This window comes from Fukomys damarensis, unplaced genomic scaffold (genome assembly GCF_012274545.1).
Source record: "Fukomys damarensis isolate Sample0158 unplaced genomic scaffold, DMR_v1.0_HiC HiC_scaffold_30, whole genome shotgun sequence".
Classification (NCBI taxonomy): domain Eukaryota; kingdom Metazoa; phylum Chordata; class Mammalia; order Rodentia; family Bathyergidae; genus Fukomys; species Fukomys damarensis.
In genome coordinates this window covers 21,479,220-21,551,308 of record NW_022900942.1, presented here as the reverse complement: position 1 = coordinate 21,551,308, position 72,089 = coordinate 21,479,220, and the positions used below count along the sequence as shown (strand labels likewise).

Sequence of the window (72,089 nt, the reverse complement as noted above, 5' to 3'; positions counted from 1 at the left end):
GTAGCTTTACTGTATACCTAAAATGTACTAATAAACTCAATGAGGAAAAATAAATAAAATAAAATTGCATAAAATAATAAAAAGGTATTATTTTATTAAGTATTTTAAAATAAAAATTTTTGCATCAGGGTCAAACTCAGGATGTTGAGCTTGTGAATCAGGCAGCATCAAAATAAATTTTAATTAATGCATTATAATTTTAATAAATTTGTCTTTATTGTCCATAAAAATAATATCCTACTATTGGGTCGCTTTTTCTTATGGTATCTTCGAATAGGATTTCACTTTCTAGTTTGATTTTCCTTTTTGATATGAGTTTAGTTTTCCCTTTTTTTTTTCTCATTGAGTTTATTGCTATCTTTTAGGTATACAGTACAGTTACATTATCATTGGGATCTCGTATCATTACATGATAGGTCTTGGTTCTCATTTTTTTCCCTTATCCCTGCCCTCCCTTCCCTGACTTTTAATGAGAGACTGGAATGAAGGTGTAAGCATCATTTCTAATTTCCCAGATATCCTGTTTTTGGTGTTTTGATATCATTTAAAATACATAGATTGTTCCTCTAATATTTTTAGGCTATCTCCAACTTTAATTTTTTCCTTTCTTTTTCTTATCTTTTGTTTTCTTTATTCAGCTTTGATTTTTGAATCTCATCTTAGTGTTTTATTTTCCCTGTGGATCTGCCCTGGGAGTGAGCCCTGCCAATAAGTACTCAAGAATCTACAGGTTCTGAATTATTCCAATCCCTTCAAACTTTACCTCAGTCTTATACATTCACCTCCTATTGGAAAGGAGAGTCATTCCTCATTTTTCTTTTCTGCTGTTTTCAGGTTGGCCTGCCTTCTGCTTTCTATTAATATTCACTGATGGATCAGGAATTCTACTTTCTGTGGTCCCTCTACTACCTTGCTGCTTCATTGTTTCCCTTTGTTGAGATGCTGCTAACATGCTCATTATTGAGAGATTGCTACAATCATTCATATTTTCAGTTTCCATAGAATATTTAGCAACATTTTTAATGCTCAATGCAAAGTTAGCTATGGGTGGGTGACTTTGCTACATAGTGCTGTGCCTTTCTTTTTGTTTGTGGGGATTTAGGAAGAGCTAAATCTATGCTTCTTTTGAGGCTCATATGTTTGTAAAATTCACTTTTCTAAATTTGTACAGTTACAATTACCATGCTACCTTTTTTATATGATTGAAATAAAGATCCCATCTCAAGTATTTATTGTATATGTAACTTAACTGGATTGTGGGAAATCAAAATAGGAAGAGATCTGAATATATTCTAATGACAGTGTAAATACATCTTTGTTTTTCTCTGCTACAAACCACAAATTGAAACAATTCACAGATTTTTACTAGCTGAGGAAAACCTTTTGTAAAAAATAGTATAATGGAAAATGTATGGATTTTGTAAACTAGACACTGAAGCTCAAATTCTTTTTTTTTCTGCATTGAGTTTATTGGTACGTTTTAGATATACAGTACAAAAAAAATAAGTATCTAGGAATCAATCTAACAAAAGAAGCAAAAGACCTCTACACTGAAAACTACAGCACTCTGAGAAAAGAGATCCAAGAGGATATAAGAAAATGGAAAGATATTCCCTGCTCCTGGGTAGGAAGAGTCAACATAGTGAAAATGGCCATACTACCAAAACTGCTATAGAGATTCAATGCAATGCCAATTGAAATTCCAACATTATATTTCACAGAACTAGAAAAAATAATCCAAAAATTCATTTGGATCCAGAAGAGACCTAAAAAGCACAAGCCATCCTAGGCAATGGACACATGGCAGTGGGTATAACATTATTCCCAATTTGAAACTATACTGCAAAGCCACTGTGATAAAAACAGCATGGTACTGGCAAACAGACCTTAGGATCAGGGAACAGATTGTAAGACACAAAAACAAATCCAGATGTACTCAGCTACCTCATCTGTGACAACCTGACCATCCTCGGTGGAGGAAAGATAGCTTCTTTAATAAATGGTGTTGGACAAACTGGATGTCAATCTGCCAATGATTAAAACTAGACCCTTATCTCTCACCATGCACTAAATTAAAATCCAAGTGGATTAAAGATCAAAATATTAAAACAGAAACACTAAACTTGCTAGAAGATAAGTTAGGCAGAACTCTTGAAGACATTGGCATAGGAAAAGACTTTATGAACAAATCCTCAGTAGCACAAGAACTAGCAGAAAGAATCAACAGCTTGGATCTCATCTTATTGAAGATCAAATCCTTAATATATCATTTATTATCTATGATAATACAAGCAATATATTTAAGTTTTAAAAGGGACAAGGGGAAAAAATGAGAACCAAGACCTGTTATGTAAAGGTACAAAATCCCAATGATGAATGTAATTGTACTGTGTACCTAAAATGTACCTATAAACTCAATGAGAGAAAAAAAAAGTGTTGCTTTTCTTTTTTGTGAAATGTATGTAACTATATCCATGTTTCTCAGTACTGACAAATTTTGGACAAATTGTGGTTCCTAGTGTCATCAGTACTACATGAAGATAAGAACTTTTAATAAATTGTAAATTTTCCCTGTAAAAACTTACTTGGATAGGTCTAAGTATATAGCTAAGTCATGCTGTTCCTGCCTTGCAGAATAAGGTCCTGAATTTGATCCTCACTGCCATAAAACAAAACAAAACAAAACAACAACCAAACAAAAAATTATTTGGGTTACTGTTTTTTTTTTTTTTTTTTTTTTTTTTTTTTTTTTTTTTTTTTTTTTTTTTTTTTTTTTTTTTTTTTAACTGGAATTGTTTTCTGGCATCAGTTTAGATTTTATGCCATCCTCTAAATTTTGGGAAATGTGAGGGATACATGTAAATAATGCAGATTTGGAACATTTCACAGATTTAAACACACTTTACAGAATTATGTCTTTCTATAGAAGGATAAATCCAGTTTTCTTTTTTTCCCTCAGATTTTCATGTAATGAATTATAAACAGAACACAACTTCTGTGAACTTCTAGAAATGAGAATAGGAGATGCTTAGAATATAGGCAACTATGATTAAAAACCTTTGTCAAATGCCAATTTGAACCTGCTGTAGTTTGATTTTTTAATGCAACTATAAGCAGAAAATAGCATTTTCTCACTCCATAAAGTCACACCTCTCTTTGTCAATAAAATAGTTGATAAAACAGTGAAAACCAAATTAAATGTAAATTGAACTTTCCATCTGGCCACTGTGACACTCTTTAGTTCAAGACAAAAGACTTATCTTTGAGGAAATCTTTTTATGAAGTACACTGGACTGATATTTTAAAGGTGGTACTTCTATAGTTTTAGAGATATAAATCCTGGACAGGACAAAAGAAGAATCTAAAAATGAAAATATCTAGTTAGCTTTACCTTCTAAGGTATGTTCATATTTAAAAATCGGAATAATTCTGTTAATAATGATATGATTTTTGCAGTATACTTGTTTATTTTACATACAAGCTTTCTTTCTCCATCTTTACTGAAGTACATTTCACAAATACAAATTATATATAATCAAGATTTGTAATCTGATTACTTGATATGCATAGACATTGTATAATGATTACAACAATCAAATTAATTGGCACATTTTTATCATGATTAGTTACCATTTGCTTCTCTGTGTGTTTTTGTGAATTTATAGTCAGAACACTAAAGCTTGTCTCTCAGCAAATTTCAAGTAGATAATATGCTTTTATTACATATAGTCATCAGATTCTACATTGTATCCGTAAGTTATTCCTCTTATAAAAAAGTTTTTATCCTGTGACCAACATCTCTCCATTCTCTCCTTCCTCCAGGCTCTTTTTCCCCCCTTATTTTCTCTGGTAGCTAATACTTTGATTTTGAGTAACTTCAGCAAGTTGGGGGGGTGCAGAAACATATAGAAATTACTGATAAATTCAGGAACTTAATCGAGAGAGAATTGGTCAAGGAATTCAGTCCTGAATTCTACCAGAAAGGGATACTATTTCCAGCTGTGTCATTAGTAATGAAGTACTTATGAGCAACTATCTTGATCTCTGTAGGCTTTGTAAATAAATGTTATAATATCAGTAAAGTATTTGTCACCTGGTAAGCACCATTAAATAAGTTATTGTTATCAATGTACAGTTTGAGGACTGAATTAGAATATTTTTCAGTGAATCAATAGTTTACTATGATGCTCCATGAACATATGCTGTGTTCTTTTTACCTCATATTTAATAGCGTCATTGATGATTTGGAAGTAGAAAAAGTTATGATACTTCTGTGCCTTGTCATATATCATAAAAGTTATTCGGAGTAGACCTCCCATATTTAGAGGAGAATCCTATCAGTTTCTCCTCATAAGTATGGCTTGTTGTTTTCCAGAGGGAAGTCTAAAACGCGACCACTTTGTGAGTTAATAGGTAAGTCCCCAGACAATACCTGTCTACGTTTATATAGTTTTAGGGAGGATACAGATAAATTTGTATAAGATTTTCCTTCCATGGATAGAACAGTGTAAAACTGGCACACGTTGTAGCCTCTAGGAGGAGAAGATGGAATGAGAAATATTTGTTAGGAATAAATGCCTGCATCAGGAAGTGGATGGGAGGAGAGGTGGAAAGAGGAAGAATGTGAACTTTCAAACCAGCCTCACGGTCTGCATCTTGAGAAATACCTGGAAGTTTAAACTTCCGCCTTGCTCAGTCAGTGAATCTGAGCCATCATAGAAACGAGTGCCTGTGGACAGCTAAGGCAGATGCAAAAGCAGCCAAAGCTGGAGGCCGTGTGCTGACTGCACTCCTGCAGCTGACAGAAAGCCCTTCCTCAAAAGGGACCAGGGTCTGCATCTCCAAGCTCACTACAAAGATACTCAAACTATAACAGCACAAATTTGCCAATTATAAAGGCTGAGCCAACGAAACTGGCTCTAAATCACCCTTCTCATGATAATTAGGGTACTTGGGATATTTACAACTTTATTTATAAATTTATAAGCAGATATTTATAACTGGAATTTTTAGAATAATTAAGAATTTAAAGTTTGGTATTCTTATAAAAATTAAGTATTTTGAAAGGACTAAGACCACAGATGAAAACTCACTAAGGAAGTAGAGAGGAAGAGTAATACAGTCACTCTGAGGGATTATTTCTTTTGTGGAGGAGAATTATTATTTTTGCTTATGTGTAAGTTTTTAAATAACAATCATTACTTTTTCCTTGAAGCATTATTATTGTTCTCAATTTACTTTGTGCCCCTTCTTTAAAATAAATTTATTTTAATGCTGCCTTTTCCTAATGTTGAAAGAAACATTTAGAAATATTTCAATTCCTCCTTTTTTATGTACTCAATTTGCAGTGCTCATATTCACTTTTTCTTTCCTATGGGAAAACAACTGTAAAAGCACAAAATCCTCTCTGCAAACATTTGGAATGCCAGCACTCTACAATGCCAAGGCAAAGCGATTGCAGGTTTAAGCCTGGCCTGGAAAACTTAGTGATTAAGCAACATCCTTTCTCAAAATTTAAAATAAATAAACAAGTAAAGGGCTGGGGACATAGATGAGTGTGAAAGCCATGGGTGCAGTCTTTGGTACATGAAAATAACAAAACAAAAATATTCTTCTAAGCATTGTATAAATATGGAAGGTATAGTGACATCTCTGGTATCACTGAACTGATTGGAAGATAATCAACTAGCACTCATTATCTGACCAGCTAGTTACTGTCTAGGTAAACTGTGAATTAAATAAAGGAGGCACAACCTTTATTGGGACCAAAGGTAGTGGCCCAAGACTGCATGTATAAGAATATGGACCAATGCTCCGCAGAAAAGAGCAACCCTGGGAGAGGACCAGGCTTCACTGACAGTGGTTGTGGTCTGAGAGTAGCAAAGCAGTTATAGGTAATTCATGCAGCACTTCTCTTTCTAGTCTCACACTTAGAAAGAAGGATGGGAGTTTTTTAGTATGAACAAACTGCCAAGTTTTTTTTTAATAACTAAAGTATATGGGAGCTGGATTGGAACTGGAGAGAAAATAAAACATTTTCTAGTGAGGGTCTATTGCAGATACTAAGAGTTCAAACAATCAACTGTAAAAATTAAAGAAACTTTTTGAGCATTATACAATGAGACTATAGAGCAGATCCTGTCAATTACACAGATAAAGAACAAAGAGAAGTATGAGAAGTGATTCTCTTCTTTTAGAGTAGATGTGTGATTTAATCTCTACTTTTCCCTTTTTTTAATACAATATTAAATGATGATTTTATCTTCCTCATGCTACATTTTCCTTGCTAAAACAAAATAAAGCAAAATAAAACTCTCAAAGACAGGTCTGGGGATACAGATCAGTGGCAGTACTCAGGATCCATTTCCAGGACCTCAAAATCAAAGAAACGAAGTCCAAAAGGGATTAAAGCAGTTGAATTATATCTCAGGATATAAATATTTTAATTATCTTCATGTCTTTAACTCCAAAATAAATTATTCTAGTGATCTTTATATATGACTTTAGCCTCCTGCATGATGAATAAACTGACATTTTATATGTCTGTACCAATTAGGAACCAACAAATAGATTGTCCCCAGTCCTACCTTCAGTTTCCTGGGACACGGAGATGAAGTAGCCATAAAGAAGGCTGTCCTGTGTTGGCCTGTTTGTCTATTTGTTTTATGTTTCAAATATTTTGCTGTCATAAGAATAAAACTCTAGCACCAAATAAAGAAGAGAAAATACAATAACAGCTTAGGATATGAATGCATCCATTGAATAAATGGTACAGGTAAGCTTCTGAATTTAGGCAATATTCAGATACTTCCAACTAATTATTAAGAACTTCAGGTTATCTTCTTGTGTTCAGCAAATTTATTGGAGTAAATATTTTTTGGGTTCAACATTGCATTATTTTTCTCTTTAAAATTCTACTAGTGGGCTTAGTATCAAATTCTTTTTCTTCTCTGCCTTTCACAACTGATTAGTGTTTTCCTTAATTCCTGCATTTCCTTATGACCTTTAGCCCATATTTCAGTGTTATTTATCTCCAAATATGACTAGGATATTCTCTCCTAGAAACTTTTGATGGACAACACAATTCATTTTGTTGTATAACCTCTATATCAAAGTGACAGGAGACTCAGTAGCTTAACAGCTGGAGAAATTTTCATTACGTGAATGAGAGTTTTTTTTGTTGTTGTTGTTCTTATTGAGTTTATTGGTACATTTTAAGTATACAGTACAGTTACATTAATCATTGGGATCTTGTACTTTTACATGACAGGTCTGGGTTCTCATTTTTTCCCCTTACCCCTGCCCTCCCTTCACCCCCTCCTCCCTTCCCTATTTACAAATACTTTATTTCCATTTTTTTTATTTTCTCATATTTTTTCTTTCCCTTATTTCCTTTCCCCTATCCTTTCCACTTCCCCTACACCTTTAGCCCTTTTTTACCTTTTTCACATTGTCATTTATATGATGAGATTTAGATAACACTTTTATTAACAGTACTTAAGATCAATGTCCTTAAACAACTCATTCCCACATCAAGATTTTATTGTATGTTTTAACACTTTAGCACTGTGAAGTGCTTTTTTATTGAAATTGTATATACCACAATTTCAGGCAAATGTTATTTAAATGAATGTTCAGATTATTTATTGGAAGCCCTCAGCAAATAGGTGGAGGTAATTCACCTGTCTTACTCCTTCTAAATAAAACAACAACAAAACAAAAAACAAACCCCCAAAGTTCCTTAAAAGGGGCCTTATGCAGTTATGCAGCTACCTTCACTTCCAAATAATGCTTACAGAATGTAAGAAGAATCAACATAGTGAAAATGACCATACTACCAAAACTGCTGTAGAGATTCGATGCAATGCCAATTGAAATTCCAACACTATATTTCACAGAACTAGAAAAAAGAATCAAGAAATTCATTTGGAATCAGAAGAGACATGGTAGCAGGTATAAAAATTCCCAATTTGAAACTGTACTACAAAGCCACTGTGATAAAAACAGCATGGTACTGGCAAAGAATCAGACCTAAGGATCAGTGGAACAGATTGGAAGACACAAAACCATCTCCCGATGTACTCAGCTACCTCATCTTTGACAAAGGAGCTGACCATCCTCATTGGAGAAGAGATAGCTCTTTAATAAATGGTGTTGGAAAAACTGGATCTCAAACCTGCCAAAGATTAAAACTGGACCCTTATCTTTTACCATGCACTAAATTAAAATCCAAGTGGATTAAAGATCAAAATATTAAAACAGAAATACTAAACTTGCTGGAAGATAAGTTAGGCAGAACTCTTGAAGACATTGGCATAGGAAAAGACTTTATGCTGTCAGTAGCACGAGAATAGCACAAAGAATCAACAACTGGGATCTCATCTTACTAAAAAGGTTCTGCACTGCAAAAGAAACCATCAAAAGATCTAAGAGACAACTGCAATTTGGGAAAAAAATTTTACCAGCCGCTCCTCAGACAAAGGACTATTATCTAGAATATATAAAGAACTCAAAACAATCAGCCCCCCCAATATAAAGCCCCAATTCAAAAATGGGCGTCTGAAATGAACAGACATTTCTCAGACAAAGAAGTAAAAGCAACAAGTAAATATATGAAAAAAATGTTCCACATCACTGGTCATTCAAGAGATGCTGAGATTCCACCTCACCCCACAAAAAATGGCTGTTATGAAGAAATCAACCAATAACAAACGTTGTTGGGGTTGTGGGGAGAAAGCAACCCTTCTCCATTGCTGGTGGGAGTACAGACTGGTCCAACCACTATGGAAATCAATATGGAGATACCTCAAAGAGCTGGCACTAGAGGTTCCATTTGACCCAGCTATCCCTCTGCTGGGTATCTTTTCAAAAGAATTAAAAGAATCATATCACAGAGATACATGTGCACCCATGTTTATAGCGGCACAGTTTGCAATAGCTAAAACTTGGAAACAGCCCATTTGCTCATCAGTTGGAAACGGGATAAAGAAGATGTGTTTTTTCTATAAAATGGAATATTACTCAGCCATAAAGAATTAGAAATTAGATTCATTCATAGGAAAATGGAGACATGTTAAGGATATACTCCTAAGTGAAATAAATAAGTCGCACATGTGTAAATACTGAATAATTTCTCTGGTGTGAATAAACTATAATAGTACATAAGATCCTAATGATATATATAATGGACAATGTGAAATAGGAAAAAAGGGGCTAAAGGTGTAGGGAAAGGGGAAAGGGTCAGGGAGAGCTAATAAGAGAAAAGAAAAAATATGAGAAAACGAAAAAAATGGAAATGAAGTGTTTGTAAAAGGGAGGAGAAGGGGGGTGAAGGGAGATCAGGGACAAGGGGATAAAATGAGATCCAAGACCTGTCATGTAAAGGTACAAGATCCCAGTGATGAATGTAACTGTACTGTATATGTACAATGTACAATGTACCAATAAAGTCAATGAGAAAAAAATAATGTACTGCTTTATTTAATTATGTTACTCATTTCCACAAATCTCAGCCAGTCTACCTACCTTCTGACTCATGCTTCTTACTCCCACTCACTCAAATAAAGAGAAAGTAAAAAAGTACTATGTGGTTATTTTAAAAGCCTGTCTTCTGGCACATCTCTTCAAGGCCTCACTTTCACATTCACAGGAATTTCTTTGACTTAGGGATTCATATATCTGCAAATATTTTGTAACTCAGTAAAATGAGTTTTATTTCTCTTTATCTGACTAGACTCTGACATGGAAATGCTTTCTGTATTTATGAAAGTGATGTGATTAAATATAACTGATTTTCAAAGGAATAAGGAAAAAATAAGAACCAAGACCCATCATGTAAAGGTACAAGGTCCCAATGATAAATGCAACTGTGTTGTATTCCAAAAATGTACCTATAAACTTAATGAAAAAGAAAAATACAACTGATTTTACATTGTGTCATTGATCAGGATCCAGGAATGCCCTTAAAGAGGGAGATGGTGACTATAATACAAGTAGGTTCTTGACTCACATCACAGAAAAGAGTTTCAGGATGTGTTAATGAGAGAAATACAGATGTTTATTTACTGGGCATAGTGGTGCAGGCCTATAGATGAGTTTAGAGATTACTCTACTGATTGATTGACTGCCCAGATGGGTAGGGTAAGGCCCTGGAGTTGATAGTCCTTAAAATATATTTTAAAAATCAAGAATTTGCATAGTTCTGTGGTCTGATGTGTTCCAAGAGAAGCAGAGGGAGGCCTTTGAGAAAAAAATAATCTTATGTATTCTACAAGGAAAGTGACACTTTTTGGTGTGCCAGAAAAGAAGATATTTTTAATTTTTATTGACTTGCTTATTATTAGTCATCATAGTCTTTATGACATCAGTGTAAGTTGTAACCTTAGAAAACATTTCATAGAAAATGAAAAAGGAAATTACATTCCTACCCATTCCTAGTACAAAACATAGGAGTTAATAATAGTATTTGGCTTCTCATCTGTAAAGTGTAACATAGGGAGGTTTTTACCTGTCCTTGTCAGTTAATGTATGTAATTCCTGGGCATTTCCTGGACAATTATGTGAAGTTAATTCTTAATTACAGCACTTTCCGCCCTCCATGTACTCTTGTGTTGCTACTTTAGTTCAGATAATTAAACTATTGTGTTTTATTAATGAAGATGATCCAAGAAAATCAAACTGGATCCAACCAAGAATTGAGATTTGCCAATGATTTCATTGTTTTCTTTTTTCTTTCTTTGTTTTTTGGCAGTTCTGGAAATCAAACCTGGCAGCTTACACATGCTAGGCAAGCATCCTACCACTGAGCTACACCCTGAGCTGATTTCATTATTTTTTCAAATGAGACAACTTAGATGATATTGATTATAAATTATATTGCAACACATACATCTTTTCTTACTGTTATAGCTTGATAAAAGTATTGGATTGTGGTGGCTATTTCAATCTTTTTTTCTTGTGCAGTAGTGGCTACATTTGGCATTAATTTCAGTTTCACTTGCCAGAGATAATCCTTCACCTTTCCTTATGCTACAAAATGAATCTTCAGGCAGTTGTTATACATGGAAACTAATCTGATCAAATACTCTCATCCATATCCCTGGAAAGTCACCCGAAGAATACCAAGTCTCATGTCTCTAGATTTATCTCACATTATCAACTATCTAAAATTTTAAACTCATATCAAATACTATGTGTTAATTCTGATTAATGACTTTGAAAGACAGTTAGTCATTGTCCATATAAACGAAGCTAAAAAAGGAGCACACTTTTACATGGTATACGAAATTTATACCAAATAAGGCCAGTAATTCTGCAGATCCAGCTTTCTTACTTGGGTGTGAGGCATCAGATTTTATACCTTTCTTGTAACCCTTTATAGAAGTTGAAAATTAGCAATTAAGTTTAGGCCAATCATAACAAAATTTCAAAATGTTAATTCTTCTTTCTGCAAACTGTATATTTTTTAAAGACCTAAAAAACCCTTGAGGAAAACTTTTCTTACCTCAGAAATAAGAATAATCAAGTGATATTTCTTCTCTTTTCTTACAAATACCCAACTCTGTATTATTACCCAGTGACACAGGTATATGAGAAGATAGCAGTATACTATAAGCTAATTTCTTACTTCAAAAAAAGTGGGGGGGTAGAGGAAGCATCTGTTTTTGGCATGGAGAGGTGGTGCTGAAAAACTGGCTTTTTAGACATTTTCCAACCAAATTCTGTACAGCTCTCAATCTGCATGTTTCTACGGTGTGTATTTCCCTAGTGTGAAATTGATTAGGAGCAGCATGAATCTGTCACTGAGAGTTACAGTGCCTGGGATTTGGGGAACATCTGTCTATTTTTGTTGATGCTATATTGTGCCTACATACCCCTCAGATGTGACTGAGCTTGGAAATGATGTGGCTTGATGTCTTGAGGTCTTCAGGGACAGAGTTTTATTTTTTAAGAAAAAAATACATCTTTCTATACCCTTACTGCTCTCAAAGAATCAACAGGCTGGTTGATTAAAATGCATTTCAATATAATAGTGAATATGTAGACATGATTCTGAAGACAAGCAGAAAGTATAAGAAAACTATCAAAGCTTAAATGATCACTGCCCTGACTCTTATTTGCATAATGCTAATTTTAAAATCCCATTATACTTCAAATTCATTGAATTTAGGAGAAGTGTTTCTTCTATCCTATGTTGTTTGTTTTTAAAAATGTAAACTAGTGCTACATAGTAAGGGTCTGAACTACATTCAATGACATTGACATGTGGCATTAAAATGTGGTAACTTGTTAGGTTCTAAAAGTGTCCTATTGTAACAGCTAAAGCAAAATGTCAAAATATCCACATTAATTTTTATTGTAAGTTTGCATCAACTTCATGTGGTTTGGTTAAATTTATAATTTGATATCTTCTTAAATAAATTGTATAGTATTATTTCAGCAAGTAGTTCAAGGTACAGAAAAAATGCTTTGGGTTCAGAGTAGGCAAAATTATTGAAATGATACATTACACTGAGAAAAGATGTTTTCATCTTATTTCAAAATAAAAAAGGAAAAGGGCTATATAGTTCACACCTTTTGTGTACTAGTGATTTTGGGCATAATGAGCCCAACTGAATCAGTCTCTGAGTTGGGGTCCGAATTATCAGTATCTTTTGATAGCTAATGGATTTAGAGCATGTCTTAAACTATAGTTTCTGCTATCTGCACTGTCTTTTACATATTTCTTCCCCCCCAAGTTCATATAACTTCAGTTTCTCCTCTGCTATAACAACATTTTGCAGAAAATATTTTCCATTTTACTTGCAGATTCCACAGTATATTAGATTGTCTATGTGCATGCCATTTTCCCTTACTAATTTTTAAGACTATTCAGGTCACTGCCAGTTTTTGTACTTCTGACACGACATTTGCAAAAATAATGATTTAGGCAGATAAAAGAATGATCATGCATATCAGAATTTAAGAAAATCTAGGTTTGTTTTTTAAGCAATTTAGATGGTTTTGATGGACTCAATCCATAGAAATATGTGTGGATTGAGAATATAAGTGTTAGTCTAGAGCTCATTTTGTCTTATGACTTTGTGGATAGCAACAAACACAACTTCTTGGAGTTCATGTAGATTTCTGATCATGGAAAGCTGGTAACTGTGAAGAGAAATTAGGAGTAGGTGTTTAGCTTTGCTTTTTTTTTATTTTATTGAGTTTATTGGTACATTTTAGGGATACAGTACAGTTACATTCATTGTTGGGATCATGTACTTTTACATGGCAAGTCTTGATTCTCATTTTTTCCCCTTACCTCTGCCCTCCCTTCACCCCCTCCTCCCCTCCCCATCTACAAACACTTTATTTTCATCTTTTCATTCTCTCACATTTTTTTTCTTTTCCCTTTTTGTTCTTCCCCTACGCATCACACCTTCCCTACACCTTTAGCTCCTTTCTTCAAATTTCTAAATGTCAGTAATCTTATTAGAATCTTATGCATTGTTGCAGAATATTCACACCAGGGAAACTATTTGATATTTACACATGTGTGACTTATTTATTTCACTTAGGAGTATATCTTCAATATGTATCCATTTTCCTATGAATGAATCTATTCTCTCGCTCTTTATGGCTGAGTAATATTCCATTTTATAGAAAAACCACAACTTCTTTATCCAGTTTCTTTTTATGATAGTGTCATGCTTTGAAAGTAATGGCACTCAGCATATTAGGCTGAACATAGGCTCTCCTTTTGGTATGCAGGTATCTTAAGCAAGAGTATAAAGTAGGAGTCTACTGTCTAATCTCCCTCTTACCTACATAGAAAGTGGGGTACTGGTGCTGAATTTAATTAAGGGTGGGAAATCCAATTCTCAAGAACAAAGATTGCATAAAATAAAACCAATGTACTCAGAGGTGAAATTCTGCAAATACTATAAATTATTTCTCCATTTTAAAATGCTTTTTGACACCATAATTTATTTTCTAACAAATGTAAATATAACCCCAGTTCCAGTGGCCTGCAAATTCACAGAAAAGGATGATGTCTCTCAGGTATGCATCAATGTGTGACTGCCTCCTGGTTCTTGATGAGTGAAGGAGACGTCACACCAGGGAATCACTTGGCAAATTACTCTTCCTTTGTGATCATATTCTCAGCTGCTATTCACACAATCACTGAACACCATGTCAGTCATAGTCAAGTCACCCTGAGAGTGTAATGATGAAAAGGCGACATGGGTGCAGGTGTCAAGTCTACGGGACCAGAACTGATCAGGAAGTAGTAATTCACTTCAGCCATTTCCTGCACTGACGGCTCAAGACCTTTCAAATGCCTCTTTTTGTGCATGTGAGTTTCTGGGTTCTTACCCAGCTAGGAAATTCTCTACCTCCAGCAGAGAATGATACTGATCATGCTATTGTCATACGAACCTCTAAATCATGCGTGCGTCAAGGAAAAAGGGAAAAACAGACCTCATAAAAAATTCTCAGCTTCATTAGGATAAAACAAAACAAAACAGAAGACTCCCTGCCCAGTGACAACACCCTTTTGTCTATGTTCCCCAGGCTGCCGTGAATGTCTTCTTCCTGTGGGAGCATTTGCAAGTATGGAGCTTGATTCCTTCCCTCACCAGCGAGTGTCATGTACTATTTACAGAGTCTGGAGAAGGAAAAGGGTGGATAGTCGAATGTAATGAATCCTTCGAAATGAGTTAAAATAACTTAATACTTAGCCATAACTCCAAAGAAAGAAATTGATAGAAAAGGAGCCCTAGCATCTTGCTTGTGGTTTTATTAAGAAACATGGAAGAAGGGTCTTTAGCAAAAGTAGTTTTATGTGCGGCAAAACTGTCTCCAACTTAACATTTAGTCTACAAAGTAATGTATTTTATAAAGGTGAAAATCCTTTAAATATGATTCTAGATTCTTTTATTCTTGTATTCATTTAAAAAATAGTAGCCACATATGTTAGGAGCCAAAGTCATATGTTTGTGAGAAGATAAACATGAACATTTTAATTAATTTAGGAGAAAAGCAAGTGATTAATAATTTATAACATTTATAGATATTTGGTTTCATGAGTTGTGTCTCTCTTCCTTCATTTGAATAAAAAGCAAAATTTATAAGGGGAAATTATGACAGTTTTTTGAATTTCCATAGCTAATCTCCTCTATTATCTAAAACCTAGCTTCTATAGCCTGGAGAAATAATTATCTACTAAGAAAATTTTAAGTATGAATTACTATTAAATTTTTTCCTCTGCTCAACTTTTAAAGACAGAGAAGTGTAAAACATTAGGATCATATTCCTCTACTCTAATGTTAGAATTCTATATAATCTAATTTCAACAGTTGCTTTATTATGCATTTACTACAAATCATAGCAACTAAATATCCCACATTCTGGGTTTAAATTTATAAATTCCTTTTCATCTTTGTTCTTTACCAAGACTTAAGAGCTCATATTTTCAGTTACTGCATTTCTGTGATTTCTTTTTTTTTGGCTTTTTTTGTCCTCTTAGTTATCTAAACAACCAACTGTGTCGGGAATGTAGCTGTGTGCATTGGACACCTGGCCAGTCTTTCATCTTAATTTGATAGTATTTAATCTGCTGGATGCATTTCTCATAAAGCATCTGCGTTCTCCTCTTGTTCGGTTACCTTCTCAGACTCTCAATGCCTGTTCTCTCATTTTCCGTCTCTCCCTTGCATATTAGCCAATTCTTATGATGCTCCATTAGCTTCAAAAAGTATTCAAATTGGCACATTGTCTCTAAGGTCACTGTTACAGTTTAGATCAAGAATGCCCTCTAAGCACTCAGAGGCAGGGATTTTGGAGGACGGTTGGATCAGAAGGGCTCAGACTAATGTTAGATTCACTCTCCAGTGAGTTCAGTGTATGAATACGGTGTTGGGATACGGACCTGGTCATAAAAGGCAGGGCACAGAAGGTGTGACCTGGATAGATATGTCTCCTTCCCTGGCTCCTTCCTTCTCTCTGTGTGTCCTGGTCACCATGCCGTGAAGTCCGCCACAGCAGGATCTTACACAAAGCAGCTTCTGCTTTGGAGACAGCCAACTATGAACTGAAAGCGTGAGCCAAAATAAACCTCTCCTCCTTTAAGCTGTGAATGTTGGATATTGTGTCTCAATGAGGAGAAAGTCACTAAGGCAGTCAGTATACTTTGTTTCCTTTCTCACCTCAGATAGTTTTGCCTAAGCACTTCTTGTTGTTGTTGTTGTCCGTATGTATGGAAGTTAGTGGTTTAGGGATATGGTGTCCAAGAACTCTACATAAATAGGTAGGTGGATGTGTCCCTTCTTTTCATTTCTTACTCATTAATATGTCCTGGCCATTTCTTTATCTTGGATCAGTTTTCTAAGGGTATTTGTGGACTCTATGAGTGCTGCAGGGTATAAAAGCCTGCCCTCTGTGGAGAAAGGCTGTGTCTCCTGCCTTTTGTGCTCTAGCAGGCTTCTGGAGAGGGCACATGCAGAGGTGCTGCAGGCTGCTCTGGCGGCTGCTTGCCTGTCACGGGAAAGAAAAGATGATATTGAAAACAGACGACACTGTACCTTGAAAGCAGCCCTTCTAACAGCACAATAAGTGAGGGCATCACTCCCATCACGACCCTTTTCAGGTTGTGCTCCCTGCTTGCTATTTTCTCCGACTGCTCTCTCTTTCTGTTCTCTCCTATGTCTCAATTCTACTCCTGGGGTTCAAGGAAGTTAAGGAGCTGGCTTATTACAATGTGTGCCTTTGCCTCATTCACTGAGATGTTTGCTCATTTTTCATTTCTGTTTTCAGACCATTCTGGCCATTCCTTAATGCCTTTGACTTCGGTCTAACTATGAAGCATGCTTGTACATTCATAAACTGGAAATACAGATATGGATTTGCTTTGTTTGGATAAATTTCTGTTTTCCTTTTTCCTATGTTGATGAATATTGAGTGAATATTTATGCTTTGCTCCTTTATCATAAGTAGGAATACTGCACTTTTGAGGAAGATACATTTCATTGCTTTTCTTTATTTAAAATGCAGAGTTTCATATACTGGGTTCAAAAAAAAGTAAACATTTAAAGTGCATTAAATTATGCCCAAAAGGCAGAACTCTGTAGATGAAATGGGGAGCCAGGCTTCTGGAAGGTGATTGTACTAAAGGGTTCCTCCAGCAAACTCGGTGTTGGGGAAAAAAGCCTGGTTATAAGAAGTAGTCCCAGGGGTGTGATCTGAAAGGGTGTCTCTCCCTCCCAAGGTCCTTGACTTGCTGTCTGCTTTCTGGCTGCCTTAAAGTGAGTCACTTTCTTTCAGGGAAACTTTGCCCCCAGACACAAGACACGTTTGCCTTGGAATCAGCCAAACATAGATGGATGGAAACCAAAGCAAAGCTTTCTCCTTTAAGAAGTGGATGTCAAGTATTGTGACCCAGCATTGAGGAGAGTGACGAAGACATGTACAGAGAATTCACACAATACTATTGACCAATGAACCACATAAATATTTAAAGAATGCTATACTAACCACACCAAAATACATGTTTACAAAAGCACATTGATCATTTTTTGTAATCTACCACATTCTGGGACATGAAATAACTCTCAATTAATTTAAATGAATCAATTCATACAAGGTATGTTCTTTAATCACAGTGTGATCAGTAGTTCAGTTAAAATTACATAAAGGAAAAATGTTTGGAATATATCTCTGCATATGGGTATTAAATAATATTCAGATACTTAATTTATGATGGGTTTATGTCTTAGGAAGCTGATTACAAACTGAAAATACACCTAAACACTTAAACTGATACTTCACTTAAACTTAACCAAAGTGCTGAGATATTATATTAACCTACATCTGTACAAAATTATTTAATTCAAATTCTATTGTATGGAAAAGTTTTAAATATGTTTTATAATTTATTTCACAGGACTGAAGTGAACACCAGAATGGTTGTGGGAGCGTACTTTCATACCACTGTAAAGACGAAGATTCATAAACTGAACCACTGTAAATTGGAGACTAATTATAAACTACCCACGGTTAATGAAGAAATTCAAAGGAACTTAAAAAGTATTTTGAAATAAAGAAAAATAATATATGACATTTTCAAACTTATTGAAAGTCACTAAAGCAATTTTTATGGAGAATTTTGTAGTATTATTCATGTATATTAGAAGAAGACATGCCTTACATGAATAGCTCAAAATCCACTTTAAAGTATTAGGATTGAAAGAGCAAAGGATACTTAAAATAAGTAAAAGAAAGGAAATAGTGAAAACCAGGGCAGATTGCTCACAAAAGAAAAAAATAGAAAAAGATCAGTTAGATCAAAGCTAGCTCTTTGAAAATAACAATACAATTAATAAAATCATTAGAGCAATTAGAAAATAATAAAAACAAATGATCATCAATAACACAGACCATATGATTTCTTTCACTCAGTGACATTTTTTTCTGCAGATATGGATATTCTAAGTCCATGCCAATCAGGTCAAGTCATGTATATTCCTAGTAGATTTATTTGAAATAGACATTGAGAACAAACCAAGGTCTGTCAGTGGATAGATTGATAAATTGTTGATCTACAAAACAGAATGAATTACTGATATAGCAACATGAATGAATCTCAAAATAATTGAGCTGAGTAAAAGAAAGTTATTTCAAAAGAGGAGAGACTGTAGGCTTTGCAAATTAATCTGTAGTTAGAGAATATGAGTCTGGGTATGCAAGACAGTGGGTGGAGAGGGAGTGCTGAGAATTACCAAGGAGAAACTTTGTGGGTAATGGATTGGATCTCACTATTTTGATTTGCTGTGATGGTGCTACTGGTGGAAACACGGAGAGTTTGTTATACCTTGATTATACCTCAATGAACCAGTTAATATGACATGTGTGGCTTTCACCCTCTTGACTTCTGACATTCTTTCTCAAGGAGGAGAGAGTGGAGCAGAATGAAAATTGGATCTTGGGAGTTGGTGGGCAGGTCTGTGTACCTTGTGTGACCACATGCATTCACCATTATAGTCTCCCTTGCAAAAAGCTAAACCTGAGCAAGAGGCTTTGCGGGCCTGGCTTAAGTCCCTAATTGCCTCAGGATGGCTCTTAAATTCATTGTTCATCCCAAAGACCCCATACCTAACCTGTGAAAATTGTTCACTTGTCAGATTAGTCTCATCTAGTCTTTTTTTTTTTTTCTGAAATGTTTCTAGCTTCCCTCTTACACAGGTGTTTCACCTTGACCTTACACTGTGGAGAGGAAATTATTGATTTTCAGTATTTTTTTCTCCTCTTCCTTCAACTTCTTCTCTGTACCCTTTGCCTTCATTTTCCCTTTTTCCTACATATATACTCTATAAGGCCTTTATATACCATGTTAATTATCTCAAATTGGTTGTAGCTTTGTATCTTTAATGTAATAGTCTCAATAAATCTTCATCAAAATTAATATTTGGAAACATCAAGTTTTTGTTCATAAGGTGTGTCTAGTGTGTATTTTGTCATATCTCTGTTCTCTTTAAAAGCCTGTGCTAAAAATTATCTTTTTAAAAGTTTTATGCTCTGCTGATAATGTCATCTGTGGACTAAAAATATAATAATTTGGAACAGAATACGGTTCCTATAAGCCCATTTGTGAAACAGATAACTGAACAATATTCCTTCTCTCTTTTCAAATTTGCTGTGGTTTTGGATGGACAGTTAACTTTAGGACTCTTCTGTCGCAGTCATTTCATATTTAAATCCTCAGTGACATTATACCCTGCATCTTCTATCTTCTTTATTGACGAATAGCATTGCAGTATGTTATTGGCCATCTTTAATCTTATTTATTTCTGATGTGTGTGCAATTTGTTCTTAGTTTGAGTTATAATTATAAGATTACCCAGCAGCTCATGTTTTTTCCCCAGATTGTTCTTTTTACAAAATGAATAATAAAAATATTTACTATTCCAGGTTGAATCATTACAAAAATAACTCCCTTGGTTATCTTCAAATATTTATTACTGAGATTTCAAAAAATGTTCAACATGAATATCTGCTGCCTTGGCCTTTAAATTGATCCTGGTGTAGACTAGTTTCAATTGACTATCAGCTGCTTGATGTTTTTTTTGCCCATGATGTTATTAATTTTCATTTTTAAAAAAATTAAAAGGGAATTAATGAGGCCAGTAATATGAAATATACATCCTGGCTACATTTTCTTACAGGTAGTCAGATACTTGTTCCTGGCTAGGGTCATTTTCAGTTATATTTAGGAAGGGAATATTAGCAATTTTTTGAATGTCAGATAATATGGTCACATGGTAGGTTTTTATTCTTCAGAAATGAAAAGGTTAAATTTTATCTTTGCTTCAAGAAAAAATGGATTTATTATATCAATCCTAATGACAACTACAGGACAGATACACGTTATGAAAATGTCCAAAAGAAGAAAAATTGAGAGAGGAGATAGTTTCTATCCAATATACATTAAAAAGAAAGTGATTGCAGATTTGCAAATCAATTAAAATTCTTGTTGTCTAAATGCATTACATATCACCAATGTTCATTAGATTTAAATTATATTGGCTCCTTACAAGATGAATGTGTTGATTTATTTTGTTTCTGAGGAAATGGAAAATACAAAAATGAGCCAGAAAAGCAGGGTTACAATGATCTTTAGGTTGGGAGAGCAAAACTGTGTAGCTCTGTTAGCTGAACAACATAGCTTGGATGAGAGCTTTGGAGAGAGGTAGAGGTACAAACAACAGGACATTCAATTTGCAAAAATCTTAGCTACAGTAAAAATCTCTATACTGGGTGTAAGGTTAACATGTCAAGATAGGGATATATAATAGGAATCAAAAGAGAGAGTCTCCTCTCTGCTTTGTGTGTGAATTCGGCAAGCCTATTTTAAGATCAGCTCCCTCCTCTCTCTCTCTCTCTCTCTCTGTCTCTCTCTCTCTCTCTCTTACACACACACACACACACACACACACACTTGGGTTATAGATGACTCCATCAATAAACTGAAACCCATACAAATCTTAGTATAAACAGAGATATTCACCTGGCTTTTAACAACCTTGCTTTACTTCTGTCCTATGAATCTCTCTCTCTCTCTCTCTCTCTCTCTCTCTCTCTCTCTTACACACACACACACACACACACACACACACACACACGGGTTACAGATGACTCCATCAATAAACTGAAACCCATACAAATCTTAGTATAAACAGAGATATTCACCTGGCTTTTAACAACCTTGCTTTACTTCTGTGTCCTATGAATCTCTTTCAGAGAATTTATCTATTTACTCAATAAATATTTCCAGATTTGCCTATACTATACCTGGCATAAAGCACATAGTGATGAACATCACATTACTGATTAGCCTTTTTTTTTTTTGGCTGGAATGAAATACTTGACATTCACAGCATAAGTAAGGAGGGGTTTATTTGACAGACAGTTTTGTGCTTTTAGTCCATGATCACCTGGATCAAAGCAGAAGCATCATGGTGAAAGGGCATGATGGAGCAAATCTGCTGACCTCATGGCAGCCTGGACACAGAGAACAAGGGAAAAACCAAAGAGGAGGGAGTCAGTATCAGATCAGCTTGAGAGTCATAACCCTGACCCACCCAGACATAGGCAGAAGTGTGTTTTACTAATCTCCTGGGCAACTTTCAAGCCACGTAAAATTGACAATCAAGATGAACCATCACACTCACTTTGAAGATTTCATATGATCTTTTTGTTACTTGCTTAGTCTGATTTCTGTTACCAATAACTCAATACTACTGACTATGCAAGTTATAGAGAAAAGAGGGTCATTTAGTTCACAGTTCTGAGGTTTCAAGGGCTCACATCTGATGATAGCCATCTTGTTGACAGAGTCTCAAGGCCTCACAGGACATCGCACAGTGAAAGATTGGAAGCACAAATGTGATTTTGTGCATCTGTCTAGTTTCTCTCCCTCTTTTGATAAATCCATTAAGATTCAGTCATGGGGACTTCAACTTGATGAATTTATCTAGCCCTACACACTCTCCAAAAGCTGTACCTCTAAACATCATTTTCAGATTAGTTTTCATCCTGTACAAACCTCATAATGGAGAATTAATTTCAACACACAAAGCCTTGGCGGGACACTCAAATCATATCCAAACAATAATACCTTTGTAACTAAGGGATGTGGACTAGGAGACATGAAAACCTCCTGGAATAGTTGCACTCATTTCTGGAATCATCTTTTCTTAGAACAATACACAAAAACAGTTTAGAGTTCCTTAAACATATGACATAAATGAGCAAACAAAAGTGGAACCAACAGAGCATGTTTCTCACTTCGTCCCAATTCCTATAGAATTTGAACTCATACAGATTATTTTCTTTTACTACTCCTGTGCTTCCTCTTGAGGTTTTCTTCCTGAACATAGGTGTACATACATATGCTGTAGGAGGGTTGGTTGCTTTCAAAAGCAAGAACACAAGTGATATTCCCCAAATAGGTGTTGTATAGCCCCTTAACTCTCAGAGACTCTTATTTCCCTAGCCACTGACAGTAATTTGGTCTTTCTATGGTTTTTAATATTTTTTTCATTCCCTGGAGCTCTATAAGAATTACCTTCTTTAATGTCTGATTCTGTGAAAGGCACCTTCAAGGTCCAAGGAGGGAAGGGTGCTGTACATAATACAAATAATCTCATAACAATGAATCGCAGGAATATTGCAAAAAAAATAATTGAGCCCTGTCTGTAAAATATGGTGAACTCCTCAGAGGATAGATGCTACTGCAATTTTCTTCTGTTCAACTAAACTTTCAGGCTCATAAACAAAGGTGTATATCTTGTCTTACACAGCCATTTAAAATTTTTGGAAGTATTATGTTTCTGAACTTTTAAAAAATATCTCAAATGAGAGTGAAAGTAGCAAAATATTTAATGTTAGTCAAATAGATTTTTTGTCAGTTACATAGCGGAAAGTGCTCTGATGCAGAAGTTAGAAAGTGTGGGCTTTAACCTTCATTCTGATGCTGGGTCACTGTGTACATTTAGGAGAACTGTAGATCTATGTGAACTCGAAGAACTTTTGTGTGAGGCCATGGCCTTCCTACAGTAAATGTTTTTTAATCAATTCTTTCAAGTCTAGAGTTTCTTGGGAGCAGAGATCATGATTTTTTTTTTCTTTTTAAAAAAATTCCAAGTCACAGACATGGTGCCAAGTAAACTGTAGACCCTTGATAAGCACTTGTGGAATGGATGTGCTACAAAGTATAAGCCATGATATATATATATTTTTGAAACAATATTCAGATCCAGCAATTTCAAGACGACATCAGAGACAACATTTACTGTTCAAAAGACAACCGAGAAGTTGATATCATTAAGAGATTCTCTTGGGGAAGTGATAAAAACCTGTCAGACTATGTCATATGGACCAGCTTTGAACAGATGCTGTCCTCAGAAATCTGGGAAAGATCCCCAATGCATTACATTCTAAAATTATGCATGCAAAACTGTATCTATTTCTGGCTGTCAAATGGAAATAGATCGTATAGCTGGTCCTGATGCCATAGTTCAGGGAACCCAATTTGAAGCTTCTGAGTCATGAGCATTTAAAGAAGAAGGTTATGTGAGCTTGGTACCACTCTGCTCAGCAGTGAGCTAGACTAGAATGTCATTTCATAATCTTCTACACAAGGGCACTATAACTAGGAAGCTAAACATAGTAAATAGCATTGTTTAAAGAATCCTTGGAGAAGAAAATGTCAACACTTATAACTTTCGAACCTAGATTATGAAATGCGGTTTAGTCTTCTGGATACAAAATATAAGTAAAAAAATAAAAAGCAAACAAGAGATAGCAGGTTTCTCAGTTGAGAATCTGAACACTTTTATGTTTCTTTATCTCATTCTGAATTTTTTGTCGTTAAGGGAAAACATCAGTGGGAAATTGTGATGAGAAAAAAAGATTACTTTGAGAACATTTTAGAAAATCTAAAAAGACTTTTGGATTTTAGGAAAACCAAAATTGACTATTTTAGACATAGGCAGACCTTGTTTGATGAGAATCTATCTAGAATAGGAAGGAGGAACAAAATCTGTTCACAAGCATGTCTTTTCAAAAGGAGGGATAAACTCAGGTATGATTAGGAAAGGGTGAACTTAGAATCACCCGGGGCCAGTGTCCTGACAGATGTGTGTTTACACTCCTGACTGAAAATCTGAGAATCAGCAAGTCTGAGTTTTGTTTTACTTCCTTTTGACAGGAATCTTTCAGCTTCTATTACTATGGAATGTTTGGCTGTCGTCTCAGGAGAAGCTTCTCGGATGTCCATAAACCTTACTTAAACACTATTAGTGGCATAACCCATCTCTATGCTTGTTGGAATATTGCTTAGGTGGGAGGTGTGAACTCCAAGAATATCTACTGTTCATGGCTAATTTGTGTGTTTCAATTTAGGTTAAGATATTTGGTTCATTTCATAAATTCTGGCATCTTATAACTAATTTCTTACTTTCTAAGCCTACACTCATTCCCCAACTGTAACAGTACACTTTTATAAATACTTATTTTATTAATAATGACCATGCTCATTTAATGATTTTGGAGCAAATCTGATGAGTGAATCTCTGCCAAAACTTACTGGAGACTGAGAGATCACCTTTACTTTTATTATAAAGCATCCAGCCGTCATATTTTTTAAGTAAGAATCTAAAATGCAAGTTTTAGGATTCACAGCAAAGCATTTAACACTTAATTTTATTAATGATAGTGACAGAATAAATTTAACCAAGTAAGTGATTCTAATGAATAAAAGGAGAGACCTCAAAATACCAGTTATTGACCCTGGGAAAATGACTCCTGATGGATAATATTTTACATGACACTTTATAATTTTAAGTATTGCAAGAGAATAATGACTTTTGCTGCTGGTTTTCTTTTGCACACTTCAGAAATCTCCCTGTATAGCATCAGTTGAGGCTACAGCATAATATAGCTGCATAAAATTTATACTAGTGCGAAGATGCTAAAGAGAATCATTTGTTTTCCTAATAGCTCTATTTCAGCAGACCATGGCCTTACCAGGAAATGCCCTGTTAGCATAGCTGTCATTCCACAGTGATCTCTGGATGCAAGAGTGATGATAGAGTGCAGACTTCTGCATTTATTTTGGAATATCTATTTTTCCTTTATTTTTGAAAGAATTCATAATTTGTATTCCATTTTCCTTTGGCTATAATGGAGTAGAGTTTGATTCAAGGTAAAAACTCATCCAAGTAGAGAATTATACACTGGAGAAATATTTACAAGAGGCACTGTAATCTTTCCAGCTAGAGTACATTAGATTTTCTTCTCATATCCCGGCACTTGAAAGTGATATGGTGAATATTTCTTTCTCCCCAGGTCACACTATAAGAATAATATCATTTAGTTTACAAACTATACCTTTGGAGTCAAACTTTATGTTGTACCAAACTAAAGATAGGTTGATGCTATTTTGGCAATTTACAGACTAAACATCTTCCATGTCCTTGGGGCTGCAGGAATAATGAAGGGGACACGATTAAATGACAGCTCCCTGCTTGATATCCTTTTACAGCTTCCTGTCACCTTGGGTTTAATTCTGATTCCACACCACAGCCGAAGAAGTTAGACAAGTTACTTTCTCTTGTACTTTGCCTTGTATCATGCATTTTCCACAACTTTTCAGATAACATTTACCTTCTTACTGCCTTGCTCATGTCTGTCCTCTTCCTCCTTTGTGGAACTTGCCCTAGCTGTTTCCCTTGCTGAAATGAGCTTTCCATAAAATGTTTACTTGGCTGAGGCCTTCTCATTAGTCAGACATTAACTTAAATGTCTTACTCATTCCAAAGTAGTCTCACAGTCACTCGGTTAACTTACAAAGCCTTTTATATATATGGATTATAATTATCTTTTTACATTTATTTTTTTTCTACCTCCTCATTAGGAAATAAGCAAGTTTTGTGAGTTTAGACTTCCTGCCTGTCTCCCCCTTGCTAAACCTGACACAGTATCTGCTGATAAAGGGCACTCAGCTGCATAAAACTTGCAGTTTTCTTCAGTCAACAAGCCATGGCTGAAGAAATGAGATTTCAACCTAAGGACTCATTAAAGCAAATGAAAATGAGCCTTATTTCCTCTCTTTTTACACATTTATGCTTCAATTTTTTATTTATATTCCTTCAAAGGCAATATTAAAGAGTATCTTCAATTTCCTCCAAACAATGAATACGTTAGAGAAAGGAGAATTTGGAATTTTTTTCATTCCATCCCTAGAGACTCAGAGACTTGGACTTATTTGCAGCAAGGATTGATTAAGTTTCAAAAAGTCTGGCATTTAATATAGGCTTCCACATTGACTCCATAAATCTACTGATCTACAGAAGTCTTTCAAATTTCTCATAAACATTTTCAGATGGCTCCAATGTCAAAGAGTCGGAGTAAATATTAATAACCTAAGGAGACTACTGCAATATGGTGCTTAAGTGAGTCTCTGCCATTGCATCTGTGTCCTTACTATTTTTCCAAACTGGTTTAAGATCCAAAGTTTTTTCAAATCTATCCAATTTTGCTCTAAATGTAAATAATGACATCTTGACTCTGGCACAAAATGTTTTAGTGAATGGAGATAAAGTAATAAAAATATCAAAATGCTGATGAAAAAGATCACTCAATGTTAGAGAGTATACTGAGCTAAGCTATTGCCTACTATACAGTTTCTCCTCTGGCCACTTCTTATTTGTTGTTTTAACAACACTATATTCGATTTAAGGGCCAAAGTATTAATGCAGGGATTATAATTATAATAATTATTTGGTTATAGGTTATAAAAATGTAATGGTTATATAATAATTGATAATGAGATATAAATACACTTTTTATTTCCATAATAATTTATTATGCAAAATTGTAGTAGGAAGCCAATGAGAGGAAAAGATATAGCTTAGAAAGTTATTAGAAAATAAGAGAGAAAAAGAAGGAGTATGAAGAGTTAATACCTCTTAAATGTTTCACACTAGCACCCTGGGAATTAAGTTTCCAACACATGAATCCTTGGGGAACAAACTCAAACCACATACAGACCATAGCAACCACTCCAGAGTTTACCATGAAACATGAATTGTTCTTTAATTTCCCCTTGTTGACCTTTACAGGATGTACATTAAGCTACATGATTTGTTTTTGGTGATTTAGCAGATAACTATATTGACAAAAACATCTGTGTTATCTGCCTACTGAGAACTGAATTGTCATCAGAAAAATCAACTTATTAGGGATTAATGAGTCTGTTAAAATAGAAATACACAGTGAAATCTGTTTCAGTAAATACATTTTTATTATTGATGGCCAGCATATTAATTTATACTTACAAAGCAACTCAGAGATGCCGAATAAATCCTATGGGGTAGAAGCATGAATGTACAGTTCACAGTGCAGCCTGGAGATGAGAAGAGTTGAGAAGGGAGGCTGATGAACAAAGAGCATGTCAGCCAGCATTAGGTGCAGCTAGTCCTGGGAGTTGAGTGGGGTGAGAGTAAAATAAAGTAGCAAAGAGACACATATGTTGAAAGAACAGCAAAGAAAAATATATCCCCTTTAGATTTTGTCTAGGAGCAGATAAGATACAGTTTTACTAAAAGGAGAAGTCAAAATAACTGACTGTTTTGTAGTTGGTATGGGGTTTGCCTAGGACACTTGACCTCTCCAGAAAATAAAGATGTTGTTTGTATAGGAATCCCCAAGGTCCCTTGCATGTGTAATATTTTGTTTCTATACATTTTTAAGTCACTCACCTAGCCATGTGTAAAGCCACAGCTTTCTACTTATTTCTTTGCTAGGACCAAAGATCCTAAAGTCTGGATGTTTTCGCTTATTATCTCATTGTCCTTGAGGTTATATAATCTCTTGCCCTTAAATCCTGGTGCTAAAAACGTCAGCTCAGGTTTTCCACTCTTATTCTCCATTTTTGAGTTATTAGTCAGCACTGATGTGTTATAGGCACTTTAGAGTCTACAATTAGGTCTCAAAATAACTATTCCACAGAGGACCTCAAAATATTTTTAAAATATTAATGAAATTCATCTCACGCCTCCTTAGGAAAGTATGCAAATGATTTCCCTATTGTATAAATATGATTCCATATCAAGTTTCTACTGCATAAAGAGGGCACAATCAAGAACATATGCACTAATTAAGCTTCTGTTCCTTAGTTTTATTGTGACATGTAATTGTTTATTAGGCTCAGTATGATGTTCTGTGAGGAAGGAAACTTAATTTTATAAAATTTACTGACCGTGTCTTAGAACCTGGATCTGATGAGTAACAATGGAATAGAATTGACAGATATTTGTGAAATTTATGCACACTTTGTATATAATTCTTGTGCACTTGTGATGGTAATAAATTAAATTGAATCCAGTATAACAAAATACTGCATCCCTAAGAAACAGAGGTGTTCTACTAGAATGTATAATCTCTGTTTTAGGGTCCTACTGCATCCCTAACACCTACTTTTACTCTAAAAGGACTCTATGGAGCAACAAAAAAATCTCTGGTTAATGCACATAAAAGAGATCATGGGGGTAGAAAGAGAAAACAAGCAAACAAATTCCATCCACTGCTCAGTTCTGTGAGCCCTTTGCTGCTCTGTGAAAGTTACTATGGCATGGACTAGGCTACTTTTCTGTTTGTAGCCTTTATTTTTGAATCTTAGCAACTGAAGATAGTAAGAATAGACTTTCTCTCACTGGATTACCGTGACAATTTGAGAAAGGGCCAGCTAAAATTATAAGGCATTACAAAGTGTTATGCCTTGTTGAAATGACCAAACTGAAGAAGTGTGTGTTAGAATCCCTGGAACTTTAGATACTGCTGAGTTTCAGCTAACACAGAGGAACTGCAAAAGCAAATTCTGAATAAATGAGTAGTTTCGGTATTTACTACGTATGTACGACCATGCCTACAATCTCCCGACATACATACACAGCCTTAACTCTCAGTGACATAGTATATTAGATTAAATAATATAAAAGAAGTGGCCTATCATTAGATTAAATATGCTCTGTAGGGAGTCATGGACATAGAAGAAAGTTTGTTTCATTGGCCTGGATGACATTGTGGCTATCTTGAGGCCTAAGCGACTCAGAATTCCATAAAAGAACATGGTTCTGACTGGGTAACAGCACATTAATTTCATCCAACACTGTATCTCGAAATCTAGTATATTCACTGAATAACCAGCATTTTGCCTTCCACTCTGAGAGCAGGGTCATGCAAAAGTGCAGGCAAAGGACAACAATTAGATTCGATACAAAGTGCATCTTTGTATGTTTCCTCAATTGGTGATATTCTGAGCTAAAAGTTACCTTTCTCTTCCCTCCTATAAGGCTGATTTAACAGCATTGAGATAATAACATGAAAGGATTACAAAAAGATTATTTAAAAGAACAAATCTTCTGTCTTAACTTTGGATATTCACATAACAAAGTACTTTCTTTCTCTTACTTAACTTCCTTTATCTGACTTTTTTCCACAAATGAACTCTTATAGTAATACATCATCAAGACTAAGAATTAATTTAAATTAAAAGAGAAATGATGGAAAGCAAATGGTAATTTCAAAAGCCTGCAGTATAGTAACTCAGGCTTCTATGCAAATACTATGCCTAATGCCCTAAATATTAGGAAAAATGACAATAGGCTATGAAAATGTTTGGATGGAGCAAGTCTAACTTCTTCGGGGAGATGAAATATGAGTCATATATCTGAAGTGAAGTTTGGAACATTGTGAGATTATGACAGGGAACTGCCTGAAATTCAAATTTAAGAAAAGAACCCATGCTCATGTCAACCTATAAATGCTGCAAGATTTCATTCTTCTAGTGAAAGTTCTTTTAAAATCCTAGTATCTTACATTGTCAACAAAAGTTCCTGTGGTTCATAATACATATATCATAGCAGAAAGGCATCTTTTCCCAGATTGTTTTGTGTTCAAATAGTAATATTTCTGGCCCTCTAGGAATGACATGTTGTTTGGATTACTGAGCTCAGAGAAGCCTCTGGACTTGGGTAGAAGATTGAGATTTAGTAGGCAATATATTTGCCAGCCTTTTTGGAAATTGGAATGTCACTTTTGAACTTTATCATGAAACATGCTGGATCTTTAAAGTAGACCTCAGAAAATTAACAAATGTGTAGTTATTCCTCGTTTGTCTGTCTTCTACTGGCCTACAAGGTCAGATATCTGCCTTTTAAGAAATATTGATTACAAATGATATGTGGTATTACTGAAGTAGATAATAATAATGCACTGAATAGACATACTGTATTAAACTCACACACATTCTGATGCACACATACACTACATGCATGCACACATACAGTGAACGCCTAGATTATCGTTTTTATGCAAGAAGAAAAAATACCAAAAGGGCAGATGCCAAGCTTGATAATGTCCTGTTAACATAAAAATGCTCATTTAATTTAATGTTGATGCTTCACCTTGATTAAAATTATTATCATCTCTTGCCAACATAAAGTGTATTTTTAAATTTATTCTCATAGGAAAATGTATGCATATTGAGATCGTACTCTTAAGTGAAATAAATAAGTCACACATGTGTAAATACCAAATAGTTTCTCTGGTGTGAAAAACTATAATTGTACATAAGATCCTAATGGTATAATTGACAATGTGAAATAGGAAGAAAACAGCTAAAGGTGTAGGGGAAGTGGGAAGGGTAGAGGAAAGGAAATAAGGGAAAAGAAAAAAATACGAGAAAATGAAAAAATGGAAATAAAGATTTGTAAACAGGGAAAGGAACAGGGGGTGAAGGCAAGGCAGGGGTAATGGGAAAAAATGAGAACCAAGATCTGTCTTGTAAAGGTTCAAGATCCCAATGATAAATGTAACTGTTCTGTATACCTAAAATGTACCAATAAACTCAATGAGGAAAAAGCACTTTGCATTTTACATTATGCGTATATGTTTGTATGCAGACACAATTTGAAGCTCCTTTATGTAGACACTTATAGTACTATGCTATCAAGATCATTGATCTATTTTCATGTCAGGAAATTAATTTCATTCTGTTCAAAAGCCACAGATCGCATTCTCAATCATGATCACCTGTCTTGTAAATGTCACGTGCCACAGGAAGAATCTGGAGCCAGAAGGAGGTGAGGTTGGCTCTATTTCCTGATAAGAAAAATAATACAAAGACATTTCTGCTGGCAGTGGGTTGGTGGATGTGAACTGTGAAAGCAGGAAGAATGTTAGAGATGGTCTCTCTCTACCCACTCAGAGGCAACATCTTTGGAAATGAAGAACAGCCTGTAATGTGTGGCAAGCAACACGCAGAAACAGTATTATGACTAGTGCATAACACACTTCATGCCTTGAAGTCTAATGTAATCTCACTACACAGACCACAGTGTTTCCTGGAGGAGGGTGACAGCTTCAAGTTGGCTAAACTGTAGGACAATTGGGGCTGAATCTCAAATTTCTCATTTTTTAAGAAGCATTAAAACTTAGGAATATAATCCTGTGTATTCTTGATACGAGGAGTCCATGGGAGTCATACAAATATATTGTTTTCAAAGCCATAAGAACATATAATCCTTATGATTATTTCTTATCATAATTGTAATTTAATATACATCTTTTGCAATATCATTATTGAAATATGTATTTATAAACTTTTGCAGCTTCTTACTTTCCTTGAAGTGATCATTAGTACCAAGTAGAGTAAGTTAAGCAAAATACGTTTTTGAAAGTATGTGCTGAAAAAGTTTATGATTTTATTCTTTCAGAAGTCATTTTCTGGGTTGTGAAAAATATCATATTATTTCCGTCATTTTCCCATAGCTGCAGTAGAGTCCATACTAGAATTAAATAAAATCAAAAGATTAAATTAGCTGTTTCATATAGGATGCCACAGTCTAGACAAAACAGGATCATGTGTTGCCTTTTGAAATGTCCTTATGTAATATTCACAGTGCAGTTAGTAGGCTTATTATTGTGGAAATTTTTGTGAATTAGAGGTTCAATAAAATAATGAGAAGGTGAAGAGATCTGAGAAATATTATCTGTGGTGGTTTGAAAGTTTGCACCTAAAAATTTTGTTCATGTCCAGAACATCTGAATGTGAATTTGCAAAACACATCTTTAAGAATATAATTAAAGATCTGGAGATGAGATCAGCCTGTATCAACCAGATCAGTGTTGGCGAACCCTAGGGGATGCTTGCCAAGGCGGGCCGTTTGTATCATTGAAAGCTCTCATCACTGCCATCACTGATTCCTCCAATGAAAAGAGTTGTCACAAGAGAAAGGAGAGAAGACACAGAAGAGAAGATGACATGAAGATGGGGACAGATCCTAGAATTTTGCAGGCATAAGGAACGTTTGGAGCTTCCAGAAGGAAGGTGCAATGAGGGAGTAGGGTTTGGCCACTTCTTGATGTAGAACTTCTGCCTTTAAAACTGGGGGAGAATATTTTTCCATTATTTTAAGTCATCAAATTTTGGAATTTGGGGTAGGGGATTTAGCTCAGTGGTGTGGTGCCACGCCTGCCTCGCAATCCTAAGGTCCTGAGCTTAATCTCCACTATGAAAAAATAAAAAATAAAACAATAATTCAAATTTGTTATTGCATCCCTAAGGAATTGACATAGATCACTTCTCACATTATTTTTTGTTTACTTTGTATTCATTAAGTTTATTGGTACATATTAAGTATACAATATGATGACATTCATCATTTGGAATGTGGACCTATACATGATATATCTTGGTTCTTATTTTTTCCCCTCTCCTCTGCCCTCCTTTCAGCCCCAAAGGGGAAGAAGAAGGGGAAGGGGGGGAGGGGAAGGAATGAAGAGAAAGGAAAAAATACGAGAAAGGAAAGAACAGAAACTCAAATTTGTATTTTAATTGAGATCTTTTGGTAATAGAAAACCTTTAAAGTTCAAAGGTGATAGATCTTCTAGTGTTGGAAGGCCAAGGAAGCTTTTAACAAGTGGTCTTATTTATGGTCAACAGACATGGAAGAACTCAGTGCTTTCACCCAGCTGTAAAATCTGCTCTGTTGATTTGTTGAATTATGAAAACTATCTACAGGACCTTGATCATAGTGATAACATTAATAATGATGACGGAATAATTTTTTGACAAAATAACGTATTATTCTACAGCTATCTCCATATATATCAGATAGTGTGTCATAATAACCTTATGAGATAGTTGGTATTATATTTAAAAGAAAGAAAGTAAAAATAGAGAAATACTTTGTTCAATATGAAAAGTAGATGGTGAAAGAGCCTATGCTTAACTATAAGCTGCTCTATTGCTATTTTTGCTTAAATTACTTTAAAAAACTCCTTGTATGTAGTTTTATTATCTTTGTATCTACTCACAGTTTTCCAAAATGCTCAAATATGAATCTTTCTTTTCCTAAAATGAAACAAAGGCCAAGCCCCAGATCTGAAATCTCATATTAGTTATTATCACCCTATCTCAAGACTTCATTTTAAAATAATGAACAGCTACTATCCCCACAAGTATTCAATGAGGTATTAAGTTCTCATCTTACTTTGCATTCTCACCATTTTTTAACTGTATGCATGTATTCTCTGGTTTCCATTATCACTTATAACCTGATGTCTTTTAAATCTCCACCCAAGCTTCTTTCCTGAGTTTCAGTTGTAATTTACTGTTAGATCTTGCTCCGGGAGCTTAGGCTATTTGACTCAAGTCATATATATATATATATAGATAGATAGATAGATAGATAGATAGATAGATAGATAGATAGATATAGATAGATATAATATATATAATATATTTCTCTAAAAGTTTATTTTTACTCTTTATATCTATCTTCACTGAAATGTTTTCATTAAAGAATCAGGCAAACCAAGATCAACTCATAAAATTATTTCTCCACATCAACACAAAAAATTCATAACGAAATCTCACACCAATTGCCTCTATAATAATTCCCCAATTTACCTGTTTTTCCACACGCTCAATCTAGCAGCCATTGATTGAGATTCCTGTGTCTGCTTTCTGGTCTTTTAACTCATCCTGCTCCCTTTGTATAACTTTAAGTGACCTTCCCTGACTGAGGTGGCCTGTCATGGACAACATAATGGGACCACTTCCTTCCAGTCTGAAGCAGCTGGTTTTGCTATTTTTGCTCCTTTTATAGAATATCTGCTGTTTTATTAAATATATTGAATCCCACTTTCTTTTTCAATTCACTAAAATCTTCAATATATTATAGAAAACAGTTGATGTCAATTTCACAAATTTGGGGTGCAGGAAAATAGAAACACATGATTGTCTAGATTGTATAGATAAAGAAATGGAAGCTCACAATGTTTAAAAGCTTTCAGTTGCAGAAATGGGATTAAACCCTATTTGCCTGATTCACAAATTCTCTTGTCATCCCTCTTGCATCTCTGCTGAAAAAGCCCAAATCCGTCTGTGTCTACACTCCTCGGTGAAGCCCATTCTGATTTAGCTTGACATGTTTATTAATGATAGCTAACTCAGAGGGCATTGGTATTAATATTCATTCTATTTGGGGGTAAATACTTTATGGGTACATTTTAGGTACACGGTACATTTACATTTATCATTGGGATCTTTTCCCTGTACATGATGTATCTCAGTTCTTATTTTTCTCCATCGCCCTGCCCTCCCTTCCACCCCTCCACCATTCTTTATTTACAAATAATTTGTTTCCCTTTTTTGCTTTCCTCATATTTTTCCTCCCATCACTCTTAATTGTCACATCAGAAGTTTCTGGCCCACATCAAGTCCCAAAGCCCTTGAGCCGTCTTCGGTCAGCCTTCCTCCTATATTGTTGTGTGGACAAGGTGAACTAGATGCAGTGGTGACGAACCAATGCATGGATGTTATTTTTTTTTTCCTGAGACAAAATATATTAATATATGAGCTCTTTTTTCTAAACTTAAACCTCAGTATTCAGGTTTAATTTCAGTGTTGGAACTTTGCAATAAAGAAGTGGCTTTGGGATTGCAGTTTGGGTGCTTATCTCTAAAACATTTGCTATTGCTGAACTAGAGCATGAATTTAGTATATGGAAGTACCCTGGATACTGGGATGCTTTCCAGTCTTTATTTCAACATTTTTATTGTCATTTTTGCTCTTTGGATCTTGTTATTAATTTGATTCTAAGCCTACAAGAGTATATGGCTCCCATCCCATTTACAGATTACAAATTGCTCTAGATTCTTCACTATAGAGATACAGATCAGTAGGTATTTAAAAAATAATATTTATTAAGTATTAATACAGTAGTGTTAAATTCCTTAATAATCTCCTCTATATGTTTGTTTATATATAATACATAGACAGTGAATAAATAATGTTCCTAATATATACAATATATAACTTAGGGTATTATTACACATTCAGTTCATCAAATATGAAATACAGAAATGGAAATAGATTGCATGGAGCACTTTCCTAAATACACAAATGAGTGAGATGTAACTTATTTTAATGCAAAGGGCATTGCAGCCTTTTGAGTAAGACAAGATCATAGTTTTCTCAGTCAAAGAATGTAGGACTTTGGACAATGTCTTAATTCTATGCTTTCTTCCTTTCTCATTTGTATTAGTTGCTCTTTTAGTGATAAATAACTTTATGTTATTAGAACAAACCTATAAGATGTGATGAAGATTAACACAACAGTAATCATTTTTTTTGCATGACAAAGTCTTTACTTTTACTTGTAAATGATTATTGATACACCAAATAGTAACAAGTTCTTGAGTTCTATCATCTAGTAAATGTTTTATTTTGATTTGAGACAAGGTCTCACTATGTAGTCCAGGCAGGCCCAGATCTTACTATGCAGCCCAGGCTGATCTCAAACTAGTTCTCCTCTACCTCAGCCTGCCGAGTACTGGGATTACAGGCGTGCACCACCACACCTGGCTCATCTAGTAATTTTGGTTAAGATAAACTAAGCACAGTCTAAGCAAATATACTAGTATATACTGTTCTAATCCTTCCTCAAAATATACTATTTAAAGTCTGGTTGCTGCATCATACAAGTTACAAATGACAATTTGCTACTTTTTCCATAGATAAAGTCCCTGACCTTCAAGAAAGTGTAAGGGGAAAAAAGTTATTTAATACCTTCCTTTCTTTAAGGACCTGCTTGTTTTTCTTTTTTTTTAATTAAATCTAAAAATTAAAAAGTCAACACTGATATACATGTTGCTTGAGCTAAAAGGTATTGGAAAACAGGCAATATATACTCATTAAATTTCTAATAAATATGAGGTAAAAAGACGAAATCTTTGGAGAAAGTACTAAGTTTGTCCAAAGAAGCTAAATATGCCACTCTCCAAAAATTGAAGGGAACTATTATACAACATAAGAAATAATTCAATTCATTTTTATAAGAACAGAAATCAACTTTGCTAAAGCTTTATATTCCATGAGAGCATCTACTATGCTTATCCATAGAACAGGCACTTCTTCTATCCGTTGATGCAGTAGCCTTTATGGATTTCTGGCCGGATGTCACAGAATAAGGCCAAGAGGTTATCCAGGACTTCTTCCCTGGATAACTGCCGGAAGTAGGTCTGGAGGACGGCCATCTTCTCCTGGTTCTCCTTCTCCACTTCACTGCTGCAACTGCTGTGAGATCCTAAGGCCGCAACTTCCTTAGCCTTGAACTCAGGTGGTACTTACTGTTCAATCTCAGCTTGAGCTTATTTGGCCTGTTTCAGCCTTAGGTTCTTTCACTTGCCGGCCTTGGACCCCTTCTCCACGTCTGTTTCTTGGTCTGCAGCAGCTGCTAGATTCCCCGAGACACCTAGCCATGGCTGCTGCGGCTCACAGGGCCAAGTAAACATTTTAAAGCCCCTACTTCAGTTCCTGCTATATTTATATATAATAATTGCTACTTTATTTATCAGAGGTTGACTAAATGTAAAAAATTGAGAAACTGAGGACCTATAATGGAAGAAATTAAAATAATTAATAAACATGTATTTCTAACAAGTAAAACCATCAGACCATGGAAATGTTTTTTTGTTGGTTCGTTGTTTTTTTTGTTTGTTTGCTTTTTTTTTTTGGTGGTACTGGGGATCCAATTTAAGACCTTGTGCTTATGAGGCAAGAGTGGTACCACTGAGCTAAACCCCTGGCTGGTTTTTGTTTGTGGTGGGCTACTGACAGCTGGAAGGGCTCAAGTAGGGGCTTCATTATAGTTGTGGGGAGAGAAAACTATAGAGAAAAATTTTTAAATTATGTATAAAGATTAGCAAGTTAATGATTAAGGTCCCCTTCAAGATTAATAATGTTGACATCAAAATTGAGATCCTCATCTCTTGATTTAACATTTAACTCTCACATTCATTGACATCACTTGGTGATTGAATTTAACAGACTCTTGGGGTATTAATAGAGACGTCTGCAGGAGATGTGAAGAGAGCTGGGTGGCTAGGGACTTATTTCAGGTTTTTCCTTGGAGAGGGATGGGGAAAGTTGCCAAAAACTAACTTTTGCTATTGCAACTTGCTCAGATGAGATTTAGCTTTGTCTTGGCTACATTTAATTAGAATATTTAAACTAGCTACAGTCCTTCAGAAATATCAGCTTTTGAAATTTGATTGGCGAGTTAACATTGACCCTAGGTTCTTTCCCTATCTCCCAGTAACCTTTCATAATCTTTTTTTCTACTGATGGAGAAGGTGCTGCCTTAGTAGTACAGTGAGATTATCAAATTTCAGAATGCTATAGTACATCTGACATCTGTCATTTAGATCAACAGACTCAAGGAGAATAGAAAGTTGATTTCTCTCACATTCAGTGTGATTTCAAATTAATGAAGGAGCCGTAAAATTGCTCTGTGTGGCTCCAAATGGCCATAGTTTAATAATGCCAACTATAGCTTATCAAGATTCTGATGAAGTCTCTGACTCTGTGAAAATAGATGGAAGTTTATCCTGAGTATTTTTCATCCCACGAGAATCAGGCTGTGGTCCAAGAGGTGTATTCTGAGTTACTTCTTTGTAACTCTATGCTTAAATAACTTTAAAATGATTTATATTATTATAGGACATTATATCCTACACATTAGGAATTTTTTCCTGGCTAGAGCCAACTTTGCAGAGTTTAATGTATATAAAATCCTTGGAGTGGGCCGGGGAATTAGCTCAGTGGTTCGGAGGCCTTCCTCGCAAGCGCAAAGACCAGAGTTCGATCCCCTGTAATAATAAAAAAAAAAAATCCTTGGAGGGTTTTACATATTTATCAGGCACTCATATGTACAATATAAAAATACTAAGTTTATTTTTTCCTGGCTAGAGCCAACTTTGCAGAGTTTAATGTATATAAAATCCTTGGAGTGGGCCGAGGAATTAGCTTAGTGGTTCGGAGGCCTTCCTCGCAAGCTCAAGGACCAGAGTTTGATCCCCTGTAATAAAAAAAAGAAAATCCTTGGAGGGTTTTACATATTTATCAGGCACTCATATGTACAATATAAAAATACTAAGATTACTCTCAACTAGCCCAACTCTTGGCTATAAAGGAACATTTCTTGATTGGAAGTAATAGGGGCAGGGGAAAGGGGTTATTTGTGCAACAGAAGAGAAAGAAAAGAAAGATTTTGAGAATAGTCATTCCAGTGTGCCATGATTTTCAAGTGAATGGAACATAGCCATATTAATAACGATAATCTATAGCGTGTTCATTTCCCTAAGAGTTGTCAAACTGTACTGGAATCAGAGCATCTGTATTAATTAGCTAGGAGCAGAAGTTTATGCTGGCTCAACTCGGTAGCCTGTGCCTATCATCCCAGGTACTTAGGAGGCAAGGTAAGAGGATCACAAGTTTAAGCCCAGCCTGAATAACTCTCCTGTTTAGATTTTTGCTAAAGCTTCTCTCAAAATAAAAATTCCAAAAAAGAGCTTGGAATGAAACTGAGCATTCTGTGGGTTCAATCTCCAGTGTTGAAAGAAAGTAAAAGGTGTTGACTGACCTCAAATATCTAAAATCTGACAAAGAGTACTGGCATGTTTACTGAGCATTTACTATCCTATATGGATTAGTCAAAAATAATATTTTGGTGTGGAATTTTTGACTTTGCAGGGTGAAACATCTTCTTTTAAACAATGCAGTATATATGAAAAAATTTACTACGTTAAGCATTTCACCTGTATAGTTCAGAACTTTTAAGTACACATCAATACTTGTGTAACCACTCTTCAGAAGTCTTTTCATTTTGAAAAAATATATTTCATGCCCTTATACTATAATGTCTCATTCATTATTCACTGCAAACTATGGCCATCTCGGTAGCCTGTGCCTATCATCCCAGGTACTTAGGAGGCAAGGTAAGAGGATCACAAGTTTAAACCCATCCTGAATAACTCTGCTGTTTAGATTTTTGCTAAAGCTTCTCTCAAAATAAAAATTCCAAAAAAGAGCTTGGAATGAAACTGAGCATTCTGTGGGTTCAATCTCCAGTGTTGAAAGAAAGTAAAAGGTGTTGACTGACCTCAAATATCTAAAATCTGACAAAGAGTACTGGCATGTTTACTGAGCATTTACTATCCTATATGGATTAGTCAAAAATAATATTTTGGTGTGGAATTTTTGACTTTGCAGGGTGAAACATCTTCTTTTAAACAATGCAGTATATATGAAAAAATTTACTACGTTAAGCATTTCACCTGTATAGTTCAGAACTTTTAAGTACACATCAATACTTGTGTAACCACTCTTCAGAAGTCTTTTCATTTTGAAAAAATATATTTCATGCCCTTATACTATAATGTCTCATTCATTATTCACTGCAAACTATGGCCGCCACCATTCCATTTTTATGTCTCTATGAATTTTACTATGTTACTTGTTTCCTATTAGAATAATATAGTATTTGTCATTTTGTGACTAGCTTATCTTACTTAGGTAATGTCCTCGGCATTCATCCATGTTATCGGTGTGTGAAGATTTCTTTCTTGTTTAAGGCTCAGTAGTATTCCGTTTATGTAGTCCACATGCGGTCTACTCATTTTGTCTGCCCATGAGTGCATTTGGCAGTTGTGAGTGATCCTTCTATAAACATTGGTGTACAAATGTATCTTCTGGACCCCATTTTCAGGGGTTTTTGGGAATTTACTGAAAAGCAGAATTACTTGAAAAGTTTCTTTCTGAAATGAGATCTAAGAGGAGCAGAAGACATAGCCAAGTTTCTGCACAGGAAGTGAAGGTGAGGGAGGAATGAGTCCCTGTGCAGGGCAGTTTTAGTCCCGAGTGGCAGGAAAGGCACCATTGTGCATTTTCCTCCAAAGAACTGAGTAAAAACACCACTGACAGGTGAGCTTTGCCAGATGTGTCATTTCATTCACTCCCCTCCCAAACCGTAGAGATAGTGCATTCCCGGAATGTGAGAGGAAGCCGTGTGTGTGTGTGTGTGTGTGTGTGTGTGTGTGTGCACAAGTGTACACGCATTTGCCTGAGTCCATGTCTGTCTGCGCGTGTGCAGGGTGGGGTGACGAAGTAGATTCCTGAGTGCCTGGCCCTCAATTCCTCTTCCAACTGTGCTTTTTATTACCTGTGTGGCTGTGGGAAAAATGCTGAATTTCTATTAAGAAATTATTTGCGGATGATACGTGAGTATTAAATCAGCTGATGATGAAGATTTTAGAATAATACTTGTACTAAGCAATTAATAGATATTGTATCATGAACTCATTTGTTTTATTTTTCACACTTTTTTTTTTTACAAATGACGACCTGAAGCTTAAATGATATGTTTTGATGAAGAATATTACTTGGTGATTGACAGAACGGGATTTAAATTAAGCTGCTATGGCTTTAATGAAAAAGCTCTTTCCAGAATTTCATTTATCTTTCTCCTTGTTAAAAAATAATCAAGCTCACTTTAAATTCGGATTACTGTGTGTGGATTTAATTATTGCTATTTTAATTAATAAGGGTTTATCGAGTAGCTTCTATATATTAAGCACTGTGTTAAGTGTAGGGATTGCATGGTAGATTTAGATGAAAAGATACATTAATTTGGATGTAAGAAAAAATAAAAACATATAAGAAAAAATGTTAGAAATAGATGAGATTTAGCAGAGTGAAAAGTATTCTATTATTGGCAAGGCCTTCCTCAGGTTGTTGGTAGTTGTCGTAAGAGCTGTTTTTTCTTGTATCACAAAAACACATCTGTGTATTTTGATATTGTTTCTGCTCCCACCACCTCCTCCCGCTGCTCTGCACTACTTCAGTGTTTGAAAGAAATTAATTTGCACAGTGATTGCTTCTGGTTGCTCAGAGCATTGTCTCATGGTGAGAGGTGATAAGTGGAGAACAGTGAGAAGGAAAACAGCTCTTCACTACACTCTGCTCCTTCCTTAACCCTTCTAAGGCACAGCACTGCTTAATTAACCAACTAGCACCTTCCATCCTAATTTAAGTGGCCCAGGGCCAATCCCCAAAGCCCCACTTTATTTGTATTTTCTTTACTAAGCAACAAGCTTGCCAGCTTGAAGTGTCTGTGTGATATGCAAATGATGCCCTGAGTCGTTTTTTTATATTCATTCCACTTGGCAGTGGAAAAGTAGTTTCAGGGCTGTCATTTCTGCTGAAAGATATCAGCCTCAGATGTCAAGGAAAATTCTCAATTTAATTCAGAAAAACTAGATATTTGCTTTCTGGCTCTGCTGATTTACATCGGTTCGTTTGATTTATCCGTGGTGACGTAAAGGCTGTTGCTACTGTTTTCACCTTACAGAATCAGAGGTTAATTAGTCTCGGAGGACATAAGTATTTGAAGATGTTCTCGGTGGAACTGGTGCTGTGGAAGCTGAAGTCCAGAGAAGTTTGCCAGAGAAGGAAAGTGTGTGAAGCAGACTTGGTGGAGACCTGCCTGGGAAAGCAAAAGGTGAAACGTAGTGGCTTCATCTCTGTTTTCTTCAAAACTCTGGAGAAACAGCTCTGCTAGGAAGAATACAAAGCAGAAGGTGCCCATTCCCATGATGAAAAATACCCTGAAGCTGGGTTAGGGACCCTAGAAATTCCGTTGTGTATGTTTCCTGGTGGCTGAGTCCCAATCCCTGGCCTGCAGGTGCTTGCCAGCCCTTTCATCTGTGAGGTCCCAGCCTTGTTAGGAGAATGGACTCAGAGAGGTAGAGCAACACAGGCTGTCCACGCACCCAGGACACTGTTACAATGTCACCTGACATTTAAAATTGTATTAGTGTTTAGGGTGGCTTTGTGCACTGCAATAAGTTTACTTGATGGTGGTCTTACCTGCATTTAGATATGCTTAGTCTAGTCGCTCCAATCAGACATTAACGTTCATGAAGTGGAGGACTGGGATGTAGTCTTTCCATTCCCCAACTGGGTACTCATGGTTAGGATTCCAGTGAACTCTCATTCTTGATAAACTGGGTCTCAGTGGTTGTGACTTTAGGCTTCCCCCTTTCTCTGCCATGGATTTGCCCTCTGCATTTTCTCCAGTCACTGAGGACATGTGTGACTCTAGCTTTGTGGTAACCAGGACAAGGACAATATTTTCCAGAAAATTCCTTGCAAGTGCTTTGAGACAGATGTAAAGAGTCTCTTCTTAGAACACACCTTGAGCTATCCTCACTCTGCACACACATCATATAGGGAATACAGGGATCCTTTAGGAAATAGTGGCCAGTGCAAGGTTAAGCAATAAAAAGACTGGAAATCTGGTCTTTTGAAGTGGTACCTAGAGAGTCAGAGATGAAAAATTAAGGCACAGAGATGTGCCATTAAGGACAAGGGATATCTGATATCTGTGTTTATCTCTTACTAAAAGGCTTCTACTACTTGAGATAATAATATCTGGTATTGCAGGTATAGTCTTTGCATACTTCTGGTGTCTTTCAGAAGAATTCTTTGTGACCTTGCAACATTGCTGGAAGATATTGCCACTGAGTCTTTTGCCATAGCAACTGTTCGTGTGGTGACCTACGTGGACAGAAAGGGACAAAAGACCATAAGGCTACTTAAACATTTATCTCCAGATATGAAGCAGTATTTTCATCTGTACCATTTAATTATATGGAGACACTAGGCACATGGCTGCACAATTATTAGACATACTTCCTTTTGTGTCTCAGAAGATTTTTGAAATAAATGTTAGCAATATTAATATTATTTTCAAAAACTGTATCATTCAAAACCATTGATAATTAATAATTTCTAAGCTCTTATTCTCTATAGCTGAATGTGATGGTTCCAGTATCACTGTTGAGGAATGTGAGAGAGTGAAACAATGTTTTTCCTTTGAGGGGCGGAATATAGGAGTTAGGTGCATGTGTGCGTGTATGTATGTGTGTGTTTGTAGTGCTTTAAGTGTACTGTTTTAAAGTCAGGAACAAGATAGGAGTAGAGGTTACCCTAATTTCAATAATATAGATAAGCTATGGAATTGAGGGCAATGGTTATACATGAGGGAATCTGGATATTAAAAACACAGCCCTCGTCTCCAACCTAGAAGAGAGATGGTAGCAGTAATTGCATTGAGAGGATCTGTTACTGCTTCGGATTTTTGCATTGGATCCAAAGTTAATATGAAGCTGCATGTGGCAGTTTGTTGCCCTTCTAACTGAAGATGATGATAATGATGATGATTTTGTACCAGGGATCAAACTCTGGTCCTTGCTCTTGCGAGGCAGATGGTGGAACCACTGAGCTAAATCTCTGGCCCTAACAATAGACTCTTGGTTGTTGTTTCTAGAAGTCAGCAGCAGAGCTTTGTTAGGACTATGCTTTATGTTCTCAGCTTGACAACAGAAGATGTTTGCACTACGGAGAGCTACATGACTCATGCATTTCTGAGCTGGGGTTGGTCACCTGGAATCACTGTCCAGGGTTTAGTGTCTTTCCCAGACAATACCAAAAATCAAGAAGTCATAAACTTTCCTCTGTTGTTTAATTAATTCATGTACATTTGTATCTGTAATATGAATATGTTTATGTAAACTACATTATACCAATGATTTATATGTAATATTATATATACTTCACTCTATATTATTCTCCAGACAGACCCTGGCCATCCATACATTACAGAGACCAAAGCTGCATTGTTTGCTTTATCGGGGTCTGACCAATAAGTGTTTTATAACAACACTTCTGTTATGCATCCAGGTTACATATTTGCCTTAAAACAACCTGAAAATTTTTTATGACTTCTAAGTCATAAAAGTATATTTACAAGTTTACTTTAATTGCTGATGTAGATAGTTACTCCTTGTTTGACAAACAATTTAAAATAATGGCAAATTAATACCCAAGGAACCAAAGAGTGGAGACTTACCTGGCTTTGCATTTTTGGTGTCTAGCTGTAAACTGCTTCCTCCTCCTCCTCCTCCTCCTCTTCTTCTAAAATTGAGTTTATTGGTACGTTTTAGGTATATAGTACAGTAAACTGCTTCTTATAATTTCCCTGACTTAATATCAAAGTCATTAGGAAACCTTGAAAACAGCCATAATTAGACACTAGCATCATGCTGACCATTACCTAAGGTAATGGAAAGAGGACTGAGTCCTTTTCATGAGAAGGAGTTATGCAGTAGAGCTGGAGAAGCCTGAAAGCCCATGACAAGATGGCAGTGGTGATCCCAAGGAACAGGAGAGAGATGACAGCGAGAAATGACAGAGGAAAACTGAGCACTCATGAGCCTTATCTGCTCAGGTCACCTCTACCAATTCCTAGAAACTTCCCAAATGGGACTAAATGTGTTGCTGTAAAAAGAATCTACCATGAATATTTTTCTTTGCATATTAAATAGAAAGACAAAGCCAAAAAGCTGTAGGCTTTTCTGTGGGTGTTTGGTTTACAAAAATATGTCTGAGTTGGGATGCTGGATGTTCATTGGCTTTCTCGAAGGATTATAGGGCCAGTGAATTGGCAGGGCAAAGAAGAAATACCCATAGCAGGTGTTGAAAACTCAAATGCCTACAGAGGCCAGCAGGGCATGTAAATGAGTAAGCTGAATCAGGTGTAAAAAAGCAATAGCAGAGCTTCATGATAAATGGTGGCTGGCTTCAGCCTCAGTGGGAGGGAGGTGGCAGCTCCTGTTGAGGACTGGCTGCCTAGAACTCCAAGGACCCCCTTTATGGGGCAGCTGCTGTTTGTCTCTAATAGAGGAGTCAGTGTAGGAGTGATAACTTGGTGTGGCTGACAATTCATAATTTTCAAGTGGTTTCACAAATCCAGATTTTAATGCGAGCTCTAAAGGTAACTTGTTCAATTTTAAAAGGAAAAGAAAGGAAAAGGAGAAAAATGGAAAAAAAAAAAAACCTAGAAGAAAATGCACATAGGCCAATGAAAAGTCTTCTATTTTGCCTTCACTTTCAGAGGGTCCTGTTTGCTTTCTTCGGGGATTAGAGCAGACATCCTTCAGAATTTTAAGAGGCCAAGGAGGAAGAAGAGGCACAGGAGGAAATGCTAGCAAACCAGAATGGCCTGATGTGATTGGGTATTTAAACCATAATGGATAGGCAATAAAATTGAGCATTGCTCCTAAGTAATTTTGCTTTAGATTTGCTGTTTTGATCTAGCCCAGATGGCAATAGATTATTGAGGAAATAAACTAAATAAACCATGAAAGTCAATCATTTCTAAGCATACGCAATGCCACTTAGACAAATTCTCAAGGAGAGACAACTACTGACCTGTGAGTAAGGGTTAGTGATCGCTTGCTAGGAGAGAGCAACTTCATAGAACATCTTTCTCTCTTTTTTGGGGGGAGAATTTTTGTGGCAGTAACAGAATGCTTTTCAAGCTAGAGTTAAGCATGATGTCAGTTCTGCAGTCAGTATTAATAAAATTATTTCTCCTTAAAGAATATCCAGAAATAAATTTTGTTCTAATTTGTTTCCCTGTATCTTGCTTTTCTTCACTCTGGCTGCCTTCACATCAAGCAGGGAGTATAAACTGGATCAGCCAACTACTTCATCAGTGGGAGAAAAACTCTGTTAGAGGCTGAAATCATTCTACACAGAAACATGTATGCATACACTTGCACTAACACACATATTCCTCTAAGAGAGTCTGCCTTAAGTAATTAAAGGTAATGTGTATTAGGTGTTAATTACAAAATCACTGTGCTCTACAAAGTAGTGCACAATTATCAGGGAAGCAGCACAAATAATATCAAACCACAAGATGCCCTTGTACCATTAGTTTAACAATTTATTTTCAGACCTTCAGCTGTCTATTAATTATGCCTGGATTTCTATATATTCCATAACTTTCTGGACAAATGGATAGGTGTCACATCATGAAGGTTATGAAAATGAGCATATGAAAGTCGAAGATATCTGGATTCAATATTTTCTCAGAACTATTTACTTACTCAGTATATTAGTACTCACAATGTTAAGTGAAAGTCTTGGGTTCTACTCATTCACTGTAGCCACACTGCCCACAAACATTAATGGTGTGTATATAGGTGTTTATATCATGGGACATACTATGCTGTATATCAGGAGACTATAACTTCAGGATCTGAAATATACTAATGGGAAAAAAGAAACAATTAAAATCAGAAAGAATTTAGCTCAGCAGTTCACTGGCCTGCCTTGCAAGCGCAAGGACCTGCATTTGATCCCCTGTACTCCCCGCAAAGAAATCAGACAGAAAAAAAATGTATTATGATTCCTCCAGCCTTGTATTGTTTAGTATCTGATGCTTTGACAGTCACCTTCCACATGTTGGAAAGAAAAGTGGCACTCTGACAGCCACCAAAATTTATTGGTGAACCGATAGACATTTGAGGTTCATCTTTGTTGCTGAAGGATCCTGAGTCTGCAATCTTAACATGAAATTAATATGACTTTCGGGCCTATATCTAACCTTTTGGAGCTTTTTCACAATGAATTTTTAATAAATAATAGTGCTGGCATAACTGTCTTCCAAAAGCCTTATTATTTTTGCATCTAAGAAATATTGTGTAAAAGTATAAATGGAAGAAAAATAGATACTGCTTATAGTAAGACAACAGTAATAGTTAAGATTTTAACTATTTCTTGGCTATTTGTGATATAATCTAAAACTTATACATAATTATTGATGACTAAGTATTTGTAATAGGATTTATTTGCACAGAATTCACACTTGTGTGCTATGCACAAGCAAATTTAATGCAATGCAGGGTTATAGTTACACCATAAGTGGCTCTCACAGGGAGTGGCTCTCCAACTGTAGCACCCACCAGAGTGACCTGGAAGACCTCTTCACACTCCACACGTCTCTCTGGGATCTCCCCATTGTTATCCGATTTAACAGGGCGGGGTGCGTGAGAGGATTTCACTTTTCTGATGATTTTAATTCTTCAGGTATTGAAATCAAGCTCAGAAATCATTGTTTTCAGCATAAACCCCATCTTATCAGGGGAGCAAGTCTGCTGCTTATGTGGATAACATGGCTGTTGCTCACAAACAGATAATAAATGAATAGTGCTGCTGAAAGCCATCAAAATGTCTGAACAAAGAATTATTACAAAGAATTTTTAATGGGACACCTTCATCTGTATTTCACTTACAAAAACAATTCACAACAGACTCAGATCCTTCCATTAAAACAAAACAAAATACTGGTTCTACCTTATTAGCAAAATTTATTGCTGCTAGAGTTTTTATTATTATTATGTTTTCGGCATTCTTATGGATTTTGCTACATTTGGTTTTTGCTCTCCATTTAACTTATATTTTACAGTATCTGCTTTTCTCATTCCAGCTGGATGAGGGGCATTAAGATTTTTTTGCAGACATATTTATTATTAGTATTCATATTACTGCTTTTTGCTCATCTTTATGTTATAATAACTTTGTTTAGGGAAAAAAAATCTCTTTTGGTAGAAATATTTGAAACTGTTGCACTCCCTGAGAGTACAGCGAGTTTTTGGAAATCTCAGAAAATATAAAGAGTGACTATAATTTCAATAATTAAAATACAAATAAACATAATGAGCCAGGCTGTGTCCTGTATTTTTGAGAGAGGAAAAGAAATTTAGAGTAATCATAATTTTAATACTATTCAAAAGAACAGCTAACTTCTAAGCATTAATAATATCTAGAAGTTACAGAATATGTGTAACGGAAAAATGTAGTTTGGCCAATTTCCTGTGTATCTTTTCCCACTCACATGAACTTTGTAGCAGGTATTATTAATTTAATACCTTACTCCTCTAAAGAGTATTCAAATAATTGCAGCCAACTTATTAGAGGTAGCATGCAAAATACAGCTAATTCATCATCTGTGGTATAAATTTCTTCTGTGACTTCCAGACACTGCCAGTTCTTCTGTGTCAGGTATTATGTGAAATTCTTTATAAATGTGTCTTCAATTATTTATTACAATAAACTTTTGTAGTATGTAAAATTGTTACTTTGAAGCTGCTTTATGTTCCATAAAAATACAATCGATATTATCAGTCATCTACTGAGGAGAGGATAAGAAGAGTACGGATGCTATATTTCTTGTTTCCTATCTTAATCTGGTTTTCTTATTTTACAGGTGACAATACGGGAACAATTTTTTTATAATCAGGAAATTGGATTCTATAGACGTATTGAGAAAGCAAAATATCACATATAACCCTAGAAAAAAATAATAACAAACATCAATGAGTTGAGTTTCGTGTAGACCTAATGTCTTCTACTTTTGGAAACAGCGTTTTATTTTCTCCTGTGTGTTTCATCTAGCATGAGACTTTTTTGATCACATATAAGTATTAATTATTTGTATCGTGCTAAAGTTATATAATTCGTTAAATGGCCTCATGGGGATAATGAACTTCAGAGCTGAGACTGACTTACAGTAGAGATTTGCAATTACTTAAGCAAACCAAGACTGAAGTGTGTAGCAGGTTGAAGCTGTCTAAGCGAGAAATGAGCCTAAACCCATTAATTCAAGAAATGACCTCCACGCAACTTCTGCATAATTGAGTCTACTCTTCCTTTTCTCCTTCATCAGTCCTCATGCTGTGATGACGTCATCAGACAATGAAAAGCAGAAAGTTTCACACTTGAATGAGAAATGAGACTAAAAGGATAGCATGGGAAGTTTATGTGGAGAGCGGGCTGATTTTGTTTTCCCAGTGATGGTAGTTGTGGTAGGCGGAATACTAAAAGTTAACCCCCAAGATTACTACCCCCTTATTACTCAACAAGATGTTACTCTAGGTACTGTTACGAAGGGATTTCCCACATGGAATTAAATGATAGGCTCGACATAGGTAGATTTTCGTAGGTAAATTCAGATGATGCTAAAAAGCAAAGAATGATATTTAATCGAAGGAATATGAAAAAATGATTAGAGAGATGTTGAAGCGGAGAAAGATGGAGGGGAAGATGTGTGTATGAGAAAGTGTATTAGTCACTTGTCCTGGAAAAAAAAAAAAAACACCTAACTTCCACGATGTAAAGTAGGAGAGGTTTATTTGGTTTATCGTTTCAGTGTGCTCAGTCTATGGTCACTGGCTACAGGGAAGCAACAACATGGCAAAATGGGATGGCAAAGGAAGATGGCTCTTCAACCCATTGGCAATCAGGAAGCAGAGAGAGAGGGAAGGAGGGACGGCAAGAGAGAGAGGCAGAGACACAGAGAGAGTCAGAGAGACATGTCATGCTCCCAGTGCCCCGCCTTCTTCAACCAGGCTCCACTCTTATAGCATATTCACCTGTGATGTTCTGTTCAGTGGTTGAATCTACTGGTGAACACATTGCTTCATGACTCAGTCATCTTCCAAAAGCCTTGGTTCTGACCATGTGCGACTTCGGGGGACATTTTTAGATCTAAATCAAAACAGAAACACTATTATGGAGATGGAGGGGGGAAAGGGAACAAGTATAAGTAAGGGATGAAGAACATTGAGAAAATAAGACTATCTCCCAGTTCCCAGCTCCCAGCTATCAAAAATGTACACCTCTTGGTCCTATGATTCTGAAAAACTGAATTCAGTCAACAAATTGAATAAGAAATCAGCTTTGGAAAACTACATTTTGGCCTTATGAAAGTGAGAGCAGAGAAAGCAGCGGAGCTAACCTGAACTTCTCAGGAACAGAGCTGTGAAAAGCCAAACATGGGTTTCCTGAAGTGGCTGAGCTGTAGCAACTGCTTCTTGTAGCATAAAACATGCAGCACAGGAGAAAAGTGTGTGACAGGATTGTGATAGACCTGTTACAAGAAAAGCAGTTCTCATGAAATTCTGCACATCTCATTATCCATCAAATTTTATCATAGCCATTTAGGCAAGACTCACATTTTGTTCATCCTTGAATCTCAAATGTCTTAGTCATATACTAGATTGATCAGTGAGCACCGAGAGAGAGCTTAATTTTTGCAAATTGCTGTTTGAGACTTCACATATATTAACATGTGAAGAGCCTACTTACCCTTTCAAGTAATTTTGTGCTATACCCATTTTTCAGATTAGGGAAATAAATCACAGAGAACTAATTGTCTGCTGAGTTCACGTGGCTGGTAAGTAGCACAAGGCAAAGTTTGATTCTGTGTGGTCTATCTGCCTAGCCCATCATGTTCTATGTTACTATTTGCCAAGTGAATTTATGGGCACCTATTAACATTAAGGACTATTAGTATTTTTCACTCTTGAAATTTCCTCCATGTGTTCCACAGACTCACTTATTAGTTTCTATCAATACCATGCTTCCAAATTTATGATTAAGAATCTGCCAAAAATGATAATTAAACTTTGCATCAGGTTATTGGGGAGATGCATCCTTGAAGCATTAACTTCCAGATTAGTTTAAATGTGTTCTGTGTGCTCTGAATTCATTCCTTGAACAAACTCGCTATCCTCTAGGTGAGCTTTCCCAGGTATCATAGGTTTTGGAGTATCAGTCAGCCTGAGATGGAGGCTGCAAACCTGTTTTGTCTCCTGGGAGACTGTACCTTCTTTCCAGTGTGCAAGGATGACTCAATAGTGAAAATGAATTAACTCCCTGATAGAAAACTAATGCTGCTTGCAAATGAATAATATGTTGGGTGTATATATATATATATATATCTTATTTCAAGGTGTCTTTCTGTCCACAGAGCAGTTTTTCTATTGTCACTGCCTAAGCGAAAGTATTGAAAGAGAATAAAACAATAGTCTCGACAGGCCTTAGACAGTAGCAAGAAGCATTTAAAAGAGGGGACAAGCAAAAGAAAAATTTTGTAAAAAGAAAAAATGTGCACAAAGAAGACAAAAGGACAAAAAAAAAATCCCTTGAAAAGATATTAGTTAAGGAAAGAGGTCTCTGGAACTAATCCCAGGTACAGCACCCAGGAAGATAACACACCTGGAGAGGAAGGGCCAGAGAGACTCTTTAGACATGCACATTGGCCAGCGCTCTCTGGAAGTTCAAACTCGTACTCCAGATGTGCTGCAGACAGACTGAATGGCACAGACAGGTGGCTCGGCTGTAGTTGGTGTAGTCAGATGCCCCACACTGCCCACACTGAAGCCTCTCGTGGCAAATCTGGCCTCTCCTAATTTCTCATTATCTCATAAGAACATTATACTTTATTTATTTTTTTTGTGGTACTAGGGGTCGAACAAGGGTCTTTGCGCTTGTGGGGCAGGCACCAGAACCACTGAGCTAAATCCCTAGCCAGAACATTATACTTTAATCTCACTGTCAGATTGTGTTTTCTTTTTTTTTCTGTCTTGTTAGGATGGGGGCTCAGAGTCAGAAATGAAGTAGAGTTATGGAAAAAAAGATGACATTATATTTTATACTTCATTTGCTAATATGGATTTGTACTTTTTTAATTTTATGCTCTACAAATAAAGTTCAGGTATTAATTGACACAAATTATGCACTCAAAGAAAAGATTTTCTTTTTAAAATATTTCTAAGATATGTCAAAACTGATATATTTGAGGCCTATGTACAAAACTAACATATTCCATGGATAATTCAGTAGCCTGGATAATGATGTGATCTTCCTAATATTCTGGCTTCATGGTCTAGTTTTCCAAACATTTCTGCCATGCTATGTGACATTTCACGTCATTCCAGCTAATTCCTCTTTCACTCAAACCAGTGTGACTTACTACTCTCTATTGCGTTTATCAATTTTTCCTTGGCCACAGTGTTTCCTTTGCAATTTTACTTCTTAACTATTATTCTGATTCTATAAAATAACATTACACAGTTAGTCTCCTCACAAATGATCTGTTTATTTATGTAGAACCCCACATTACTACTTTGTATCGTGGTGAAATATACACGAAATATATTCTGCAATATTAACCACGTCTGAGTGTGCAGCTCAGCCCCGTTAGTACCTTCATGTTGCATAACTTCACACCGTTTATCTCCAGAAGGTCTTCATCTCCCCACACTGAAACTTTACATCCAATGAGCAATGACTCACCGTTTCCTCTTGCCTCCTCTTCCTTTCCTCCACCGTTCCATTTCCCATTGTTTCAATTCATTTCCTCTAAGCACATCATAGCGTTGGTCCTCTCTTGAAGGCTTATTACATTTAACATAATATTATCTTTAAGTTTCTTCCATTTTATAGTAGGGTCAGTGAGAATTTTTTTCTTTGTAAAGGTGAGCAACATCTTGTTTTCTGTATGTGTCACATTTGAATTATCTACTGATTTATATTTTGGTTGTTTTCACTTTTGTTTACAGTAAATGCTGCTACTTCTTACATCTCTGTAGAGCATACTAACATGTTGTTTTCTGAATTAATTATACCCTCTTCTATTTCTTTTCTTTTCAAACTTGATTTCCTCTTTCCCAGTGGGCTATAAGTGACATTTGAGACAGTAATTCTATAACTATTTCACAATCACTGGGACATAGAAGCCAGAGTAACATTTGTTGAATAAAGAAGAAAACAAATAACACTGTGCATAAAATCTAACTTGTTTTGTAGTACTCTTTTCCCCTTAAATTGTGTGCATTTTCCTTAGTTGTTTGTTGAAACTTAATATTGAATATTTGTTATTCTGAGACCAGTCATACCTTTGCCCTCCAAACAAGTTTAATTTTTCCTGTTTTATTTTTCGACTTTGATATTCAAAGTATTCTTTTCTCTATGTTTCTAATTTTAAAGATAGTCAAGCTTAGGTCAGAAGAGAGAATTGTTTTGTAAAAATTTGTTTCAAATATAATTTCATCTTTTTATTAGTGATCCTTTATTTTTAAATTCAGAAAATATTCAGTTTATCTTTAATTACTGTTTTATTTAATTATTCTCTTTTGCTTTAGGAAGAATTCTTAGAAATATCAGATACAAGGTATTGTCTCTTACATCTACATAAACTATCCTCTTTCTCATTCTATTTAATAGAAGCTTGGTTGAAGGATTATTTTTATTTTAGTCATTACTCTTATTAATTTTTGCATAGTTTCTGAGATTTTTTTTTTTTGGTGGATCACACTGTACCTGCTTTAATTTTTTTAAATATCTGGGTAGATGGATTGCCAACACTTTTCTCTAGTTCTTTCTGTTTGACCTCTGTAGAGCAGACGCATTTGTTCCTCTTATTTCCCAAATTCTCTCCCCTAGCTTTTTCATGTAGTTTCTCAAAAATAAAACTCCTCCTTAATTCTTCACATCCTTCATGGAACCCTCAGCAGATCCTGTTTTGCAAAAACAAAACAAAAACAGAATCCATCCACCTTCCTTATCTTTTTTTTTTTTTTTTTTTTTTTTTTTTTTTGAGACAGAGTCTCACTATGTTGTTGAGACTGACTAGGAACTTACTGTGTAGCCCAGGCTGGTCTTGAACTCACACCGATACTCTTTCCTTATCTTGCCCAAATATTCTTTCGACTTTCGCAGCCATCCTATGGTTAAGGAGGAAAACAACAAAAGAAATGTAGAGATTTTTGTACTGGTATTACCATGCTGTTAAAATTTGACTTGGGATGTTCAAATAAAAACACTGTACTGGAAGTTTCCTTGGGGATGGTAACACCAAACAAGATAAAAGAGTACTGTTCTACCATTTACTCACAGAACACAATTGAAGACCTTAACTTCTGATTTTGTTTCTATGGTCTCCTTCATTCTATTTTTTTGCCTCATTTTTCTTACTTCCCTACCATCCTACTATCTCTATTTACTCTTCATTTACTGTGCCTGTATATCATTCTTTAGCTGATTTACATTTTTATAACAGATGTTATCTAAATCATTTAATTTCAACTTTTTCTAACCATGTATTGATATCTAAAGTTTTTGAGTTCATTACTATACTATCCTGCTCATGGTTCAGAAAGTTTGCAGTTAATAGTTAAATTACTTGCTTTACATTTATTTATTTAAATAAAATTTTCTCCAAACTTTGGTAAAATAAGCCAATATGAACTGATCAGTAGTATCAGTAGTCGTTCAAATCTAGACTCCCTAATTGATATTTCTTTTTTACTAGAGTAGGATATTACACAGGTAGAGAAAGTAACTATTGCCAAAGGAAACTAATGAGTATATTAATATTTATAAGGTGGTCATTAAAGCATTAACTCTAATTTGAATGATAATGCTACAGGCAGACTTGCCACAGTATTCATTTTCATGCACTAACTTGATCTCTATAAAAAACGTTACCCAAGCCAACTCCTTCATGGGAACATGATGAACAAAGCACTTTCCTAATCACTACTGGAGCGTGATCTTGAATTAATGGTACTGTGGGAAGACAGTCTCACTTTTATATATTACGATTGTTTGCTTAGCATCCAGCACATAAAAAATAGAATTAAAAAAAATTTATGCTTCACTTTGACTATAACATGCTTGTTGGAAATCCTCATCTCAGAAAATGTTTCAAATAATAAAGAAAAGTGAAGGTTTGATGATATAAAGCAATTCATTCTAGAAATACATGACAGAAATGTTAAAATAACTTGAAGTGTTATTTAATTATTGGTAGATTGAAATTATGTATTACAATAATAGCTGTTGCATGTAGTATCATTATTTTAAATTACTGATGGTATAAACACATTTTTATGAGCACATAAAAAAGTAAATTCCTTGTGCACCAGGGGTTATTAAAATTAGTGCTCTCCTACGCTTATATATTTTTAAACTGCATTGGAAAGCAATTGTGTACATTTATTCAAAGTAATATTTCTTTTTTGTGGTATCTGATTAAAAACTCTTTCTTGGGCAGTTATTTTGATAATATCATGTACCTAAGATACAAGTGTAGAGCTTTTAAGTCATATTGTTCATCATTAAAGTCAATATGATGTTTACTAATTCATTTGTAGTTTTGAAAATCAAGTGCTCTTACATATCTAAAGTGTCTAATGGTGCTTGGAACCTAGAAGTTGTTATATAATATTTCCATTATTGTCAGTATGACTATTACTAGAAGTATCTTCTAAATTAATATTTGTGCATCTCATACCTCTATGTTTAAATAGTATTTATTTAGTCTGAAGAGGTGTTTCACTCATAGAGACATTAAGGAGAACATCATCTAATTTTGTTTACCTAGCACCTTGGTCTGAGAATATTGAAAGTGTTTAATTTACCTCACTGCAAGAGACATTTATAAAATGTTTGATTTGACCATTGTCTAAAGAAAACCCAAGCTTTGATAGATAACCCAGATGCCATAAGGTGTTCCTTTTGTGTTTTGCCACTGAGCACTGTAAATTAAAATAAGAGAATGGAAATAGCAATTTCTGCCATGACTCTCTTATTTCTTACATCCTGATCTCTCTGTCCCTTAGCCTTGGCTCTGTTTGACTGTTTTACAGCCCCACTGCCATATTATTTCTTTCTGTTGTTCTATGTTCCTCTTTTCAGGCTGCAATAACATTCTAGAAATTTGCTTATATTCATACTTCCTAAATTAAATTAAGCTTCTCTACAACTGAGCAATTATAATTACAACAGAGTGGCAGAAAGTATTTCTTCTCTATCATCATGTTTCCTTCAGGGTCTAGGAAAGTACTAAGGAGTAAGAGAAAATACAGAAAGACAGCTACAACAATATTAATTTGGGCCATATAAATGTTGTATATTGTGGCAATTACAATAATGGTGACAATACTGTCTATAAATTATTGATCATTTGCTAGGCATTTTGAAATATATTATACATATTATCCAGTTGATTATCATAATACTTTGTAAATATATTACTATATCTATCATACAGACTTTGGAAATCAGTTCAGAGAATTTAAATCATTTGCTCAGAGTCATATAACCAAATAAGATACAGTTGGGATTTAAAGCACATTTTAATTTCAAAGTTCATTGTCTTTTTACTTTTTGTGTTACACATCTATGGTAAGTTGTTTGTCCCCTAGAATGTCTTCAGTTTTATAACTTTAATTATATTCCTAATCACACACTTGGCTGCTGATTTAAACTTTATTTTGAAATCCAAAAGAATCAGTTGCAATCTTCTTTCCCCTGCTCTGTGTAACATGAGAGGCCATTCTGTCTTCCTGCATAAATGCATAGCTTCTCCATAAGAGGATGTGAGTAGCAACACTTGAGTGCTGTCCTCAATTTTAACCTAGGTTTGATTATTCTAAGTTCAACTCTCTCTCTGAAAATCCCCTGGCCAGGGGTCGTACTCCATACTTCATTTCAGACGCTGCACACACTTACAGCCTAGTGTCCCACATCACTTGTGTGTGTTCCTTCTCCTGTTTTCCTATGTCAGATCATTCCACTCCCTCACTCACCATGAACTTTTGTGTTGTCTTTTTATTTCTTCCTTCCCTAATTTCGTATTTTATTTGCCACCACACCAAGATAGCTTTCTTACTTCCTCTACTTAATTTCTGTGATGACTTCCTTAACGAAGAATCTTATAATATTTTGAAAACAATTCATTTTAACCTCCTCCAGGCAGCTCTTGCTAGTTCCCTTCTTCCTATTTCGAAAATATAATCTCAGACAGCAGTGGCAGCACATGCCTGCAATACCAGTAATCTGGGAGGCTGACTGAGGCAAGAGGATCACAAGTTAAAGCCGAGCCTAAGTAATGTACCTACTTAAGGATACCTTGTCTCTACATGAAAAAAACAAAAACCAGGCAGTGAGTTAGCTACCTCTAACTTGAGTGTGAAGGCCTGGTTCAATCCTCAGTACAGACACACACGCAGAAGATATGATCTCATTTTGATGGTTGTGTCTACGTCTACCTTTTCACTCCCGTTTTATCTTTTGGTGATTTCATTATCATCCTCTTTCTAAACTACCATTTTCCCAAGAAATGTCTTGCTGTGCTATGAGTAAATTTCTTTGTTTATATTGTTATTTTCTATTGTGATTAACTTCTTTCTACACCCATTGAAATTATCAGTCATTAATAATATACCCCAACTATCTCCTTCTTAGTCTATCATTTCTTGATCTTCCAAGTAAAATTCAAGTTTCTCTTCATCGTGGTCCCATACTAGTTTGTAGATAGAATTTTAATAATACAGCAATGTTTTGCTATCATTTTGTTTTCAAAGTTAGAATTTGAACACTACACAGTCTAAAACGAATGAAATTAATCACATTTTTGTTTTCCAAGGATATAAAAAAAAAAGCAGGTACAATACTTTATACTCAATAGATACTGATCATTGTTCTAAAAGAATTGACCCAGAACACTGTCTTATACTTAAAAAAAATTTTCCCCCCACTGGGCATGGTGTTGCATGCCTGTAATTCCAGCACTTGGGAGGCTGAGGCAGGAGGATCGCTGTGAGTTCGAAACCAGCCTGGGCTACTTAGTGAGTTCCAGGTCAGTCTCAACTACATAGTGAGACCCTGTCTCAAAAAAATTTTTTTTTTCCCCTCACTGTTAGAACCATTTTTTAGTGACACAACCTTCCCTTGCTCATTTTGCACTTTGGAAAATAAAATATAAAGACATTTACATTTGTTCTGTACAATTTGATAACTAGTGATTTGGGTACAAATTATTAGACTTCTATAAGAGATGATTTCACCTGAAAGCTAGAAATTTTCTTATTCGAAGGATGAAGTAAGATAAACTATGATTAGTTTTATAAAGCACAACTTACATGTCTTTATTTGAATCTCAAATTTTCTTTCTCTCTGCTTTTCTTTCTTTCTTTTTTTTTTTTTTTTTGAGACAGGGTCTCACTCTATGGTTGAGACTGACCTGGAACTCACTATGTAGCTCAGGCTGGTCTCTAACTCACAGCGATCTCCTGCCTCAGCCTCCCGAGTGCTGGGATTACAGGAGTACTCCACCACACCTAGCTATCTCTCTGCTTTTCTTTATTCATATTCCAATTCTGGATTACCATAGTCTACTTTTTAAGTTTCTTAATATTTTTCCAGTCAGAAATTCTTATTTTCTATCTTTATTTTATAGTACTTTAAATTTGATTCTAGCCTCCTAGAAGGCTTACACTCTAGGAACCACTCTTAAATTTTTATAGCAGTTTGACTTAGCACTTGATGAATTGGTGACATTTTCAGGACTGATATGATTGATTTTCTTTGGGTAAGGCACGAGCAAGAGCAGTATAGGAGGCGAGTCTCTCTGTTTTCCCTACAACACCGAGATTACTGCAACTGCAGAGTTCATATTCTTTGACTGTTGCTCAGTTTGGTGAAAAAGAAGGAGGCATCAGGCTAAGAGTAATAATATTTATTTAAAATGTTTATCTTATTAGCCATAAATATTGAGAGCTTATTTTTAGGAAATGCATTAAAACAGGTAAGGATGTATTCCTTTTTTATATTTTATATTTGTTTCACTATGAAATACTTGTATCAGTTTCAAATTTAAACAGAAAATGAGGTTGGTACACATCAAATGTAGTTAGTGAAAACAATTCACCCTCAGTAATAATAGTGATAAATATTTTATATTTATCTACTTATTTAAATAACTGAATGTAAGACAAACACTAGACTAGGTTATTTAGATAAATATTTCAATGCAAAATTCCAAAGGAAAAGTCAACACAAGAGATTAAACAACAGTAAACTTGGATTTTCTGACTTAAGCAGAAGATAAATTATTCAGCATATCAATCTTGGTGATAGCCATAGTATATGGAGGGTTCTGTAGGTACTTTACATTCAGTCCTACTTTATCTTAAAAATCCTCCAAGGTAAATGCTGTGATTTATTTATACACAAGACATACACAAGAGTTTCTAAGTGGTGATCTTTTTTTTAAATTTTATTCATTAAGTTTATTGGTACATTTTAGGTATACAATATGATGACTTTCAATATTGGGGGTTTGTACCTGCACATGATATATCTTGATTCTTATTTTTCCCCATTCCCCTACCCTCCCTTCAACCCCTCCACCCCTCCTAATTTACAAAGACTTTGCCCACATTTATTCTTTGCCCTTCTTTCTTTTCCCCTACCCCACTTCCCCTTCCCCTTCCTTTTTGGACCATTTTTTTCCTATTTCATGTTATCAATTTTACATTTTTACACTTTCCATTTCTTACACGAGAGAAGCTATTCAGTATTTACACATGTGTCCTATTTATTTCACTCAATTGTATCACCTCAATATGCATCTATTTAGCTATAATTGTCTGCAGTTTCTCATTTTTTATGGCTCAGTAGTACTCCATTTTATTTAAAAACAAAACAAAAAAACCCACTTCTTTATCCAGTCACCAATTGAAGGGCATTGGGGCTATTTTCAAGTTTTAGCTATTACAAACTCTGCTGCTGTGAACAAGTTTGCACATATATCACTGTGGTATGATTGTTTTAGTTCTTTTTGAAAGATGCCCAGCAAGGGAATAGTTGGATCAAGTGGGACCTCCAGTCCTAATTCTTTGAGGTATCTCCATACTGATTTCCACAATGGTTGCACCAGTCTGCACTCCCACCAACAATGGAGAAGGGTTCCTTTCTCCCCACAACCCCGCCAACATTTGTTATTGGTTGATTTCTAGATAGCAGCCATTATTTCTGTAGTGAGGTGGAATCTCAGTGTTGTTTTCATTTGTATGAATCTCCCAAACGAACAGAGATGTTGAACATTTTTTCCTATGTATATTTGATGTTTCTACTTCTTCATTTCAGAAATGTCTGTTCCTTTCAGATGCCCATTTTTTGGATTTGGTCTTTAAATTTGGGAGTTCTGACTTTTTAAAACTTCTTTATATATTCTAGATAGTAGACCTTTTCTGAGGAACAGCTAGTGAAATTTTTTTTCCTCATTATGGGTTGTCTCTTCATACTATTTGCGGTTTCTTTTGCTACGCAGAAGCTTTTAAATAAGAGATCCCGCTTATTGATTTGTGCTACTTCCTGTGAGACTGAGGTTTTGTTCATAAAGTCTTTTCCTGTTCCAATGTCTTCAAGAGTTCTACCTAACCTCTCTTCCAGCCGGTTTAGTGTTACTTTTTTATTACACAGCTCTTTAATCCATTGCAATTTTAGTTTAGTACATGGTTAGAGATATAGGTTTAATTTTAATCTTTGGCAAGTTGAAACCAAATTTTTCCAGCAACACTTATTACACCTTTTTTTGTTTTTTGTTTTTTGTTTTTTTGGTACTGGGGATCGAACTTGGATCTTTGCACTTGAGAGGCAGGTGGCAGAACCACTGAGCTAAATCCCCGGCCCAGCAACACTTATTAAAGAGGCTGTCTTGTCCTACAATAAGAGTGGTTGGTTCTTTGTCAAAGATGAAATGGCTGAGTGAATCTGGAGTCATCTCTGCATAATCTATCTATGCCAGGGATCCTCAGGTGAATTGAATTCACCTTGACTTCAATGGCCAAGCTCACAGCAGCAATATTCTGATCTTACTCTTACTTAAATATTTAGGACTGCACAAGAGTACTTACTAACCTTTGAATCTACCTTTTACTTCATTCACACATGCTTCATATAGACAAAGTCAATTTTTTTCTTTTTATTTAGTTTATTGGTACAATCTAGGTATACAGTACAGTTACATTCATTATTGGAATCCTGTACCTTTACGTGATAGGTCATCATTCTCATTTTTTCCACTTGTCCCTGCCCTCCCTTCACCCCCTCCTCCCCTCCCCATTTATTTATACTTTATTTCGATTTTTTTCGATTTCTCATATTTTTTCCTCTCTCTTAATACCTTTCCCACACACTTCAAGCTTTCCCTACACCTTTAGCCTTTTACTTTCTATTTCACATTATTAATTATCCCATTAGGATCCTGTATACTATTATAGTTTTTCACACCAGAGAAACTATTCGGTATTTCAGTTAAAGAAATCTCTGTATGAACATTAAAAATAGGGAATCCTAAAATAAAACTAAAAAGGAAAGTAAAAGAGAAAAGGCAATGATGTAAGATTAAAATAATCCTTAATTCTGAAGATGAAAATGGTCCCTGAACATATTTAAATTGCTTCTTGCTCTTGTAGTCTTATCTTATTCTTTTTTTTTCATTTAGAGAATACTTTATTAGTTTCTGTAATCAAACCCATGTAGATATGACCTTACAATTTAATACAGTGTGCTACCCCTGTACAAATGAAAAAAAATAAATTAAAATTAAAATTTAATTATAGACATTCAGCACATTCCATTAAAAAAACAAAAACACAAAAAACTAAGAAAAGAATAATATCCAGAAAACAGCAAAGTTCTGTTGCTGTTGTGGTACCTGGCACCATTTTTTTAAAATTAGCATCTTAATCATAATCTGGAAAGAGAACATTCTAGAGTAATATCATTAAAAATAGCTCTGATAAAGCACGGTCACTACTACATATCATAGAGCAGGTACAAGATATTTTACATTCACAGAGGTATGATACAGTACCGTCCTACATCAATAATACTAGAATCAGTTTTGGTTTGATATTTGCTGTCGACAAAGTCAATTTAAACAACAACAGCAACCACAACAATAATAACACACACTGATTGCAGCATGTCAAATTTATAAATTGGTTCTCTCAGCAAAGTGAAAGTAATTTCAGTGTCCAATAGTGATACATTCACAGAGGTATGATACAGTACCGTCCTACATCAATAATACTAGAATCAGTTTTGGTTTGATATTTGCTGTCGACAAAGTCAATTTAAACAACAACAGCAACCACAACAATAATAACACACACTGATTGCAGCATGTCAAATTTATAAATTGGTTCTCTCAGCAAAGTGAAAGTAATTTCAGTGTCCAATAGTGATACTTAAAATAATGTTAGAGATGATGCTCTGGCTGTCCGTGTATTCTTCCACGTAACTCATAGTGTAGTTGAAATGCCACCAAAACAGCTGAGTCTGAAGGGGCATTGACATAACAGAATAGGGCCCCAATTTTATAGAAGAGGAAATTGAAGATCACAAAGGTTAAATGACTTGCTTAAATGACTTGCAATGTTCAATAGCAAGAAAAATTGCTCTCGCAAATATGTAATATTTCAGGTTCATTATGGGTTTTTCTGGACTTTTATGGGAACATAACTTGTTTATATAAGAGCTTCCACAGGAAAGTATATGATAAGAAGCACAAAAACTGCACTACAAGCCCATACAAATCTGTGCAACACAACTGAGGAGGAGATAAGGCAGGTTTCGAATAGTATGTTGAAAGGAAACAGGGAAGTCCGGGAATGTGATTCATTCTTCAAGAGTTTTCTATGTAGAGAGAAAGGAGATGCATGATTGCAAAGTATGACTTACACGCCAAGGCTGGTGTTAAGTATATTGTTCTTTTTGCTTGCTGAATAAGTTAATTATTAAAAAAAAAGAAAGTAAAAAGAAATGTGCTTAACTTGACATTGTTCATGGAAGAACAATAGATCACCACAAAACTACACTTTTTAGAACGAGAGAGAATATAAGTTAAATTTCCTTACTTTAAACTTTAATTCATACTGAGTGCTTGCAAGGTACTAGTGCCATTGGAGGGATAGGGGAGGAAAATACTTCTCTCTACTCTTTCTTCAAACAAGCTAAAGTCTTGACACATCCAAGCACAAGTATTTTACATTGCAAGTGTTTACATTATTGCTACAGAATTCTCTCAAGAACACTTTGAAACCGGCTTTTCAAGGAGAAATCTTTGGAGAAACCAGCTTACTCTACAGTTGATAACCTTGCAATGCTACAAACTCAAAATTCCTCAAGAAGAACATGGTATCCATCCCCAAAAAGAAACATTGAGCAGGTAAAGTAGCATAGTTCCTATTTATGCCTGCACAGAATACCTTAAAATATTTCTCCTTCTAGCCATCCATTTACTATAAATAGCTAAATTAGGTAGAAATATTATAGGCAGTCAATAGGGTTAGACCCTCAAGAGAGTCAGGACAAAGGTTAAGCACACTACAACTGTGGCCAGAGACCCAACTTCTAGAGACCAGGTCTCAAGATACAGACAACATGATCAGGCCTACATACTTCCCCAAGGGACACAATCAGCATAACTCCTGGCCTAATAAAGTCCAGATAGATATTAGTCACCCCAGTGGGTGACCAAAGCCCCTGGACCCATCATTTCCTAGAAAAAGTCTTTGTGCTTTCCATGCACATTTTTTTTTTCTCATTGAGTTTACTGGTACATTTTAGGTATACGGTACCTTTACATTCATCATTGGGCTCTTGTACCTTTACATGACAGGTCTTGGTTCTCATTTTTTCCCCTTATCCCTACTCTCCCTTCACCCCCTCCTCCCTTCCCTATTTACAAATACGTCATTTCCATTTTTTCATTTTCTCATATTTTTTCTCCTTTTCTCTTATTACCTTTCCCCTACCTTTCCCACTTCCCCTACACCTTTAGCCCTTTTCTTACTATTTCACATTGTCAATTATATCATTAGGATCTTATGTACCATTATAGTTTTTCATACCAGAGAAACTATTAGGTATTTATACATATGTGACTTATTTATTTCATTAAGTAACAACAACAACAAAAATCCCCAATAAGCACTAATACAGTTGTAGTGGGAGATCTAAATACCCCACTATCACAAATAGCAGATCATCTAGGCAAAAATTAGCAATGAAATACTAGGATTGAACCAAGCTTTTGAACATATGGACTTAATAGATACCTATACAGTTTCCCACCCCACAAAATCAGAATATACATTCTTTTCAGCTGCAGATGTCATTCTCCAAGATAGACCACATACTAGCTCATAGAACAGGTTTGAATAAATGCAAAAGAGTCAACGTTATCCCCTGTATATTATCAGATCATAGTGCAATCAAGCTGAAGATCAATAGCATAAGTAACCATAGGAACTTCACAAACACATGGAAATTGAACACTGCTCTCCTGAACAATCAATGGGTCACAGAGGAAATTAAAGAAGAAATTAGACAGGCTTTACAAATAAATGATAATACCAATAAAACATACAGGAATCTATGGGACACAATGAAAGCAGTTCTGTGTGGAAAATTCATAGCATTGAATGCCTACACTAGGAAAACAGAGCAAGATCAAATAAACAACCTAATGATGAATTTTAGACTCCTAGAAAACAAGAGCAAGAAAAACCCAAAGCTCCTACAAGAGAGGAAATTATAAAGATTAGAGAAGAAATCAATGCAATGGAGACTAAGAAAATGATACAAAAATATATGAATCAAACAGTTGGTTTTTTTGAAAGAATAAATAAAATCAATAAACCCTTAGCAAACCTTATCAAAAAAAGGAAAGAAAAGGCTCAGATCCATGCAACTAGGAATGAAAAAGGTGAAGACTATACATATTTGTTACATGATTTGTTTCCCCCTTAGATCATGATTACCTAAAAAACTATACTTGTAACCTTGTCAGTTGTTCATAGCTTTAACTTACATTGTACCCATGTGTCCCAGTAAAGGTAGGTCCTCAGCCACCCATTCTGGACCCCTCCTGCCTCTCAGGAGCTATAATTTCTTGAATATTTCCTACTGTTAACCTCTGCTGTTCCTAGAATTCATTCTTTGATTTTAGAGAACATGAACTTGGCATATCAGACATGTAACAGGTTGGGAATTATATTTACCTTATATCATTTGAAAGTCCTATTTCATCTCCTATACCTGGTATCACATTCAATAAGAAGCTTCTTTCCTCTCTTTCTATAAATTCTTGTGCTACCAGTCCTATGGTGGAGGAAGGTTTAAGTATTTCTCTCTTGTCTTTCTTGCCAGAAGCTTCACAATAAACTTCCTTTTTGAATAAATGAAATAAAAGAAAAACAAAAACAAAAACACTGGCTTCTGTGTTCCTTGGGCAATGAATCTTTGTCGATCGAAGTTGAAATTCTCCCCCTTGAAACAAACAGCAGATAAACAAGAGGAAAGAAAAGTTTGATAGCCATATGTGCTTCCAGAATTCATGGCAAATATCCAGAAACATGTTTAAATATATAAATGAATAAATGGCTTTTAAATACAAGTTTAAAAACCAATTTGCTGAAGAAAAAAAAAAAAGAAGAAAGAAGTGTGTTAGGAAGACTGGGAAAGGGGAATGACCATAAAAAAAATCCCATAATGGTGAAGTTTCTAATGAAGATTTAAGCCCTGCTTTTTCCTAGTGATATGTTTTAGTGATTTGGTCTCTTGGTTACAGAGAGGAAAGAACTGTTAATTGGGATATTTTCTGTATGAATCTAATTTTTCCCCACAAAAGGGTAACTTGTATTCCCTCCTCTAAAGCCCCCCATGCTTGTGCTCTAGAGATGAAACCCAAGTCTTTAACACACTAGGCTATGTCACCAGCCCTGCAACTTCTATTCTAGTTTTGAGAGCTTTAACATCCACAGTTTCTCAAAAATCTTTATGTAGGCTGGGCGTGGTGGCGGCACCCCTGTAATCCTAGCACTTAGGAGGCTGAGGCGAGAGGATCGCTGGGAGTTTGAGACCAGCATGAGCTACACAGTGAGTTCCAGAACAGTCTGAGCTACATAGTGAGACCCTGTATCAAAAAAAAAAAAATCTTTATGTTGGAGAGACGTATTTGGAGTGGAATTGTCTTTTTCTTTTTTTTCCTACAGATTTGCCTCATACCATATGAATCATTTTTGTGAATTTGAATTTTCACATTTGCAATACTTTTTGAGTAAAACATTTATTGGAACATTTTAGATATACATAATGATAATATTCATCTTAGGGAATTTGTACCTGTACATGGTATATCTTGCTTCTTTGCTTTTTTCTTCACTTGCAGTATTAATTTGATGTAACAACACTTATAATTTCTCATGTCGTTTTACCTGAAGAAGTTTATTTTTAGATTAGAAAAGAGGAAATTAATTGTTTAGTCACTAGCTACTCTTAGCTCTTATAGCACTAATGAGAGGAAGGAAAGAGCCACAGGAAAACAAAACCACCCAGCATGTCCAAGAGTGCATAGCAGTGTGGTGTCTGCTCACAATCCAGAAAAAGATATGGATGGCTCAAAGGAGATCGGTCAGGTCCTTGACCTCTTCTGCACAGCCACAGACAAGCAATGTTCTGTACTGCCTTTGCAAGATCTGTAACTCTCCCCTGCTGCAGGTGATGGCTCACCCATGCAATTACCTTCGTCTTCACAGAGTTCAAGATAAATTATTTCAACTTCTTTGTTGGGGGCATTTGAAACCTAAGTTATTTTTAGGGAGAAATAAATTTTTTAATGTAAAATGCAGAAGTTGTTACTCGTCCGGCTGCCGAGAGAAAATGAAAGGCACTTCCAGACATTTTAAAAGCCAAATTCTGATGTTTAGCTCGAGATCAAAGAGAAACTCAGGAAAGGAGGGGAAATAGAGGATAGATCAGAATATACAGCTGTGTCTCCTTTGAAGGCAGTGCCATTACATTTCTGATCTTTGAACTGAGCAACTTATTTTGTGAGTATGAACTGTATTTCTACCAGTTGCAAAGCTAATAACCAGAAAGCTTGAGCGATATGTACCAACCTTGCAAATGAAAAAAGCAGGCTGTATTCTTGAGTGTGGTGATGCAGGGACATTTAGATTTGTATTTATAACCACACTGAAACATATTAAAACACTTTCTGGAATTTGTGGAGTCAGAATTACGACTTTTAATGGAGCATCTTGCAATTCCTCCAGCCCTCACACTATCTCCTCGATGGTCCTAGTATTATTATGAAATGCTCAACTCCGTCCATCTGCCTGTATTTGACTTCTAGGATCTCTATTTTATGACTATTAGAGCTTAGGGAAATAATTAAACTTCTCTGTGCTGCAATTTACTTTGAAAAATGTTAATAAAATCAAAGATTAATAGAATCAGGGCCAATTTAAAAACCGAATGCTTTTAAATGTATGCCGCATTCCATGTTCTATACAAATGTTTGGTGTTATTCATCACACTCTATAGCAAGATGATTTTCCTTTGCAATGCTGCATTTTTTTTCAATAGTGTGTAAATTTGTTTAATACTTATTAACTAAAGAAATGCAACTCAAACATTAATTCCATAGTAAATGGTAGTTTGAATGCAGTAGACATTCTGATTACCAAGTGTTGCTTGACATACCGAGAGAGAAAACTAGGCACCTTCACTCTCACTACTCTTCCCTAATAGGAAGAAATTAGAGGAAAAAAATAAAAGAGAAAGAGAAGGTGAAAGGTTTTGTTGCAGAATCAGGTCACTTGTGCCTTGTCCTCAATTCCCACCAGTCAGTCAAATTCATCATAAGGTTTTCCAGCTTCTAGGACTGATCTCAATTACAAAATGATTCTTTCCTGAATTTATCCTATTTGAAGCAATGGACACTATGAATACATCACATTTTATTGCCTTGGTTATGGAGACACCCACCTGATACAATTTCAAAGCAATGTGCACCATGTCAGGGATTTCATAGTGCAGTTTTATTTCATGGGAAGAGAAATGACAGCGAGAATTGGGACATATTTTAATGTCGCTTACCTCCATCTTCACCTTGGCCTTAATGTGTACTTTTCATATGCTAGTCTGGTAATGTAGTTTTTATCTTCTCTGCTGTCTTTTTAAGTGGCTCTTCCAATATAAGACACAGTGATGAGTTTCTTAAATTTGCAAATATTTGAAGGAAAAGGAAGGATTCTAAATTCTGGTAATAAGGTATTAAAGGGGAACATTCTATTTTCATTACATTTTAACATATTTGAACTAATTTTTATTGAACTTTATTCTTTTGAAGACTGTTAAAATGAGTCAACTTTCTTTGCCATGTGTTAAACATGTAGGGTAGGACTTAGATTTGAACGTAAGATCAGACTTGACATATCATCACTAACAGTAGAAAGCCTTAAACTACCTTAATTCTAGCAATATTGCTTATAGAAAATTTATTCTAAAGTATTTTAGTATATATTTGATACATAGACTTTGCTTCCTCTTAGAAGGATATTATTAAAACTACTACAGTCATGCTAAACTTACTAATATTTTTCTATTGGAATTGGTTTTGGCATACATTTTTTCTAACTTATTTATATTCTCTGCCTATTTCTTAGCTTATATTTGGCTGTTGGTTTTATTTATAATTCACATGCAATTTAAGAGGATGAAGATTTTCTACCACTGAAGATACTCAGAACAGTGCATAACAGAATCTAAAAGCAGTTCAAAGGGAGAGAGTCAACTCCTGTTTTCTCCAATGATGGCATTAGTGAAATAACAGAGTAGCTGCTGAAGTTGACTATTGTGCTAAAGTGGGGCAAAAGTCACTTGAGCATATGCATTTTGGCCAAGTTCTTAGAAATATCATTGTCAGTGCACTTGGTCCTCTCAAAAATCTTTGAAAGCATAACAATCACTTCCCCAAATTGGACAGAACTAAGTTCTAACTGAAAGTAAAATTATTATTTTCAGATTAGTGAAAATTGTACTTCTTTTAACAGGCCAAAATGTTAGGCATGTGTGTGTGTGTGTGTGTGTGTGTGTGTGTATGTGTGTATGTATGTATTCATTTCCTGAGTATAAAAATACCAAGAACATTAATTTAGGGATGATTTTGGGAACGGGTAACATTAATTTTGGAAGTGCAGCTTTGAATTTTTCAAAATTCTTTATTCCCTTCTTAAATACTTGTCTTTATGCAAGCCTCTTTTTTCTCCACTTAATAAAAACTAAGTTACACATTTAGGCTTCTGCCCACTCTACTCAACTCTAGGGCCTTTGAAAATTCAAGTCAGGTCTTATTTATTGTAATATCTAAAATACACTGCAGCATGCTCATCTCATAGTAAATCCTTCGTACACATTTGGTAATGAATGATTTCTTGAATTATTTATCTTTACTTTCAGAGAGAGATGTAACAAAATATATCACAAATGGAATATGGAGAAGAAATTCTAGTGACGTTAAATGATTCACATTGTGAAAAAGACTGATCTGCCCCTGAGATGGAGCAATTTTCCTTATAGTTAACAGAAGTTTTGACAAGGGAAATGAAGTGATACACACACAAAAAATTGGTAGCCTTCTGTTTTTGGTTTAGACATGTAAAAAGCTTGAAAAAAAATCACTCCTTCAGTCCTACTCTTAAAACTAATAAAAACTAAGCTGAAAAGTTCCTGACTTTCCTTGTCCCATGAGGGAACTGAGATTTTAAGAAAGATGCAACCTGCAAATGTGGAAAGATAGGTGAATTGAGAAATTTAAGGTCAAGGTCTGCTGTCCTGAAGCAGAAGCTGCTGGAAATATAAACCGGTAAGTTCAAAAGATCATTTCAACAAATTCTAAAATCCGAGTGTGGACTATGTCAAGGGATAGAAAGTCCCGGAGGTTTAAATCCTAGGGGACCAACAAACATTCATGAATTTTTCTTCTGTTTCCCCAATGGGATCTAATGGTGGAGGCTTTAGGAAAATCCCTACATCAACCTGGTGGGAACAATGGAAGAGAAATGGCTGTGAAAACGTACGAAAAATGTTGACCATGACAAAGGCCATCTTTGTAGTGGGAAGCAATTTGCTGCAGCCTTATGCCACTCAGGGAAGGCATTCTTCCCACTCTAGACCCTTCTATCTTGAACACTTGTGACAGTCATGGGTCTGAGACACAGGCCTAACAAAAACTGAAATTTAATAATGAGAGTGTAGAAAGCTTCCACCAGCTCATACAGTGTTGAGAAACAAATGTTTCAATTGTGATAATATGAATTGCAACAAGCCACAGCTTGTTTGACTAGAGCTGAAGGAAAGCCAAAGTCAAGAGGAAAGGCACTTTATAATAAAGGAATTGAAAACAGCTAATGTATATGCCCACAGCTCAACTATTAGACTGGTTATCAATCCCACACATGCATGGCTATCTACCTTCGTTCTTATTCTCATTACTAAGTAATTGCCATCAATACAATTTTAAAGGCTATGAAAATATAAATTTCTTGAATGAAGTACAAAAAGAAGCAAAATAGGAAGAAAACAGAAAAAAATTGAATGTATGAAAACTGTAGGACAATTTTAAAATATGTAAATACAATCAGAATTATAAAAGAAAAATAAAATTAAAAAGTTAAAAAAAGAAAAAGCACCTAATAATGGCCAAGAATAGTTTTAAATTATTGATGGTCACCAAAATATTAGATATGAAAGCTTATAGAACACCATGCAGGCTAAATACCAAAAAGTAAATGAAAACATCGTATTTAAATTTCAGAAAACCAAACACAGAGAAAATTCTGAAAGAACCCAGTGTGCATGGATATTATACCATATCTACTGAGAAGCAAGTCCAAGAGTTACAGAGCAAGTCTCATTAGAACTGTGTGTCATAGCTTGTTGTTGCTGCTACAATACCATACACTGGCACTTATTTCTCTCACTTGTAGATGTTGGGAAGTATAAGGTTAAGATACAGGCAGATTTAGTGTCATGAACTCTCAAGCAATAAAAAATATGTGTGAACTATAAATGCTTAATATATTGTTAAGTGAAAGAAGCCAGCCTGAAAAATCTACATTCTGTATTAGTCAAATTATCATACCTTCTAGAACAGGAAAAAATACAGGAATGGAAAAATAGTACTGATTTACAGAGGTTCAAATGATGGAAGGAAGAATTAAACAAGTGAAGGTCAGGGAATTTTGAATGTGATGTACTTATTAAGTATGAAATTATTTCAGTAATGTGTAATTTTTCATTTTTTAAATGTTATGGGACCTTATGGTTTGAATCTAAATATCCTCCAAAATCATGTACTAAAAGCTTGGTTCCCAGATAACTGGCTTCGAGAAAGATGATTTGATCATGAAACTGACAACTTCATTGGTGAATTAATCTGTTGATGAGTCCATATGAATGGGCTCATAGGAGGTAGCATCTAGTTGGAGGAAGTAGATCACTAGGCATGTGAATTTGAAGATGGCATCATGTGTCTAGCTTCTTCCTCTTGGCTCTCTTTTCTCTCTCTCTCTCTCTCTCTCTCTCTCTCTCTCTTTCTCTCTCTCTCTCTCTTCCTCTCTCTCTCTCTCTCTGCTTTCCCACTGCTGCGAGGTAAGCTGTTCTGCTCCACTGAGCTGTTCTGCTATTATGTTCTGCCTCACCTTGGGCTCACAGCAATGGAACCAGCTGACAAGGACTGAATCCTCTGCACTTGTGAGCCCAAATAAACCATTCTTCCTCTAACCTGATTTTCTTTTACGTTTTATTACAGTAATGAAAAATTAACACAGCATAAGGACTGCATTTTAGTATTTGCAAAATTTTAAAATATCAAGGAGAGGTATGAAATATGATAAAATAATCTAAATTTATTGGAAATATATGAAAAAAACTCACTGCAGGGGCTATGATAAAAAGTGCTGACCTAAGTAACTATAAAATCCATAGAATTCGCGCGACTAAAGGCAAAACTATTGCATTATGTCTTATAAACTCCGCCATGCAATATGGTTTATCAATTATATCTAAGAATGTATCCTGGGATAAAATTAATGTGTGGCTGATGGTGGAAATCACAACTGTACTAGAACATTACAGATAATCGAGGATGAAGGCAATCCCTGTGTAAAGGAGTTAGAGATTTGGACGTATTCATATGAATTTGTATTTAGACTAATCTAGAAATGACCACATATAGAAATACTTATAACATGCATTAACATGTGGGTTAGTATATAAATATTCTGATCGTTGTTCTGCTAAC

The 72,089-nt window shown here is 35.3% G+C and overlaps 1 pseudogene; it reads right to left on the bottom strand.

The window, feature by feature from the left end:
* Positions 1-36,522: 36,522 nt before the first annotated feature.
* Positions 36,523-39,271, bottom strand: LOC104847496 (annotated as a pseudogene).
* Between the last annotated feature and the right edge of the window lie 32,818 nt (positions 39,272-72,089).